This window comes from Triturus cristatus, chromosome 4_2, assembly GCF_964204655.1.
Source record: "Triturus cristatus chromosome 4_2, aTriCri1.1, whole genome shotgun sequence".
NCBI classification, from domain to species: Eukaryota; Metazoa; Chordata; class Amphibia; order Caudata; family Salamandridae; genus Triturus; species Triturus cristatus.
The window spans coordinates 650,658,256-650,730,344 of record NC_140586.1 but is presented as its reverse complement, the minus strand read 5'-3'; the positions used below and the strand labels follow the sequence as shown (position 1 = coordinate 650,730,344).

Here is a 72,089-nt window from a genome sequence, read left to right as displayed (position 1 = left end):
GCTTATCTAGATGATATTGCTGTCTTTAGGTCCACCTGGGAGGATCACCTGGTCCACCTCAGAAATGTTTTGGAGGCCCTGCAAAAAGCAGGCCTCAATATCAAGGCCACTAAGTGCCAGATAGGGCAGAGTTAGGTTGTGTACCTGGGCCACCTTGTAGGTGGAGGCCAGGTTCAACCATTGCAGAGCAAAATCCAGACCATAATGGAATGGGTAGCTCCAACAACCCAGACACAGGTTAGAGCTTTTTTAGGCCTGACTGGGTACTATAGGAGGTTTGTTAAGGGATATGGATCTATAGTGACCCCCTTTAATGATCTGAATGCCAAAGTAGGTTCAGTGGACAGCTAGCTGTCAAAAGGCATTTGATGACCTGAAGCAGGCCATGTGCACTGCTCTCATCTTACAGAGTCCAGACTACACAAAAAAGTTCATTGTCCAAACAGATGTTTCTGAGCTGGGTGTGGGAGCTGTACTGTCTCAACTGAATGATGAAGGTCAAGACCAGCCAGAAGCTTTTATAAGCAGAAGGCTGCCTCCTAGAGAGAAACGTTGGTCAGCTATAGAGAGGGAGGCCTTTGCTGTGGTGTGGGCCCTGAAGAAGCTGAGGCCATACTTGTTTGGCACTCACTTCATAGTTCAGACTGACCACAAGCCCCTCCTATGGCTTAAACAGATGAAAGGTGAAAATCCTAAACTGCTAAGGTGGTCCATTTCCCTACAAGGGATGGACTATACAGTGGAACATAGACCTGGGACCGAACATGCCAAAAGAAGACGCGCTAGCCCAGGTAGTGTATGCTGCAAACAGTAAGCTCTAGTTCCCAGTTCCTGAGTGTAAGAACGATTGTTGAGCTCTGTTTTAAACATTTTAACTGTTTTTAAAGCCTTTTTATTCCACTTTTACCTCTCTGAGTGTGATTTCCCACTTGAGCCTCATTCGCCTCACCTGGCCGGTACTGAACTCCTCCCCCGCACGCGCTCACAAAGGTCTAGCGACCGTGAGGGTGTCAGCTGCTGCACAGCAGGGCTGATTGGCGGGGAGGAGCCAGGGGTCACAGGGGCACATATAAAGCACGCTGGAGCGGACGCGCTGTCAAAAGAAGAAGCGCTAGCCCAGGTAGTGCATGCTGCAAACAGTAAGCTCCAGTTCCCAGTTCCTGAGTGTAAGAACGATTGTTGAGCTCTGTTTTAAACATTTTAACTGTTTTTAAAGCCTTTTTATTCTACTTTTACCTCTCTGAGTGTGATTTCCCACTTGAGCCTCATTCGCCTCACCTGGCCGGTACTGAACTCCTCCCCCGCACGCGCTTACAAAGGTCTAGCGACCGTGAGGGTGTCAGCTGCTGCACAGCAGGGCAGATTGGCGGGGAGGAGCCAGGGGTCATGGGGGCACATATAAAGCACGCTGCAGCGGACGCGCTGTCAAAAGAAGACGCGCTAGCCCAGGTAGTGCACGCTGCAAACAGTAAGCTCTAGTTCCCAGTTCCTGAGTGTAAGAACGATTGTTGAGCTCTGTTTTAAACATTTTAACTGTTTTTATTCCACTTTTACCTCTCTGAGTGTGATTTCCCACTTGAGCCTCATTCGCCTCACCTGGCCGGTACTGAACTCCTCCCCCGCACGCGCTCACAAAGGTCTAGCGACCGTGAGGGTGTCAGCTGCTGCACAGCAGGGCTGATTGGCGGGGAGGAGCCAGGGGTCACGGGGGCACATATAAAGCACGAAGGCGCGCCTAAGGCAAGCCCGTCTGCGCCCGTCCGTGCCCTGTCTGACTTCTGTCGTACTCCAGTTCAGAACTAAAATCACTTAATCTGCACCGCTGCCCCTTAAATATCGAGACTACTATTGCACTCATGAGAAAGTCTCCTCCTGCCCACGAAGGATAGGACTCACTCCAAATCCACCCTCATTCAGGGTCATGCTCCCCCTCTCACGTTCGATTCACTGAAATTAATGGCCCTGAATACGCGCGCCCTTCATAAACATGCCATCGAAATCTTTATGCTCCTACAAAATGAGGCCCCTGATATCCTCGCCCTGTCTGAAACTTGGTTGGACGAAGAGTCCGGCCCTACCCTACTGGCTGCAATGCCAGATGGCTATGATGCTGTCTGGCACAACCGACCTGCTGGTAAAAGAGGCGGAGGGGTAGCGTTCCTTTTTTAAAAATACCTGAGCATAGAAAAAGTGTTGGCTGAATCCCTGGCTGGGGCAGATATGCTAACCATCAGGGTCTGCCATCACTCCTCAAGTATTACGATCTCCATGCTCTATCGTCCCCCCAAATGCTCCCCTAACTTTACTGATCTCCTCACCGAATGCATCTCTAACCTCCGGTCACGTTTTCAACATCTCCTGGTAATGGGAGATTTTATCTTTCATTGGGATCAACAACCCAAGGAGGCTCAGGCCCGCCAACCAGAAGAGACTTTCACCAACCTTGGTTTCTCCCAATTAATTACAACCCACACCTATATGCTGGGACACACTCTAGACCTTGTTTGGTCAACCGCCCCCTTCATTACACTAAAAGAGGTCACCCCTTGTCCTTGGTCGGACCACTTCTGTATTAACCTGATACTTCCTCTTACCAAACATATAACTCCGCCCCCTGCGGCTTGGAAACGGGTGCGCACCTGGTCAAAAATAGATGGCCCGACACTGTTAAGCGCCCTCCGCGCCCGCCCGCCTAAGAAGCAGGTGCAAGCTGACATTGAAATAGGGACCACTGCCCTTACCGACCGACTTCGTGCGGCCGTCAACACAGTTGCCCCTGAAAAGAGAATAAAAATCTGCAATAAAGGCAAAGGCGCCCCGTGGTTTACGGAAGAACTCAGAACGTCCAAACGCACGCCACGCCACTACGAACGACAATGGCGAAAAAATTATGAACTTCAGGCCCTGACTGATTATAAAGCAAAACTAGCCTCATATAAAAAGGCGCTGCTGTGCAGAAAGGCGGAATTTCGTCTGCAACCAATAAACAAAAGCAAACGTTCAGAATCCTGAAGGAACTTAGTCAGAAACAATCTCAGTCTACCCCATCCAGCCAGGAACAATGCAATAATTTCCTCACATATTTCTCCAATAAAATCCAGGATATACTGACTGAGATTGACAACTCCCCCTGTATACCATCACCTTATGCAGAGGATGCCTCACAGGGCTCTAATACAGATACCCTTTCCTCTTTCCAACCCCTTGACATAGAAACCCTCCGATGCCTGGCCAAAAAGATCAAATCATGCTCGCTAGCCGATCCTTGCCCTCCTATAATATTCAATCTAGCACTTCCAGAAATTGAGCAGGACATCCTCGCACTCCTAAACTCCTCTCTACGGATGGGGGAGGTTCCATGCTGCTTCAAGGAAGCCAGAATCATCCCCCTTCTCAAAAAACCCGGTGCAGATATTTCGAACATGAAAAATTACCGCCCTATCTCCCAACTCCCCTTTCTTGCTAAAATACTAGAACAGCATGTCCTGCAAAATCTTTCCAGGTTCCTTGAGGATCATCACCTCCTGGGGGACAGGCAAGCCGGCTTCCGAGCTCACCATAGCACAGAATTAGTGATGCTATCAGTACTGGATGATATTAGACGGACTGCCGACATTAAAAAGCCCTGTGTGCTGGTCCTTCTAGACCTTTCGGCAGCGTTCGACGCGGTCAACCATGCCACTCTCCTGGAAAGATTAGGATCTATAGGAATCGAGGGATCTGTCTTACAATGGATCACCTCTTTCCTGACAAACCGCGCCCAAAGAATCCAGATGGGAGACTGGGTCTCGGAGAGAGGCTCTTTACCCTGTGGAGTCCCGCAAGGGTCCGCACTCTCACCCCTTCTCTTTAATATCTACCTCAGTCCACTTATCAAGGCTCTGGCGGCTATGGAGTGTCAGATCTTCAACTATGCAGACGACACCCAAATCATCCTTCACATTGATAACTCCCCTCAAGCACAATCCCGGGCAAAAGAGATCCTACGCTTTACAGTCAACTGGATGACGGCTAACTCTCTTAAAATCAACCCTGACAAAACCGAAGTCCTTGCCAGGACGGATGACCGCAACCCCTGGAACTCCTTGCACTGCCCCAGGAGTTGGGCGAGGCCCCAGTCCCGATCCCAGTGGTTAAAAGCCTGGGAATTAAAGTGGATGACAAACTCACCCTAGCCAATCAAGTTTCCATGGTATTTGGCACCTGTGTGGGCCTTCTCCGGCTACTCAGGAGGCTCTCCCCCATTCTCTCATTCTCCGCCATGAGAACTATTGTGTCTGCCATTATCTTGGCTCGCCTTGACTACGTCAATTCCTTGTATATCGGACTCCCGGACTCCTTAGTGAGAAAACTCCAGACAATTACGAATGATGCCGCTAGGCTCATTTTTAAACTACCAAGGCACACGCGAGCCTCAGCCCTTCTACAACGCCTCCACTGGTTGCCCGTAAAACAAAGAGCTAAATTTAAGGGCCTGTGTATCGCCCACAAAGCTATCTATGGCCAAGCCCCCATCTACATCAAGCAAAGACTCACAAATTACGTGCCAGGGCGCACACTTAGGTCGTCCACAGGGAGCCTCCTATACTACCCAAGGTTCAACTACGTCACCAAAGGAGGAAGGGTCTTCTCCTCCCTCCTCCCCACTCTATGGTACAGGCTGCCTAGCCAACTCCGCGCGGAAAACCGCCTCCTCCCCTTTAGAAAACAACTAAAAACCATACTGTTCACAGAAGCCTGGGCGTAACTGTAACTGTATTGCTTGGATTCAACGCTACTCTTCTTACAGCGCTTAGAGACCTTTTGGGTATTAAGCGCTCAACAAATCTAAATTAACATAACAATGCAGATAGACTCTCAAGGTATTTTTACTTAGAACATGAAGACTCAACTGGTCACGGTTAGTTTAATGTCCTTGCGTTGGGGGTGGGGGGTTGTGTAGGAGAGTAGGATCTGCACTTATGTGGCCCCCACTTTTTTTCTGATGTTAACACTGGTTTCTGAGTATAGTCTGGCTGGGTCCCTGCTAATCAGGGCCCCAGTCTCTCTGTTCTCTCTAAACAACTTGGAGTGCATATTAGATGCACTAGTAATTGGATACTGTGGTACCTTATGAACCCCTAGTATATGGTATCTTAGGTACCAAGGGCATAGGTACTTCACAGGCCTACCAGGGGCTGAAACATGTATTATGCCACCCCTGGGAAGCAGACTAAATCTGACACCACAGGCCTGCTACTGCAGCCTGGGTGAGGTAGTGTTAGCACTCCTCACTGAGGTATGGGTTCCTATATCTCACCATACACACACATATAAACCTATCAGTCACCCCTAAGGCAGACCCTATCAATCAGGGCAGGGTGCTTGGTTTACAATGTGAGGGGGTGCCTCTACCTGAGCAGGGCCCCTCTGCAGCTGGCAGGGTCTATTCCCTGTGGCTCTTTGTGGATGCGGTTAAACCATATACTCTTAAGTGCATTATAAATGCTAACTTTGGCATGACTGCATCAAAACATGTCGTGTTTGGTGTCAAACAACTTGGAATCATACCCCCACACCAGTCCATGATGCGGGAGCATGATCCCACCCTTCTAGAGGGGACGTCATGTACCTACTGTGGTAACACAGTAGAAATCTGAAAGAGCCCTGGCATCACAAAATGGATGCCACCAGCATAGACACTGGGCTGCCCTCCTGCTGCTGACTGAAACTCGCAGTGGAGGAAGCCCAACAATAGGCATCCTGTCACAGGGAGGTGTCACCACCTTCCAGACAGGATTTAGTGTATTGGGGCTGGGTGGGTGCACTCCTAGAGTGCTTTGAAGTCCTGCACTGGGGGAGCAGTAGGCTCCTCTGTGCATATGCCAGTTCAGGGGCTACCTGTCCCTGCTCTGGCATAAAACTGGACAAAGGGAAGTGGGTGTAACCACCCACTCCCCTGACCCTCCCAGAGGAGTGGTCATAGAGCTAGTACCTCCCTGTCTTTTAGTATAAGATAGGGAACCCTTACCATTGCAAGTTAGATATCCCTGGACGACGCTTTACAAGAAGAATCATGGCCCTTCGACGTTCCACTACCTTTGGAAGACGGAAGAATCTCCTTTGGAGTGAAGGAGTGTCTCCCCTGCTTGGCAGGCACCAAAAACTTGAATCAATGGTCGCAAACTTTCCCGCTCCTGCCGGAGTCCAAAGTGGATTTCCTGACTTCTCGACGGCCATTGTGAGTCCCCAGCAGAGCTGAGGCGAGTGGACCCCACGAGTGACGAGGAACAGCAATACCCGGGTACCGTGCACTATTGTCAAGTGCAACCCCTTCACAACATTCTATGAACTTGTGCTTTGGACCATATGTGGCTCAAGCCTCCAGCAGGATGTGCACCGAAAATCAGAGGCCTACCCTGTCCGAGTGACCGTGGGCTCCTGTAAAGCATTTCCTCATGAGGCATCTTTGCGATCCCTTGCCCGTTGGCTTGTGGGTCCCCTAAAGACTTTCTGATCAAACCAAAGGGCTCTTCTGGTTGCTCCATGCCTGCCCTCACTCACCCTCGCTGGGTGAGTGAGGGCAGGACTTGCTGTTGCCAAGGCTTGTTGGCTCCAATCCGGTTGCCGACACCGTAGTCAGCTGCAGACGTCATGGTACACTCCGAATCCAGCTGCTGGTCATTGTCAATCTCTCCTGGAGCTCGTGAGCAAAGAGTCAAAACACCCTTGATCACCTGAAATCACCCAACATCCGTGGGCATCCATCTTCCTGGCCCCGGGTCACTGGCAAGTGACTTTGCACACTGTCCCTTCAATTTTCAGGTCATCTTCATCTTGAATCCAGCCTTGGATTCCACCGGACACTTCTTCAGTCTTCGCAAGCAGCAAATCTTCTTTGGCTTCCATAGAAAACAGCGACACGACCCGACACCAAAAGACACCTATGCACCCGGCTTCCCTGGGTGAGGTAACTCATGCACTCTGGTGCCCTAGTGTGTGTTGGCCCTCGAATTACTTACCTTGTAAGTGGCTTGCTTGTAGACTTCCTCAAAGTACCCTAAAACTTTAAAAATCCAACCGCGACTTGCTCCATTGGAATCAATAGGGAACCCGCGACTGGGTTCTCACACTGCACGCGTCTCCTGTGGGTCTTTTACTTACCTGCTTTTGCTGCATTAGTGAAGCCCCAGTGATTCTAGGCCCTGTCCCCTTGCAAGTCGACTTTCCTAAACCTCTTTTTTAGTATATGGTCTGGTACGCCCCTAGGGCCCCAGCCATATTTGTGCTTAACTTATTGTGAAACGTTGATATTTGAATGTGTTCCTGACTTCTAATCTCATAAAGAGATTAGTAGAGTGTGTCAAGAAATAAATACATATATATTTGATATATATACCTGTGTGGTGTCCTTTCATTTGGTAATTCAAGAGATTATAAGGTAAAACAAGCTGCTTTACAATCCTCTGAGACTTAGCCTGAAGGCTGCTCTCCACAGCTACCACTAGGATAGCTTTCTTTAAAAGGTTGTCTTAAACCTATCTACCATAAGGGTCGAATTGGACTGGTGCAAGGGGGCCACTATAACTAGTGACCAGTATGTGCCAGGCCAACTTCTCACAACACTCATTTGCCCACTTTAACCCACGTATCAAAGGGTCCCCTCGTATCCAGCTCACCTAAGGCTCAAAAATTAGTGCAAATATAATTGGGGCCAAAGGACAACCCTGTCTTGTCCCTCGGTGCAAAGCAGAGGTCTTTGAAGTATGCTCATTCACCTCCACCGGTTCTGCATATAAAAGTTGGATCCACTCGACATAGGTTTTCTCCAGACCCATACGCTCCAAGACAGCAAACATCTACGGTGGCAAAGGCCATACGAGCGTCCAAGGACTGTATGGTAATGCTTTCCTGAATTGTGTCCTTCCATGCGAGCAACCCGTTCAGTCGCCGCAGATTTAATGCGGTATTTCGGCCTGGCATAAATCTGGACTGATCCGGGTGTACAAGATTCGTTACAACTGGGAGGAGCCTTGTCGCTAATATTTTGGCCAGAATTTTGACCTCTACATTGAGTAAAGATATGGGGCGGTCTGAGGCAAAGTCCTCTGCCGGCTTTCCTTTCTTGTGAATCACTGCTATGGAGGCCACTTGTTGGTCTCTAAGCAATATTCCCTCTCGTTTACTCTCAAGGTACATATTGAGCAGGTGGGGTGCCACATTTGTGGCTGTCATTTTGAGGAATTCTAATGGGAGGCCATTCGACCCCATGGCTTTCCCAGCTTGTATGCTGAGTATGGCCGCTAAAATGTCCTCAGTCGTGAGCTCTGCATCAACTGATTGTTGGTCTTCAGAGGTTAATGTTGAGATCTGTATGTCGGCTATTAGTTCCCTTGACTCAACAATTTTTGCTGAGGCCACAGGGGAATATAGTTGTTTAAAATAGTCAGCAAAGCCCTCTGCTATGTCTTGCGGATCCATCTTCCATACTCCAACCTGCCCGCGTATCACACTGACCCAACGTTTGGCCCTGTCTCGCCTATCTAGCCATAGGAGCAGTTTGATTGCACGGTCTCCCTGTTCATATACTCTGTGCAGTTGTGCCTGGTGTTTTTCTCTGGCTGCCTCAGTTGCTAAATCTCTATATTCCTACCTCTTAAGTTCCAATACATGGTCAGCTGTCTTGTCTTGGGTATGAGTGGCTGCTTGCTCCCTGATTAGAATGTCGCGCTCCCATTCTTCCAGTTTTTTACACTTCTCTTTCTTGTGTCCCACTGCACGGGAGAGGGCCTGACTCTTTATCACTGTCTTGTAGGCCTCCCAAATGACTCGAGATGAATGGACCAATCTGACATTCTCCGAAAAGTAGTTATCTGTGGCTTTCACAAGAGTAATTTTGATATGTGGTATTTTGAGGCACCAGGGATTTATGTATTTTAAGAGTTTTATATCACGCTAGCCAGACCCGAGGGTATCGGAGCGCTTTACAGCATTTATAGTGCAGGAATCACAAATAATCATCAGTGTACATATCAGTTCGGAAATCTCGGCGCGTAGTGCAACAAGGAGGCAGGGCAGTCGTGAGAGCCTCACAGAGTGCATGATTGTCTTGCATAGAACCATTTTCAGGAAGGGGAGGAGCGTGGAGGGGCGAAAGGATTCTAGGAGGAGGTAGATTATGGTGACAGGTGTTGTGGTGTTGCGGAATGCAGGAATGAGCCCTTTAGCGCTGTTTACCTGTCCAGGAAGGCACGGTTGAGGAAGAGGTCTTTTAGAAGTTTTTTTTAATTTTACAAAGGATGGGATAGTCCTAATGTCTGCTGGGATGGAGTTTCAGATTCTGGGTGCGTTTCCGGAGAAGGAACGTGCAGCAGTTTTCGGTTTGCGTGTTTTCATAGGAATGAGCAGAAGGGAGTTGAAACTCCTGAGGTTCCTAGTCTGGCCGGCCTTTTTGAGTTTGGAGGCCAGGTATTCAGGTTTACCTGTGAGGAGGGCTTTGTGCGTGAGGCAGGCAGTTCTGAAACTGGTGTGCATTTCTATTGGGAGCCATTTTAGATCTTTGAGTGCGGGTGCAATGTGCTCAAATTTCCTGACTCCGGTGACCATTCTGGCTGCTGCTTTTAGAGTTGTTTTGAGGGGGGCTAGGTGGGATTTCGCTCTACCGGAGAGGATAGCATTACCGTAGTCGAGTCTGGATAACACCAGGGATTGGGTGGCTTGTTTGAGGTCGTTTGGCGGGATGAAGGGTTTTATTTTGTTAAAAAGCTTCAGCTTAAAGAAGGCACTCTTTGCAGAGTTCTTGATGTGACTGACCATGTCAAGTTTGGGGTCTAGAGTAAATCGTAATGATCTAGTGGAGTTAGCCAGAGTGAGATTACAGTTGAGAGTATCGATTTCTTTAAACCATTCCATGATTTGGGGGTTTTCGTCTTTGTTGGATATGAGGAGAATTTCAGTTTTGTCTTGGTTAGCTTTGAGGTGGTTCGTGGATAGCCAATGCTGGACTTCTTTAAGAGTTTTGTTTAGTCTCTGAATATCTTAAAAGGAGAACGTTTCCAGATAGATCTGGGTGTCGTCTGCATAGAGGTGGAAGGTGATGTTGGCTTTTTTGAGTATGGAGGTGAGGGGTTCCATATAAATGTTGAATAGTTGAGCGGAGAGCACTGATCCTTGGGGGACACCTCTGTTGACAGGATGAGAGGTGGAGATCAGATTGAGAATCTCAGTTTCCGGTATGGGGTTGAAAGATTTCCAGACTTTCATGGGGTGTTTGCGAGCATTGGCTTCGGTTTCTGGGGATGAGATTATGCAAGAGGTGTTGTGGTTGACGTCTAGAGAGCTCAATCTTGGTGATTTTGTCTATGAAGAAGTTGGCGAAGTTGTCACACAGGTCTTTGTAGGCCTGGCCTGGGGCAGCAGAGGGTTTGGATGTTTGTTGTCTGATGATATTGAATAGTTCTTTGGGTCTGTTTTTCGCCTTGTCCAGTGCAGTGCAGAAGAAGGTGTTTTTTTCATTGTTAACGTGTTTTTTGTATTTCCTTCGGGTTACTTTGAATTGCTCGTGGTGGCCTGTAGAGGAGTTGTTCCTCCATCGTCGTTCTGCGGCTCTTAATTGTCTTCTTTCAGCATTGATGTCTGAGTTAAACCAGGATCTGGACAGAGTGTTCCTGTTTTTTTTTTGTTTCAGGGGGGCTAATTGATCTAGGATGGAAGTCATAGTAGAGTTATAGTGAGTGGTGAGTTCTGTTGTAGAGAGATCATCTGTGGAGGTAGGCAGGAGTGAGCCTACCCTTTTTTCAAAGTCGGTCATGGAGATCTGTCTAAGATTTCTCGTCCATTTGGGGGGGTCTTGGATGGGGGTTGATGAGTGATTGTTTGAGTAATGCGGAATAAGATAAGGTGATGGTCAGACCAGTCCACCGGTAGGATCTGGTCAATCGTGATGGTGTCCTGTTGGGCAACGATGGCATCCAGGGTCGCTCCTTTGTTATGGGTGCCCTCTGAACAATGCTGGGGGAGGTTGTTATTATGCAGCAGCTCATTTAGGTTCTGGATTGCCGGGTTGATATTTTCATTCCAGTGTAGGTTCAGGTCTCCCATAATTAGGCTGTTGGAGTCTCGGAGTGAGCAATGTACAATGAGGTCGGACAGGTGATCGGTGAATGCGGTGGTGTTACCTGGGGGATGATATAGGAGATGGCTCTGGAAAGTCTTGTTGTCACTTGTGTTGATGTTAGCGGAGAGGCACTCACAGGTGTTATAATTAAAGGTGTTCATTTCTGTCACAGTTATATTGTTGTTATGAATGATTGCTATACCTCCGCCTTTTTGGTCTTTTCGATCTTTGTTTACAAAGCCTGGTGGCACGAGTGTCCAAGATTGGTGTCGAACATTTGTTTAACCATGTCTCGGTGATGAAATTGTTCTGTGAGTGGGGGCGCCACCTAACACATACCGGGCCAATATGGGGGTATGGTCTGAAATGCCCCTAGCTAGATGCCTGACCTCCATGAAATAATGTGTTTTGTCTGCAGCATTAGGATATGGTCGATTCGGGATCTGCTATTATGTACTACTGAGTAATAGGTGTATTGTCGTGTTTGTGGGTGTGCCTCGTGCCATACATCTGCCAAGTCCAGAGATGTAAGAAATTCGGCCATAGTGTTTTTAGGTCGCGGATTGATTCTGGGTGGGTATCTATCCAGTTGTTTGCTCATTGTCATGTTGAGGTCCCATCCAATCTATCATCTTGCTTATGTCTGGTAAGGCCACGTTGTGTAGTGCCGGAGGTATATATACTGACATGATATTCATGCACTTGCCCTCCCAGGTTCCCAACAAGGCTACAAAGTGGCCATACTCGTCAGTACCTGAGTGTGTCACAATGAATGGAAAGTTTTTCCGCATTAGTATCCCCACCCCTCTGGACCCAGTGGTAAAGCCAGAGTGCACTACTAATTTATAGCCCCATCTATCTAGCTCCTTAGACGTATTTCTGACGAGATGGGTTTCTTGCAACAAGACGATATCTAGTGCCAGCCGTTTAATTTATTGGACCACCACCCCTTTTTGAGTTTATCGCCCAACCCATTATCATTCCAGGAAAGCAGATTGAGTGCGATCTCAGCTCTTCCCACCCCAGCTGTATCGACCAACGCTGGTGCTGTTTGTCTAACAGGTGTCGGGGCAATATTGTCAAGGACAATTTCTCTGGGTGGTTGTGTCATAACTGCATTTGTAGTAGTTGCAATGTTTGTGAGTTGTACTGTCCACAACCCCGATTGAGGGGGCTGAAGCCGTGTAAAAGCGTGAGCTGCTCGCGAATACCCACAATGTAAGAATGTAACAAAAACTAAGCAAAGCCCCAGTAACTTGAAAACTCCCCGCCCCACCCTGCCTCCCTGTAAGACAGACTTTTAACTACCCGCCACCCTAACATTGAAGAGAGCCTGTCGCCCTCCCTTTCCTGTTTCGGGGGAGACGTAGACCCTTAGTTCCGCCCTCCCAACCCCACTGTCAATAATTAACCATGTAGCCTGGAGTCTATGTGAATGAATTTGTTGTGCACATACTCAGCCATTGTTGCTGCAGGGCCTCCTGCCCCATTACACTTGCCACCGTACAGTCTCGCCACTTCAGTTGATTTGCCAGGCCCATCGATTAATCTATGTGTCCTTAGGTAGTGTGAATTTGCGCCCGTTGGGTCTCTGAGAAAGCTGCCTGAGTGACGCTGTTTATGGTGAGGCATTCTATCTACCCAACAGGGGGTCTTTATTGGTGAGACCTTTGGCTTCTTGATCAGATGCAGTCTGTTTCTGGTCTAGCCCCATTTGTCACCTGCCTCTGTCGGGATTGTCCGGGCCTCCTACCTGCCACTGTCCGTCCAACCACTCCGGCTCTGTGAAGAACCACGTTTTACCTTCGGCCTCCACCCAGAATTTTGCAGGAAACAGTATTGCGTAAGTCAGCGCTTTGTCCCTAAGGGGTTTTTTGACTTCGAGAAAACTCCTTCGCTGTCTCTGCACTTTCATAGTGAAGTCTGAGAAGAATGTGACAATATTATTTTCAATTTTGAGAGGAGGGGCACAACGTGCGGTTTGTAGTATCACATCCCTGTCTCGAAAGTTAAAGACACATGCTAGTATTGGCCTGGGTGGTTGTCCTGGTTTACGTGTTCCACCTGGTACTCGCTGTGCCCTTTCAATGGAGCAGTAGTTGGAGAGGTTTTTAGGCTGCAAACGCTGAGTGATTTATTCCTCCACAAATAAATCAGCGGCATGGCCCTCGGCTCTCTCAGGAACCCCCAGAATTCTTACATTGTTCCATCTAGCCCTACCTTCGTAGTCATGCAGTTGGTCCGCCAGGGCCTTGCTGATGGTTTGCAGTTCACAAACTTGTTTTTCCAGGGCCTTAGTGTTAGTGGTGAGGCCTTGGGTTACTTCTTCCACCTCTTTCACTTGATCATCCATTTTCCCAAGGTCAGCACGAATAAGGGAGATTTCTGTGGATACAGGGTCTATGTGGGATTTGAGCGACGTACACACAGCGGTGATCGCTTCTACTATGTCTTTTTTAGGGTGGGGGTGCCTTGTTCCACCGGCACGCACTGTGTTTCCTGCACTGTCAGGTTGAGCACTTGTGCCCTCCTGGCGCTTAAGCCAGGAGAACTTGTCCTGTTTGGGTTGGTGCAAGCCATGTCCTGCTTTGCTCCTAGACACGGCACAGCTTGTAGTGATGGTGCCGGGTCATGCTACTATCCGAAGGGGGGGGCCCAAAGGTATCGCTACCACCTGCCCAGGAAAGTGTCCCCACCGGCCTGTCGGCTTACTCCCTCTGGGCTCACCTCCACGCCTGAGCTGTCACCGGTAGATTGGCCCTATATGCAGCGATGATCTCTTCAAGGCTCAGCACAAGGTCACTGTGAGCTGTTAATAGTGAAATGTCTTTATGGCTAGTGACAGGGCACGTCGACCGCCACTCATCGCTGGGTACACGGAGCTCTCCTGCTAGCACCCCTTGCCAACACACAGTGTGGCCACATGCGCTGCTCCCACCACAAAGTCCATGCCGAGCCATCCCGCCAGTCAGGGTAGTCACTATTAGGTCTCGGCTGTCGCCTCCTCGCCACCACTGACGGTCCCCTCCGCCTTCCCTCACGTGCTTCACCTTCAGCCCAGGGCAGACGTCACACCAGATTGTAGTCAGACAGGGGCCGCTCTCTACCACGGGTCGGGTCCCGGACGCAAGATCCCAGCAGCTACGGGCCCGTGATGGCCAACAGGTACGCCCTGACAGCCGCCAGCCAAACTTCCGCTATTTTCACTCCCGCTGTGGGCCGCTACCTCCGGCTGCGCGATTATGCAAGCACGCAGCTCACCGCTGCGCCCAGGCCTTGAGCCTCGGCAGGATCTGGGCAGGTATTTGGCGCGTTCCTTCTGGGCGAAATTGGCCAGCGATGTTATGGCACCAGTTTGGGTCAGATGGTGACTCACAGGCACGGATTTGTTGTCGGATTTTCAGGGTTTAGGGATTTGGAGCTCGAGCAGCGTTAGTGTGCGGCCATCTTCCCCTCTTATTTACATTTTTCACAAATATTTAATTGATCTAGCATTTATTATACTTGGACAAATGGCATGTAATGTCACCAGGCTCAAAGGATGTGTGATGTCACTTCCGCTACCCCTGGCATTTTGCTGAATTGACATTCATAGTTTTTTGTGTTGCTAATAACTTTGGCCCCGTTTGATGAATCTACCAAAAACTTTCCAAAAAAGATGCTACTTTTTCACTAGTTTGTTAATGGAAATTTTTGCTGTGATCCGTCAAGTGGAGCCCGAGAATAAAGGGGATCCCAAAACACAAAATACCCATTAATTTTCCATAGACTTATTTCGGCAGGGCTACAGCAATAACTGCTGAATGGTATTACAGCAAATTTGGCAGGAAGGTAGATATTGGTCTGCAGTTTGTTAATTTTGTGATTCTGTGTAAATCTGTTCAGTCGTTTTTGAGAAATTAAGGTTGAAAAATATTTGTATATCTGAACGATTGGGTTTGAGGGATTCAAACCCAACTAAGAAAAAATAAAATGTTCTAATTGGCCCAGGAAGCTTTGTTTCCATTGGGCCATCTCTCTCCCGCCAGAAAGAACGCACTGTTTAGCTGTCAGCAACATGAGAAATATGTTGTTGGCTGTCATTAGAGGATTCGGGGACATAGTCCCCTGTCCTGAAGTAAATTTTAAAAAATAATGTAAAGGGGCAGGGTAGGGATACCCTGACTCCCTAAGCACAATGGGGGGAATTCACATGAACCCGCCTGGGGTAAAAATGCAAACCATATTGTCATTTTTTGTCGCAATCTTGTGGATTTTGGAAAAAAATAGCGAGCCGGGGTGCAATCTTCAATTTAAGGCCTCAGGGAAACCACCCCCGGTGCTGCACTGTTTATTTGAGGGGAGGTGGGTGTGTGGCCCCCTTCCCCGAGCTATTATAGGCCCAGGGAGCTCATCTCCAAAGCTGAAATTCGCCTAAAAGGGGAGAGGGCCAAGTGGCTGTGCCCTCTCAGAGCCTCCAGAGGCCCCGGGGGACCCCATCCCAAGGAGCCGTGTTCATTAATTAAGGGGAGGGGCTGCACGGTCCCCATTCCCAAGCCATTAAAGTCCCAGGGGTACCCCAACCCCTGCCATTTACATTAAAAGGGAGGAAGGCTACGTGGCCCTCCATCTCTGAACCTTTCTTTGCCCCGGGGACCTCATCCCCCGGGGCCACCTCACCTGCTGTGTTCTGGGGTGCCCATTCCTGGGACACAGCCCTTTTCCTGCCTGCACCAGCACGGGCAGGGAAACTTGTGTTTGCTCCCACCTGGTGGGAGCATTTTGTTAATCTTCTGCCACATGAGTGAACACAAAGTCTGCTCCCAGCAGGCGGGAGCTTTAAAGATGCTCCCGCCGGCTGGGAGCAGACTTGTGATATGTTTTGAAACAGATCAAGAGATTGCTCCCGCCCGGAAGGAGCAGCATAAATAGCTGTTCCCTATGGACGGGAGCAATGTCGGTTCCCGCTAGATGCAAGGAGCTCGTGGAGGGGCTGGGGCTCACCCAGCAGCCCCAACAAGTGTATTGTGGGTGCCCTTGGTGGGCACCAGGCACCCACCTATATAAAATACAGACCCGGGGGATGGGGGCCCCGGGGCCAAAAAGGCTCGAGGAAGGGGGGGCCAAGTGACCACCCTCCCCATTTAAATAAAACCGCACTGGAGGATGGGGTCCCCAGGGCCTAATAAGGCTTGTGAGGGGGGCAATTGGCTTCCCTCCTCTTGATAATACATAGGCCCTCGGTGTATGGGGTTCCTAGGGCCTAATGAGGCTCAGGGAGTGGGCAACAAGGCCCCCTCCCCTTTAAAAGAGATGTTGAGGGGTCTCCCACAGATCCTGGCCACAGGCCATGTACTGTAGCAAACCCCCGCCCCGTACAACCAAAGACCATGCACAGCGGGTGTGGTTGGCTTTACGTATGGTGATAAAATATTACTTTATGTTTAAAAAAAAACTAGAAATTCACTGAAAGTCACTGTAAAAAACAAAGGTTGAACTAACATTATAGTTAAGTGTGATAAAAAAGATGCTTGTTTAAAAAAAAAAAACTTAAAAATTCACTGAGAATTGTCATGAGTAATGCAATATGTGAGGTTAGACGCACTGCATGGTCGGAGTTATAGCTAGCTCTACTAACTATATATAGCAAATCTTTGTGATTTTTTTAATTCAAAATGTTAATGTTGTTACTGACATATGCACTTAACTATAATTATACTTAAATCAAGAAGGGATTTTTTACTAGCTGATATGGACCTGTTTCTAAACTACCTGGTCATGGGAGGACAAGTATTATGCATTCAATTTAGATAGAGGCCTTCTAGTTTATTTTACATTGCAGGGCTATGTCTGTAGATTTTGTTTCTTTGAAAAACACCTTAAAGGCCTGCTAATCATTGATTTGTCTCAAGCATGTAGGTATTTGTTAATTTGAAAGTAATGCTCCTGCTGGTAATGTGTATGAGTTGCACAAGGCACTTTTTTGTTCTGCACAGCATGCACTGTTGTAGTGCATTATCTAATGCGGGTAAAAGAGCAAGCACAGTTCAATTTGTTTCCATCAACTGTGGTCACAGTAGATTGGACGGGTATTGTTGCCAAGTGTTAAGTCTTTCTTTGACAAGCAAGCTTCACTTTGATATGGAAGCAGTAGGAATGAAAGGTGATCTTGGGGTTAAATCACGGACATGTTCTAAATCAGTGCGTAAGCTCAGATTGCGTCCATGCACTTGTTTTTGCATAAATTTCACTGTCTGCTTTGGTTGCCTCTTCATGATCCTGAGATGTACTGCCCACAGCTAATACCTTATTTTCGGAATTAATATATGCACTCTAGGCAGGATGATTTCAGCAAAACCGGTGCATGGACCCCTTCTGGACTGTGCTTGATTGCTGAATTTGAACATGATGTGGTCTCTGATCCTTCTCTATGAGGGGAAGCAGCTCGCATAGATGTGCTTTTCAGAGCTTTATGGGAGGACATTGGTTCATGAGGTATCCACGTGCCCTGTGATCTTTTTTGTCACAATCCTGATACCAGAGGATTCACCTGTGAACCTGCTTATCATTACCCATCAGCATCACATAATCAGTAAGCTAAAGCCATATGAGGTGAGCCATGCTCCCAAAATGGGAGGGGAAGTAGATCTTGTGGTTCCAGATGCCCTCATAGATAGTCTCAAGGGGATATTAAGTGGCATGCCATGGCTGTAGTGGGTCATAGCTGAAACACAGATTATCAAAAATTGCTTTCAGGTAGAGGAAGACACTCATACTGCTTTGACACCTCAGGGTGGCAAGCAGTCAAAGCATTTTTGATTTGCAACTGGTAAGTCAAAACAAGCTGGGAGATGTGCGACCTAGCACTAACTTCGTTGTGAACACCATTGCAGTGAAAGAGAGGAAGTGTATATAGATGTCAGGATAACTAGAATCGTCTAGCTAGAGGAGAGATGCTGCAAGGAAAGGAGGGTAGCTAATTGATTCATTATGGGGCACTGAACCTTGGGTTTCTTCAGATCTTCCATGAAACAGACCAATTCCAATTCACCTCATGGGTAGCTGATTCCATTCTGCTGATAGAGGCTGGAGCAGGGATCAACAGAGCTACAAACCAGACAGTACTGCTAATAGGATGCACCATGGCCTTTAATGCACTCTTCACCCTCATGCACATTGTCGGAGGGATGGTCGGAAACAGAATCTAGGAGGCCGTATTCGGTTCTCAATGGTTACTTATTTTTTTAGTATTCGTAGAGTAAGCAGTCAGGATTGGTAAACATGAATCTTCTTGAAGATGGTATGGACGTCGGTCTTCCTCTCTTCGGGATGCTTGTCTTTGGTGGTGCTTTGTCCCCAGGAGGCTCAAGAGAGGAAAGAGAACAAGGGACAGTAAGTTCTTGGCCCTAGGGTTATTTTTCTACAGTTATACCCGTCACCAACACCTTGTGAAAAGAAACCTGTAACTTCTGTAGGCTCCAAGCGCATAGTGAGGGCAGAGTTTTAAGTGTGACAGAGATGAGAGTAATTCGTAAAACCAAAAGGGGAAAAGTGAAGAACACAAAGATGAAAGAAAGTAAGAATGAGGCTAATTCCCCTCAATACTTGTTTTCTCTTATATTCTCATGAAGAACTTTATTTTAACAAACAAAACAAAAACAAGGAGTCATACTTTCTCCCACACAGCCTGTTTTGCTCTCTTCAGGGTTGTTATTAGGGCTTTCTGTGACCTTGCGTCTGATTGACTGTTTTAAAACATATCACTCTTGAATTACAGGACCGGAGAGCAAAATCACGTCTTCTATTATTGTTTCCTCCCCCACCCTGTTCCTCCATACATAGGCCTCCCTCCCGTGGTTTCCACGGTTTACTGGCATGAACACCTTAAGTCTAGCCCAGTACTGGCTTGCTCACTCACCGCCGGGGCCACAGTTCCCCAGAACTGCGGCGGCAAACAGGTATCGCCGGGAACACTCCACCAGTCATCACTCCAGACTTCTGGGTCTTCTTCCCTGTCGCCGGTGTCTTCTCCTTTTTTTCCTTCCTTCCAGTCGTCCGCTGTCTCCTCTTGCCTCGGATCCGCTTCCTGCACTCTTCTCTCCACGTCCTCGTTTCTCCCACCGCTTCCGGGTTCCTCCTCGCGCTCACTCTGTTCCCCTGGGATGTTCCTTTTCCCGGTCCCCTTGGCTGCTGGTTGGTTCCTGCCGAGGGTGGGGTCCATGACGTCCTGCACGGAAGAGGAGACAGCGAAAGGTTTAACCCCTTGGTTGTCTCCCTCTCCTATGGAATACTCATTTCGCAGGTGATGTTTGTACTTGTCTTCCGCCACCTCCTGACACACAGCATATTATCAGAATCTGAAAATGGCCTAATACCAAATGACCTGGTTCAGAGCAAAACCTTTGCCCAGACTCCAGGTGGAAGCATCGCTGCATCCCATAGTTTCTCTTCCTGTCACCACCCATGGTTGTCCAGAAAACTTGCGGTTGACATGGAGATACCTATCAGTACTAGGATGGGGCAGTGGAGCCTACTCACCATAACACTGGTGGATCCACTACAGCTGGTGTCTCTCATGGACTTTGCCTGTCAGATTTCTGTATTTATGCGTTAACTTGCCTATGTTCCAAAAGGTACGTAGGGAGCACTATGTTCCCCGCAAAAAAACAGATCCTGGAACATATGCGTGCCATTCAAAATACAGATAAAGTCTACCTATGATATTTTGAGGATGAGCACAAAAGTAATCGCAATCTTTTGCGTTTCTTTGTAATTGATCGTGTCCCTCAAACAATCGGGGGGGCGATTGGATCCGCAAACGTAGACAACTGGAAGCCGAGTACATACTCGAACTAGATACCAAGGTCCCTCAGGGTCTTAATTCTGAAGAGGAATCAGCGTGATTTATGGGGGAGTGATCCAGTTTTAATTTCCTTGAAGACACATCCCTGGAAGCGTCCTTGCAGGCATTAGATTTGTGTACTCTGCAATTGCTGGAATCTGCATATTTTAAGCTGTGCCTAGGAGTCTTCTGCTGGTTTTAAAGTTTAAGTATTAGTTGTTAGTAATCTACACAGTATTATATTTGGGTGCTGAGGAGGTTAATAGTCACGTATGTTTTTATGTCTTTATATGTTTTTTAATAGGTTGACTTGTGCAGCCGTATATGCATCAGTTTGTGACTGAGATTATGGAAATTGACCACTAAGACAAAGAGAAAGACATCTAGGTTCAAACGTGTCGGGACTGATTGTACTATTCACAAATTTATTGTACAAACTCCGGAGTTATTGTTCTGGCACTGGCCAAGTAGTATATGAACATTAGGCTGATAATTAACCCACTTGGGTGGATTTGGCAGATAGACCTGCTCCGGATAAACCGTACAGTTGGGACATGTGTAAGCAGTATTACATTGGTGATTGAGAAACATGCCTGATCATGACAAGGGGCACTCAGGATAACGAGCGATGTAATTGTGAATCAAAAATATGATTTCAACTGTCTTAAATGTGTCAACGGTTCCAATGTTTATTGGCGAGAGAAAAGTATTTGATTAGTATTTCATTATTATGAATTTTAGTCTCAGCACGATAATTATATGCTAATTGTATAGATCAATATTAATTACATGTGCAAATTTGAATGGTTGATACACCGTATGTAGATCAAGATTTACTACACTATACAAGTGTGAATTACCATTACAAAGTGTCCGACCTGTTTAATGTTAATTAAAGATCCTTCACTAGTCCTTTGTTAATTATTAGGGTGAGCAAGTTTTTGATGTCACACGTATTCGCTGTAAAATAATGCCAGTATGTTTTGATTTCCATACCCGTGATCAAGGCGGATTACGCCGAAACGCATTCGGTTTTCTGCTGGGAACCTTTAATGGAATAAAATCCTTCATGCACTGTATGGATTGAGCCTTTTAAATTGTGGAAGGAGTGTGCACACTGCAGCGTTGCTGCGTGGTGGACCGGAAAGTATTCAGGGCGTCCTCATACCCTGACGCGCACCAGAGCTGCTGTGTCCGGCATTGACGAGGTTTGTGGATGTGCCTTGTTATGACATGGCATATATATATGTATATATCAAAGACATTTTATCACATGAGAGAAAGCCCGCATTCGTTTCTCAGAGGCAAATCCATTTTATTCTTGAACAGCACTTGAGCACAGAACAGGAACACGTTTCGGCTGTACTAGCAGCCTTTGTCAACCTAAGTATGCTTCGAGTGTTTTCAAATTATATACTCTCCACAGGTGCTGCCCTTTAAATCGACATAGAAAAGTTACTTTCTTTCTCATAGCTCTTTCATGAGTCAGAAGGCTATATTATTCTTGTTTAGTCGTCACCTGTGGGAAAGTACAATCAAATCATGTACTATTTTTTAAGGTCTATGCCAATGTAAAAAGTTCCAAAATTAAAAGTCATTAACTATGCTTTTATTCTTACCTAGGTGAGCGCTGCACATTTCATTCTCTTGAAATCTCTTGTAACTTTAAACTTCCTTTGTCGTTACTGAAGTCAAACTTTACTTGAATTTTCAACCTCAAGCGCTGACAATCTGTTCCATTGTCCTTTGGAACTACTGCTCGATTGGTGTCACCAGGAGAGCCCGGCTCTGTACACTGCAGACCATGTTCCCTTTGACTATTGTGATTGAGTATTGAAATGGGTGTCTGCTTTCTTCTGTTGCTTTTACTTGGCTATCACCCAGTCATCTCATTCGAAGAGTGCCTACTGTGCCCGCCATCTGACATCAGCATGATCTTTTATTTTATTTTTCTTCTCTCATTCCTAGGCTCCGACTGCCCCAGAGCTCACGGGTTGAACTGATGTCCACTGGAGTAACTTGGTGAGCATGGATCGCCCAAACATGAGTGTGGCTGGCCAAAGTCCATGCTCGCTTGCTCTCAGGGAAGTTTTGGTCAGTCTTCTGTGATCGCTGGAGGGGGCTGATCCGGGGCCCCCGACACCTTACACCAGTGGCACGAACTAACAGTTTGCTCCACCATTTCATCCATCCCTGGAAACCACACCTAGGCACGGAGCGGGCTTTTCATTCCTCAGTGTGCTAGGTACACTACTTGGGATGTGAGGCTTTACGATATAACCAGTGTTGGTCTCTGAGGAGACATCCACTTTCATCAGTTGACAATTCTTGTCACACATGTATCAAGGACTCAAGCACTCTTCTGGGCTCCTATTTGAAAGATGTCTCATGACAGGGCTTCAGTCATTGGATCTAATTGCAGTCAGGGCCATCTGCAAACGTTCATCCTCTCGTGGGGCATCTCTTAGTGACTCCAGCGCCTTGGGGATGGGATGGACCATTCTTCTATGAACCTCAGATAGGCTTCTGTCGCTTCGGCTTCTACCACTTCAGCCGAGGTGGCACTCCGAGGGTGACGGGACAGCCAGACAACAGGATTAGATTATCTGGGCCAGTATTCGACCCTGCAGTCGTAATCTTGTAGTTGCAAAAGAAACTTCTCAATGTGTGGCGGCGGCTGAGACGATGACCCCTGGAAGAGGGGTATAAGAGGTTTGTGGTCCGGCGGGTTGACAAAAGGGTGACATACACGTAGATATGGAAGTGTTTGCAGGCCCAATGTATGGTGATGGCCTCTCCTTGAATTTGGGAACAGCGTTGCTCACTCTCAGTTAAGGACTGACTGGCATATGCTACCGGGGTCCAATGCCCATGCTTTTGTTGCTTCATTAGGACTGCTCCTAGACCATGAGGGCTCGCATCCACGGCCACATTGGTGGCCTTTTTGGGATCGAAGTAGGACAGAGTGGTGTCTGCTGATAATGCCTCCTTGGTTTGTTGAAATGTTGTTTCCTGTTCAGGACCCCACTGCCAGGGCGTTGACATTTTAGTGAGTTCTTGGATAGGTCGAGTGAGATTCGTGAGATTAGGGATAAACCTTCCGCAGAAGTTTACCATTCCAAGGAAGCTACATACTTCCGAGATGTTGCACGGTGCCTGAGCTTCCTGTATATCACGCACCTTCTCTGGGTCTGGGGTGATCCCTTTCGCTGAGCATGCATAGCCAAAACTAATCCTCTGTTTCAGAAATTCACGCTTCTCGCTATGCAGGGTAAGACCAGCCTCTTTGATGCATTGCAGACCTCCCCGTAGACGCCTGTGGTGTTCCTTCAGCGACTTTGCATGGAAAAGAATATCATCACTCATATTGACAACTCCTGGTAACCCACTTAGCAGCTCTCTGATGGTGTTTTGGAATACCTCAGCCTCACTAGATATTCCAAAATTGAGGCAGCAGTACCGGCGGAGACCGACATGTAATAAGAAGGTGGTAATATACCTTGAATCAGGGTAAAGCAGTAGTTGGTGGTATCCCGACCTGAGGTCCATCTTGGATAACAACATAGCACAGTTTGGCTCACCCTTAGGTCATCAATTGTGGGATTGAGGTTGTGTTCCCTCTTGATAGCTGCATTGGGAAGCCGCATGTCCACACTGATGAGGACTTGTCCCAGTTGCTTTGGCTTCTTGGCCACCACAATCGAAGAGATCCATGGGATGAGCCCAGTGACCCTTTCTATGATTCCCTTGAGTTCCAGCTTTTCCAATTCTTCTTCCACTTTTGGCTTTAAATGGAAGACTATGCGCCGGCGTCTCAGGTCTACTGGTTGGATCGATGTGGAGTTTGATGTCCTTGTTCTTGAGGCATCCAATCCCTTTGAATGCTTCACTGAACTCTTCCAAAATGGTCGAGATCTCTTTCTCTTGTAGCACTAAGGCGAACGAGATCAGTCCCAGAGCTTCTGCAGTGGCTGAGCTTATGAGCATACCGTGTCCTTGCTTGACCCTATAAACCATTGTGCCTGTACTCCTTTCACGGTGAGACACCATGGATGCAAAACAAAAACAGCCTAGGAGAGGGATGGGTGACTCCTGCCCATATGCAAATACTCAGCTTTTTGCGTCTTTTAACGGGGGGCTAAGGTCCATGGCATGGTAGATGGTCGCCAAAAGTTTGATGGATGCCCTGATATTGATCATAGCTGTGACTTGCTGGTCATCCACTTAAATCTGACACAGAGGGAGGTGACTATGGTTGGAAAGAGGCTATCCCATCGCTAGGACGTAGTGTACCGGGTACTCTTCGGCATCATCGTCCATGTCTTCTTTGTCAGCTGTTTCGATGACCAGTGAGTACACTGCTTCCTTTGGGAACTTGGATGACCTGCACACATTAGAAAAATGATTGTTCTTCCCACACGCAGAGCACCTCTTTCCTTTTGCAGGACATTCGCTCATCCTCTGTGGGGACCCTCCACAGTACCCACATTTTTTCCTCTTTTCTTGAGGGCGTTTCGGTGGTGCGGGTTGTTGGCGTACCTTCGTCGCATTGACTTGCTCCGTTTTAATAGGGCGGTTAAGTGCAGCCTCCATGTGTGAGGCTCTTGCCTTTGCCAATTCCTTGTATCATCCTAGCTTCAAGATGTCTTGCAAGAACTTCCCTGATTCTTGAAGTATCATTCTCTGACCTTTGCGGAGTAGAACCCTTGGATCACTTGGGCAAGAATTTCTTCTTGCTCATCCTGAACCTGCACATGCTTGCGAGTTCTTTCAGGCGAACATGGAACATGTCTAGTGATTCATAAGACTCCTGGCAAGCTTGCCGGAATGCGCAACATTCATAGCCTCTATTGGCCATGGGTTCAAAATGTGCATTTAGTGCATTTAGGACGGTGGCATATGCCTTTAGTGTTGCTTCCACCAGCGCTTTGTATACTCTGTGGATATCCTTCCTGCCAAGATGTAGTGGCAGGTCTCTCCTCCTCTCACGAGCAATGCCAGCCCCTTCCAACTTGAATTGTAGGTGTTCTGTCCAATCCTTCCAATTTGGTACCAGAGATGACGGTGCATCGTCAACCACAAATGGCTCAATAGCCAGGATGGACGACTTGACTGCCAGAGACTGATGTGCTGCCCTCCTGGGCGCCTCGCGGCTTGAGCACTGTCACCCCTTCACGGGTGAAAAGACAGCCACCAGGCCAAGGGTGCTGGTTCAGGGTGGTGCCCTCTTGACTCTGGCTCAGTATGGGTATGATCAATAGAGAACTCTTGTGGCCTAGTCTGTGGCAGCATCACTGTCAGACCCTTCTGTGATTCAGCTGTCCTCCGTTCACTCTGTTGTTGCAGCAATGGTGAGGGTGGGTGCAACAAACTCCACTTGCATCCGGAAGTTGAGGGAGGCACCGGACAGGAAATAGGCCTTATTTAGCACACACTAGAGTTGCATGCATATAGTCCCTGCGGAAGCTTCACCCTAATGCAATACATGGAAAGGATTCCCTTTTTTTTAGCTCTCCCTTGCAGCTCACTCCCTGTGAGCAGTCCCACGTGCAAGGAAGGGCCACACACCCCCCTTCCTTCGCGCTGGGAGCCTTGTTTTTCAAAATAACGCTGGTTCCTTCCAGGCCCTGCGCTGGCTTCTGCGCAGGGGTGGTCACACTGCAGAGGGAATGGTGAGCATGTGACCGAAGTCCGCGGTGCTGCCTGCTAAGTGTCCCACGCGCAGCAGGCATCCAAAAATAAGAGCAGCCGTGCGTGGACTTTTAGGGGTAAGTGGAGGAGTGGCAGTTCGTCCCCGGACCGTATGGGTCTCTACAGTGGAGCTCACGCGCCCGATGGGTGCTGCCAAAACACGAGGCGGTGGACCAAACACAAGGCGATTCCTGCGGCCCAAGGCAGCGCTCGACAGTCCGGGGGCAGCTGACAACTGATAGCGGTGGAGTACATGGCCCACCTCATCGCCAGTGTAGTGGCAGCCCTGGAGGTAGTGGCTAGGGCCCCGACTATATCTATAGCCTAGAAGTGAGGGGGAGCACGGACACAATATTGCAGTCTCTGGGGTTGCTACGTGACTGGCTTTCATCATGCCCCACCTTTATTATCCTCATGTCGGGCGCAACCACAATAAGATAGTCCACGGGTGTGTTGCTCACAACCACCCCGCCTATAGGGTAATAGTGGTACTCTACAGATGTGTGCGGGGCTTTTTATTTTACCATGTCGCTCTTCTAAGACTAGGCGTACCAAAAGGTGGTATTTTTATGGAGTTTTCATATTGCCTGGTTGTCCAGTAGCGCATTTTTTTAATTCTGTGTCGGCATCTCACAGTCTTTTGGTTTTGTTAAACTTGAATGTCCCACTCAGTAGGCCATGCTTCTTTACCACTCCAAGTCAAGGTATCCCCACAGTGTGCATGGCCAACAGCCGACGCTCCTATCGGCAATCTGAAGCTGATCTGACGGGTGTGTCTCTTTTTAGGTCTCGCCTGACCCAGCGCATGTGCTGGTCTGGCGAGACTTACTGAGAGGGCTCCAAAAAGTGCTACCAGCCAGCCTAGAGCTACAGTGCATGTGCGCGGGCGGCACACTTTACTGCGATTACTTTCACTTTCGCGGCCGCACGGGCACTTTGATGTTTGATCGCGATCACTTTCACGGCCGCTTGGCATAGCCAATAGGTCTCGCTTTTGGGACCTTATAAGTATTTAGTTATGCAACTGTTGCATGGCTAAACACTTATAAGGTCCCAAAGGCGAGACCTATTGGCTATGCCAATGCTTGTTTTGCGTGTTTCCGGACCTGTTGTATGGCCAGGTGGGCCGTTTTTTACTCGTGATTTCTCTGCTATTACTACTAATATTGTCTGCAGCAAACGCAAATGTATGCAGTCTCCCATACTTTGCAAAACACCTACACAGTGTGTCTTTACAAGTTCAAAATTGCAAATGTTGGAATGTTGGCCACTTTTCTTTTATCTATCTGATTCGCTAATGGGAACGTCTTTTATTTTGGTGGCCGGCCCTTACCTATTTTCTCTCCAGGCCCACTCTGATGGTCATAGTCCAGGGGTTCTCTTTCCTAGATTTCGGCACTGTTCATCTGAAGATGTACTTTTGATCTACTGCAGTTTTTGGTCTGAACCATCTGGTTTTTCAGCTCAGTTTTACCTAATGGTAACACTGCCCTCTTGTGGTTCTTTGTGTCATTATCTCAAAAAATATCTGTTACTTTGAAAGTCTTCTCTAGCTATTGATTGTCTTCTCCTTTCCTTCTTATTTTAATATCCTGTTGTGTATTTTGCCCACTCGGACACAACTGTTTCTTTTCTTTCTTCTTTTCTTGAGTTCAAAATGTTTTATTGAATTTTCATAATAATGAACTCGTACAGACAATACAGAAAAATTATTAATGAGCGAAAATACCTAATCAAAATAAGAAATTTACAAAAACAATAATGATTTACAATAGGTATAGATGTATAAATATTCATTTAAAGAAGGGAAGATAAACATGTGGGTGAATACGTATGAAGTAAGTATGGGAAAGGAAAAACAATGTGATATTTTTTTAATTCAGCACAGAGAGGAGGAGAAGGCTAAATCAAGGAAAAGTTACTTTGATGTGAAGAAAGCTGTAAGGACGACTAAAATAGTTGTGGGTGATATTGTGATGATTAAACGTCCAGGTTTGATGGGAAATTCTGTTTCAAAATTTATGAAACCGATAAAAGTAATCAAAGTGTTTAAAAATGCGGTGAAGACAGAAGATCATCGCATTTGGAACCTAAATAGAGTTGTTGTTGTTAAAGGAAAGATTAGTCGCAACTCAAATGTGAGCCTAAATGGAGATACACCTCATGATGGTGGTAAAAGTGAAATTCGTAGCTCATCTAGGTTATGCAAAAAACCATCTTATCTTTCTGACTATGTATAATATTTTCTTGTGTTGTTGTGTTTAGATAAAGAGGGGAGGTGTGTGGTGTACTCCTTTGTATGTGTTGTTCTAGTCATGGAACTTTCTTATGTCATGTACTGAATCTATTATGAGTCAGAGAGTTATGTCATGGAATTCTTCTTTTCTATTCTCTATTTTATTTTTCTGTATAACGTGTGCCCTATGTAGGAGAAAAATACAAGTGGAAGGGCCCAAGTTTACTGTACCTTGCTCTTTATCAGTTAAATAATTGTTTCCTTTTTGTAAATGAAGTAAGGTCCTTGTAGGTAATCAGTCCAGTAGCCAGTAGTGTAGATTATGTAGTTTATTCAGTTACAAGTAAGATGGTAAAGGCCCCACCGGGAGCAGCAGCCTGCTGCTCAGACCCACTCATTTCAACTGACCACTCATCCAAACCATGCTCTCATGAACATTCTATTACATCACACTCACACAGGTTGAGCAGCAAGGAACTAGGAGACACAGGATATAACACATCTCCTTCCTTCAGAAAACAATAAAAACAACAGGAAGCAAAGTGAAAGAAAATACATATTCACACTAGCTGTACACATAAGCAACCAATACTAAATCACGAGGAAAGATCCCATTTTATCCTTAAAATATTAAAATAAAATTAGGTCACATAAAATAATATAGCATGAATCACTGCATAGCTAGATTTGTAAAGAAAGAGAACATAAGATTATCACATACATGAACCGTCACATTTACATGAATCATTACATTCGCATAAAAATGACATACATAACACGTGATGCAAAGGAACACACAAACTCCACACTCCACAATAGTACGCACTGTAGTACACTACCGCAAACCACGTTAAACTAAGCAAAGGAACACACATGTTCCAGGCAGGATGAAACCTCCACACCCACCACTGGATGCGCTGCAGAACCACTACAGCGCACCACATCAAACTAAGCAAAGGAACACACATGTTACAGGCAGGATGAAACCGCCACACTCCACCACTGTATGCGCTGCAGAACACTACAACACACCACGTCAACTAAGCAAAGCAACACACCTTGTTACAGGCAGGATGGAACCTTCACACCCCACCACAGTACGTGCTGCAGAACACTACAACGCACCACGTCAACTAAGCAAAGGAATGCACATGTTCCCACTACAGCACACCTTTCGCTGGGCAAAGAAACACACGTGTTCCCACTACAGCACACACCTAGCTGGACAAAGGAACGCATGTTTTCCCACTAGAGCATACTCACTTAAAGGACAGGGAACCCACATGTTCCCACTACTGCACATCACGCTGGACAAAGGAATGCACATGTTCCCACTACAGCAAATTATAGGTATCTTACAACCCAAAACAGTTCAACATAAAGATAAAAATATATGCACACATCCTAAAGTGCAACCACACCCACTACTTCAGACACGCATCACCACCACAGCAGACAACAACCTATTAGAGATTGTAAACAATCAATGCACTGAAACCTTAATGACACACATATAGGCATAAATAATGTAGGTCTGTTATTCAATATGACTCCAAACACTGATGCAACACAAAAAGTGAAGAAAACCAAAGTAAATGAATGTGACCTCAAAGGAAGGTTCTTCCAAAAGAGGTTAAGTTCCCATCACCCACCAATGGTGGCTTGTATCATCATCTGGGAACCCTGGACAGAGCCATGAGTACCAACCACTGTGGTGATTGTGGTGGTTACACAGTTGTCCCGGACGTGAGTATAAGTATCCTCACAATCTCTGTAAAGATATAGGTAAGGTGATGGTTGCAGATTTTATACACTTTTTGCAGTAGCATCTATATGGTCCTGATAAGAGCTAGGATTTCTATGTCCACAAGCCGAAACATGTAGACCTAATAATCTGACAGTTATTTGTGTAAGCTGTCTATGCATTGGTTTTAAAGTGGCACCAAGGTAGCGCCAGAATAAAATTATTATTGCCTTGTTAGCCATTTTTTAATAGCACTTTTCACTTATCACTTTTTGCACTGCAACCATCACCTTACCTATATCTTTACAGAGATTGTAAGGATACTTATACTCACGTCCGGGACAACTGTGTAACCACCACAATCACCACAGTGGTTGGTACTCATGGCTCTGTCCAGGGTTCCCAGATGATGATACAAGCCACCTTTGGTGGGTGATGGGAACTTAACCTCTTTTGGAAGAACCTTCCTTTGAGGTCACACTCATTTACTTTGGTTTTCTTCACTTTTTGTGTTGCATCAGTGTTTGGAGTCATATTGAATAACAGACCTACAGTATTTATGTATATTATATGTTGATTTGGAGATTTTATACTGTTGATGGTCTTTAAACATATCCCTTGGACCCTCCTTCGTTTGAAAGAGTTTTGTGTTGACACATATAGGTATACCATTAGAAATACCATAATGCACATGAACAGTAGCTACCAATAAATGTCATGTGATTGGTTGATTGGTGATCAACCTCTCACCCGAGACCACTGCCAAAATAACACCAGAATGAATTCACCTTTGACTCTGGCTAATAGCTCTTGCCTAACTTCACCTCTGTACCATGTGTTTAAGGTCATTCCCCACACATTGGTTAATCTATAGTTGAAGTACAACTTAAACTCCACTCGCAGTTGAACAGTTCCAGAAAGCCACAGTGCAGGTAAAAATCTTTATCCTTGCCTCCTTTAAATAGCAGTCTACAGCAACGTTTCACCAGGGATCACTTCACCTAGACTGCCATTGGCAAAGGGTATGGCATCACGGCTAAAACAAAACACTGTCTTGTAGAAATATCCCGATGAACAGTGATGGCGCGTGTGGGGTACCTGCTGAAATGCTCAAACCAAAAATCGCCTCGATCCTCAATTCGCTTGACCCCATGTCAAAGTTCTTGACGCAGTCGTAATTTGTTGCTTGGAAAAAAAAAACATGTTCAACACAAACTGCATTGCTGAGCAACCAAGTCTTGAACACCTTACGCAGCTTCAGTAATCAACGTGCTGTGTCAGAGAAACGCAACATCAGCCAGGTTCTCCCACAATGCAAGTTCCGACAAGCGTTCTTTGACGTATACAGTGAATCACGCAGCAGAGACGGTGGTCTACAAATCCCTCAACAGCATTGGACCCAAATACCTCAACGAGAGAGTCTTCTCCATGTACCCAAGAGGAACCTCCGCTCTTCCGACCTCGCTGTGGCAGAGGTCCCGCGCATCCGCAGGAACAGAGCAGGCAGGAGAGCCTTCTCCTACACTGCAGCCAAGACCTGGAATGAGCTCCCTGTGAACATCAGATGCTCCCCAACCCTGTACACCTTCAGGAAGGACCTCAAGACCTGGCTCTTTGACTGATCCGGAGCTGCTTCCTCCCCCCAGCACCTTGAGACCCTCATGGGTGAGTAGTGCGCTTTATAAACCCCCTGAATGATTGGTTGGTCTCACAGTGCTGCTTCCAGAATGCCCGCTTCCACGTCACAGCAGAATCTCGCAGCTGCGACATTACCGTTGAAGGACCGGAGAATGCATCCTTCAAATTTTTAAAGGTAAACAAACAGTCTCTCACACCCGGGTCTCACAGAAGACGAACTTCTCAATACATCGACTCTGCTCAGCACTGCTCAAGTTACTGGCTTTTCTCGTTGTTGCACCTCCGCAAAGCCCACACTGCCAATTACTCACTGCCCACAATAAAAACGGTTGAATCTTGACAACAACAGTGATCCAATCAGGGCATACACTGGTCTCCATAGACTTCTTACTCGAACCTTTCTTGCCGGAAATAATTTCTTGGTGTGAAATTATCAAACAGGTCACAGCACTTAAAGTCACGGCTCAAGTTTTCCCTGTACTATTTGTCTACAGCAACAGGCTGCAGGCATCTCGGACTCCCAGTCATTAAAGTTAGACGTTCAGAACTTCAATTCTGAAGGCAGATTGTCTTCAAGCCACAATGTCCAATACCCAAAACGTACAATGTGTAGGATCAAGTCACACATCAAATCTTCAATTAGGCAGATTTCAGGCCACACAAAGTCCAACGCCCAAAACATTAAATGTGTAGGCTGTCTGTTGTAGTAGACACCGGTGGGCCATCGAGGACGTTGCTCAGGCTTATCTTAAGGCTTCTTTTCAGACTCTGGCAATCTTCTTTTAAGTTTCTTGTTTAATATGTTGTCTCTGCACGTGTAGTTCTTTCAAAATCATCGCCACTTTTGTAAATGAAGTAGGGTCCTTGTAGGCAATCAGTCCAGTAGCCATTAGTGTAGATTATGTAGTTTATTCAGTTACAAGTAAGATGGTAAAGGCCCAGCCGGGAGCAGCATCCTGCTGCTCAACCCCACTCATTCCAACTGACCACTCATCCAAACCATGCACTCATGAACATTCTACTACATCACACTCACACAGGCTGAGCAGCAAGGAACTAGGAGCCACAGGATATAACATTCCTGCTTCACGTTTGATACCCGCCTACTATCCCCAAATATTGGCCAAGGTTGTAAAAAAGTGTGGGTCCCTAATTCGTCACTTGCCTGGTGCATTCTTTTTGGCCCCCCTCATTCTCTACTTCAGGCCAACCTATTCCTTCTCTGTGCCTCCGTTCCCTGTGCTCTAGTACCGATTGTTTGTGTTATTGTCACTTCCCACCAGCACTTTCATTTACTTCATTTTTTTTCACTATTCAGAAATTGTTGCAGTTTTTCTGATCTTTTGCAGTCTCACGTCAGCGGTTAACTGCTGGCTTCTTCTATAGACAATCTATCTGTTAACCTTTATTTTGTCTCGTTCATGTGTGTTGTCTCTTGAACATTTTTATTTACAGTTTACTGTGTTCATGGAGCAGTTAGTTAATGGTCCTGCTGTCTTGTGAGCGTTGTTTCTTTGTTCACCCATATGAGTCCAGATATACATCTGAATTTGATCAGAAGACACTTCTGTGTATACCCCAAGTGTGCACTCAATTTGTCTGCTGCTTATTCACCAGTCAAGTAGCTTCTTCTCTACACCAATTGTTTATATTCCTTTGCTTTTCTACTTCCTTTCCTGCATTTACCAAACTTGTTTTTGTAGTTGTTATACTAAACCTAGGGTGACCACCACCTTTCAGGTCATTACGGACACTTTTTTCCGGCTCTCAACTTTTATGTGATCACTTAATGAATTCTGGATATTGTAGTCTTTTTTCGTCCATTGATCTAATTATATTTATACACCTGAAAACAATGGCTACAACGTGAAAAGTCCGGGACTGGATAAAGTGTCCATAATGGCATGGAGTAAAGTGGTCACCCTGCCCTAAACTATTAATGCAGTTAAATCTCTAAGGACGAGTGAAAATATCTTGGGACATTTTAGTCTGAACAAGGGCATTTGGTTTAATTTTGTTTATTCTAACACAATGAAAGCAAACTTCCCTCTTACAGAATATATTGGTTCAGTGCTCTAGATCCAGCATATGCTAAGGGATATTTCCTAGATTCTGGAGTAAATTTGAAAACAATTTTGGAAGAGCCCTCGCCTCATCCATTGAAAATGGTTCGATGGACTGTTTCTATTTTCAAAGCTGACATACATAAAAAGTTGAAATCTGTTTCAGCCTGACTGTCTCCCCCACTGACCTAGTCATGTCAAAGAACTGCACTGTCGCCAGAGCCACTGTTCTTTTGGGTTAACCGCAAGTCAAAATGAGTATTTGACCAGCAGTGGTCTCAACTAAAGTTGCCATAAAAATATAGCAAATACTATTAGAAACTTGTCTGACCAAATAAGCCAAAAGGGACACTGAGTCAGTGTTTTTCAAGAGATATGTCACCTCACAAACCCCATGTGGAAGATCATCAAGTGGGTCCTAAATGAAATTCTGGTCTTGGGGTTCTCTGACTGGTGTCTTATCCATGGTGGAATACCTGCTGCGGACATAGCAAAGAAATCAAGTAGGCGAGTAAGAAAAGCATGAAAGTTACATCATAATGATCCAAAAAGGCTGCCACTAATCACAAAGTAGGACAAGACAAACACCTGAACTTGTCAAGTTCCCAGAATAACAGATAATGCGAAGATCCGAGCAGATCCAAAGGTTTCGCTGGAATCCGTAAATGTAGTCATCTGCACTCTGCAAGTGCCAATTGCTCATTGTCTGCTGGATGCAGAAGTAGCAGACACCTAAAAATCGACCCAAAATTAGGAGAATTCACAAACTTGGCGAGGGGCCTTTTGGCCAAACACTGCCATTTGTGGGGCCTCTATCAAACAATGTAATCATTTGTAGCTAAGTGTACAGCGTTAGATAGAGAGTGGCAACTATTTCTTGGATATTCCCAGCAAGGCTTTTTTCTGGGCCTGGCCTACGGCTGACTGCTTCACAGTTGGAAAAAACAAAAAACAAGATGTGTCTGGGAGGGTTTGGTTTCATCACACATTGCCAATACCAGTAAGGCCCCACCAAGTTTTAGTTTGATGTGGCAGACGTGACCTACGCAAGGATCCAGAGGTCCCTTCAGGTGAGTGGCTGGTGCTACAGGTGGGTGTTCATTGCAAAGTGCTGGTGGGACTTGTGGTGTATTGTGGACACTTAAAAATGTGTAGGCTCATCCTGAATCTTCAGTCTTACAGACAATTTTGATTTTGAATAGAGTTCTGCAGGACCAAGATTGCTTTTCATTTTCTAGGCAGGAGAGCGACTTCACAGAAAGAAGAGAAGGGTTCCAGAATGGAGCAGTGTAGTCAATTGGTCTTCAGCTAAGATGTTTATGAACAATATCTTCGTAGTCACGAGAAAGAATCGGGGAGTCAGACCAGTGACCAACCCAAACTGTTTTAACATATGCTTTGCATGAAGACATTTCAAGATGGAAAGAATATATCATTCATAGGAAATTTTCATGTGCGCAGATTGTTTTACAAGGATAAAGCCAAATGAGAGTACGTATTTTTGTACTCAAATTGTAATTGTAAAGGTTATCATCGAAGTTGTTTATTTTGGATGCAACAATCCATAAAACGCAATTCCACCATAATACACAAAATGTAAAAATACAACACTTACAGCAATAATTTGTAAGGACACCCATAGCAATATGTACTTTTTAAACTGCCTAAAAATACAATTCTGTACAGGTCTTTAACCATACATATGGATATTTATTTGAAGGCTTTTTAACGTTCTTAATGTTTTAATGAATGAACATGGAGTGTGATAATAATTGTATCTTATTTGTGGACTTTTATAATACTTTCAATGCCTTAATCTGTTTTATGTATTTTATGGCATAAATAAAGAATTCATAACGGTGACGGCATTTTAAAATTAAAGTGCCGTCAATCATGTACATAGTGCCATTGCCAACATTTATGGAAATAAAATAATAGGTACTATAGCGTAAAACAACCCAGAGCAATGAAATTATCTCTAAGTATTTTTTTAATCTACTGATGAAATAGCGCCAAAAAGATTCAAAAGAGCTTATAAATGATAAAAAGATAACGATCCAATAACAGAAACTAAAGTGTGATTGCAATAAAATTATTAATAAATTATTGTGTCAACTAACAGCTACTATCCAAACATATTTGCCGTTCAACAAAGGGCCGTACAGTTAAATATAAGCCAAACAGCATGCAAAAATGTTGTCATTGAAATTACAATCACTTCTCTCACGTCAGAACATAAAGTACGTATAAGTGCATATTAATGGAAACCAATGAGCTTACACACAGGTTTTGAATTTTTTTTTCATGTTTCTTGGGCAGGCATAGGCAGGGCAAAATGATGTAAAGTTTTATCAACTAGGTTATATAAAGAACACTTTCTAGAACTGCAATATTTTTTACCCCATTTAGCAAAAAAACTATTCACAGTCAAAACCCCATTTCTCCATTTTAGATAAAGTTGCAGTGGGGTACATCCTGGTACAGTGTCAGAAAACAGTTCATATGTGGGGATGATCTTAAGATCTTAAAAAAAAATGTCTGTCATGTAAATGTATTTATATAGTGCCTAAAACCCCAACAAGACTTTAAAGCGCTTTTTAGGCTAGTAGCACACTACTCTAGATCCCAAGATCAGTAGTTAATAGGTTATGATAATTTTTTGTTTGTTTGTTTTACTTGTGCATTAGTTGTGTTAGGTGCGTGCTCTGGATTTCTTGTGTGCTTAGTAGAGTTTGGAGTCGGGATAGAATGATAGGAATGGATTTGAATAGGAGAAGTAGTACATTGTTTTTGTGAGTAGTGGCCGTTTGTGCTTGTTAGTTGGGTTGGCATGGCTAAAAAGGAGCGGTGAAAGTTTGAGAAGGATGGTTGGGAGTTTATAGAAGCCAACAAGGTTTGGGATGTGACAGAGGGAGGAGGTATAGGGATGATGGAAAGGATTTTTTTACAGCAAAATGTAAATCATTTATTCATATATGTACATATACACATGATGCTTGATAAAGTTTTGTTTGCTTGATGAAACCCCTCTATATAAATACCCATATGTTCATTGAAGCAGCAATATTTACATGGTCTGATGTCCTCATATTTCTTGTGGTACATTTAATATGGTTTCAAATAACTGTAGTTGCCTTATACATAAATATACACTTACTGCAGTTATTGGTAGAAGGCATAACCCTCCATATATGAACTTATTGAACATTGAAGCAGCAATTTTGACATGGTCTGCTATACACATGTATCTTGTGGTTTAATATATAATTTTCCCCTTATATAAAAGTATCTGCTTATAACAGCAGGCATAGTTCAAAGTACAATGACCGCTCTTTTCTATACTGTGAGTAGAGTCTGTCAAGTCTGAGTATGCTTCTGTGGCACATTCTTGAGTTGTGAGTATATCTGTCATGTCTTTACTAATCTTCTGGAGTGGAGATGGTTGTCTGTGGATTTAATGTCCTGTCCCAGGCTCTTCCTTTTCTTTTTCACCCAGATCAATGTGGGTTTATGCTCGGTCGCAGCACTCGCCACTGCATTCATAGCGTGCATGCGGCTCTCTCTCGAATGCAGGACTTGGATGACATGCTGGCCCTCCTGCTTATAGATTTTTCTAAGGCCTTGGCTACGTCTCCTCCTCCTGCGGGTCTCCTCCTCCTGCGGGTGGGCTTAGGAAGTGCATTTCATTGGAGGATTTGTCTGCTTTAATGTAATCCAACGGCCCAGGTCTGGGTAAACTGCGTCTTATCCACCCCCTTTCAAATCCAATGGGGTACACACGCACCAGGGCTGCCTTCTTTCTCCCCTATTGTTCGCTCTTGCGATAGAGCCTCTGGCACGTCTTATACATTGCGACACCAGGGTACGGGGATGGAGGTGGGGGATTTGGTCTGAAGACTGCATAACGTTATATGCGGTTGACATTCTCCTGTTCCTTGGTGACCCTCAGACCTCTGGACCTTGATGTCTGGATATCCTTTGTCTTTATGGGGAGGTGTTGAGCCTTCAAATTAATGCAGGCAAGTCCACCTTGATGAAGGTGAGGGGGGAAAAAGGGAAGCGGTACTGGCGTCCGAACATCCCCTTTGGACGTAATTCCTTCAAATAGCTGGGGATTCACATATCTCACCTTCCTGTTTTAGCATGGGCACTTAAACTTTACGGGACCTGCACCCCTGGGCCACTCTTCTACTTAATCCCTTGGGGTGCGTTGTGCTATTCAAGATGATGTGTCCCCAGCGCTACTTATATATCCTAGGTAATTATCCATATCTCATTACTTGCAGGTAGTTCCACTCCCTGACGTCCAAGCTTACGTACTGTGTGTGGACAGAGGGTGTCACAAGGTGGCTTATAAATCGGCACATAAGTTCTCCTTTGATTGTGGCCATGGAATGTTTTTTTTTTATATCTTTACTACTTGGCAGCGCACTTGGTACCAGTGAACGACTGGTTCACCGGTGGCTGGGACGATCCCGCATATCGTTTGGAGCTCCATCTTGTGGGATTTGATGGTCTACTGGATCTTCTCTTTGGAGCACAGTTGCCCCTGACATTACCTTATTGTACACGAATATCCCTTGCTTGCTGGTGGGCGGCCTTACGTCTTATTCAGTGAGACTGCCGTCTGATTGGGATGACACCCTTGTGGCAGGGTACCTGTCGTCCTCACTTTTCTGCTCTGAAAGGTTTTACTCAGGAGGACCAGATCAGCATTTCCTACTTAGGGGACGTGTATAAAGGGGAAAGCTTAATGGAGCATATTCTCAAGAACGTGTGATAACCATCGCAAATTTAGCTTAACACAACTTTGCATATAACAGTCTATCGCGGGAAAACAACGGCGTGTCAATGTGGTATTCAAAACATGGCAATACCATGCGATAGTCGCACGATAACGCATCAAATGAATGCGTTAAAATCAACGCGACGCTGCAAAAACGCGAAATACGAACTCGAAAATAGTAGCGATGTGGACAATCGCGATACAAAAGTCAGCGATAAGCAGCGATAGGCCTGCAATTCCCACGCGTCTTATGGGATAATACACCATAAAAGCAGAGTAAAAAAACGGTGAGATGACAATGTATGAGCACAACCACACATCCGTGACGTAGAACAAATGACCATTGTCCCGCATCAAATAGGCATCTCCTCACAGTCACAATGTACATTGACATGCAGTCTGCATGTAAACTGCGCCAATGCTGACACATGCATGGAACACAGTGTGAAACCGCATCTCCCCTTCACATTGCAGAGGGACAAGCAACCCCTCCTGCACACAGATGTGTCATGACCATGATCAATCAATTATGAAAGCTTGGAAGAATGTAGGGGCAGTGACTCCCGCTTACGTACATGTTTCCCATGTTGTGGGACTTGAGTCACAGGGGGCATCCCTGCATCATGGTGGTACATATCTGACCCCAAAAGGCGCCCTGTTTTCACCCGTAGGTCACAAATGGCACCAAAAATGGAATGAACTTGTACACATGTGAAACGCTGAAGAGTGGGATACCCTACTAACTGTGACACACAGAACTGGCAGTTCGAATGCGTGACACCCCAAACAGCCTCTCAGCACAGAGGTGACACACCCACCATCCATGAACAAATCATAAAATCGTCAGCAATATATGTCGCACTCACACTTGTCTGAGTGATGTGCCTGTACAGATGAGTGACATGCACTCAGGGAATGTGTTTTTGGAACGCATTTATTTGCACATGCTGTGCCTGTGGTCATTTTTGTACTGTGCAATGATTGCCAAGGACAGTCACAATGTAACGTGCTCATCTGAAGAAATTTGCAATGAGGGTGTCCCTATGGGCCATTCCTGCTGCGGCTGCAGTGGGGTGTGGTCCACCTGCCTCATCAAAATAATAACAGGGAAAACCCTGATTGTAGTGAGCACTGTTCCTATAGAACCATCGTTCTGTGATACTGTTTGCACGTCTATAATTCGTACACTTTTCTGTTACCGTTTCTTCAAGAGACAGTTTATCTACATCGATGTTTTTGCTCATTTTTAGAGTCTACATCAGACTTCTCGTTTAAGAATTTCTTTTGGTGATCTCTAACCCTGCTCCAAGTAACTAGCGACATACCCATTATTGGGGTGAGTGCACGCTAAGCAGATATTTTATGGTATCCTACATTTATTGATTCTGAAAAGTCCCTTTATAACTTTTTTGTGCTGCGTAAAACCTCATTACTGATAAGATTCTGTTGCAGCACGGTTGCTTATTATTGGTTATATTGTAGGTTTTTATATCCTGAGAATATTTGCTCAGCATATAGTTGAAGTATTCACTGGCCACTCTGCAGGTACGACTATTATCCGCTTTAGGACTAACACCTCTCACCGGGTGGTCTTTTATTCGTGCACCGGTCTCCACTCAGTTTGGAGTGTATTACCTCTCTCCACACAGTGTTCTACTAGCCTACACTGGGACAGGATGTGGCTATTACAAGCCTCTTCATGATCACAGGTGCTCTCTAGGTACATTTACCTCTACAGATTATAGCGGTTTTCTTTTGGTTTTCGTTTTCTTTCTGGCTTTGTCAATTTTTTTCCTTTTCACTTTTTCTCTTCTCCCTCGCTCTTTCTCTAAATACTGGACTCTCCGTACGTTCTAAGCCTTTCTTACTTTACTTTTTACTTCTCTTTAGTTTAATTAGTTAGTCTCCCATAAACTCAACCTATGTATTACATATGATGTCAATTCTTTTTTGATTATAGAATACTTCCCCTGAGGAAGGGACCAGAGAGTCCCGAAATGCATTGGGCTTCGGTCTTGTGATATCTATGGGCCACACATCAAATATGTGATTTGATATACAGTGTACTAGAAAAATTTCATTGTACTAGAAAACTGTACTGTACAAATTTATGTTCTTTCTACATTTAAGGAATCCAAGATTCTTTTTCATTGTGCTTAAATACCCTCTTGTGTTAGTAGATGGATATGTATTAGCACATTGATTCATGCACAAATTGCATTATCATCAATGATTGTTCGTAAAATAACCAGTTCTTGGAATACAAATTTTGCCATTTTTGTTCTCGAATTAGCAAGTAAGCTTTGTACATTTGTTAAAATAGTTGTTTAGTATCACAGAACAATGGTTCTATGGGAACAGTGCTCACAAATGTAAATGTATGTAAATGTATGTGTCTTGTAAAGCGCACTGCTGCCCTGAGGCGTCGTGGCGCTGTAGACCGCTGGGGAACCCGTCCTGGCTATCCCTGTGAGATGGTCCCTCCTGGGTATCTCCAAGGTGAAACCAGGCATCCCCGGCGAATGTGGGGGGCCGTTGTGGAGATGAGGCAAGCTAATGCCCAGAGTTGCCGAGTGTGTTCCTGGTTAGAGTAGGTACCGAGGCGAGAATTATCGAGTCCGTTTTGACCCTGGTCCACAACCCTGCCGCGTCGGGAATTGAACCCTGGTCCCTGGCCGATTCTCTGCTTGCGGATCTGCCGCCTCTAACCAGTGAGCCACACCTCACAACAATCAGGGTTTTCCCTGTTATTATTTTGGTATTTGTAGTGTGTGTTGCCAGCACACATCCGTAGTGCAGCACCCTTGTTTTATGCATCGGCAAAACTGATTATTACAGAATCACTGAGTGCGCCTCTATATCCTTCAAATTAACTATTTGTCCCTTAGCAGACAGAGGCAGCACCCTAGATTACACATAATGTCGACTTTTGATTCCATTACTAGTATCCCGGACAATAGGGTATCTACCCTGGCTTACACTAGTGAACAAGCAACAGACATATATGCCTTAATACAAGAGGTTAAACTGTTGGATACTCACGGGAGGTCCACTGTACAACAACTCAAACAACTAGAATACCTCACACGCAGACAACTCAACCAAAGATTACATGCCTCCACACTTGTCCAATATCGTAGGGCCAAAAGAATTCCACGTGGATTACGCCTATCGATACGACCCATGTTGTTCAGATTTCACATTAATCCTAAATTCATGGATTAATGGTCCTCCATCTTGAACAAATGTTCTCTCGACTTGATTCTTTTAATTATTAAGGAACTATCCAGAACCATTAGAGAACTGGATGAAGAAATCTTTAACTTAAAAAACGAACTAGAAAAAAGGTTGGAACCCAATACATGGACAGCTACCCTAGAAGATCTAAATCAGAAATTGGATCGGTATAATAAAGAATTAAAAGAAGGCAAAATCAGAAAGTATCGTAGGGATACCATTGATTACAAGCTCAATGAGGTCTACACATAGGCGGAGATTTATGCCAAAAGACGTTTCAATTATAAAAAAAACACCACCTCTTCAGAAAAATCTATAGTGACTGAACAGGACACATCTATTCATCGACCACCAGTTTCCAAATCAACTTTAGCTACGACAGGGCCAACTACTATACCTATAACATCTCTTGATCCCCAAACACCTTCTACTTCAAGACTGTCTTTTTTATCGCACGTACCGGATCAGGGACAACCACCATCATCAATCCCCATAACAATAAGCGATACAGTCACAAAACCAGGCGAGGACAAGGGGGGGCAAAACACTACGAAGTGGCAAGAGCGTAGTTTGATCATTAATATTTCATCTACTAGTTTGTCTAAGCAACAAGTAAGAACACTAGACAAAGGCCTATCATTCGTTCCTACTACTACCACCACTAGACTAGATACAGACATTGCTCTATATAAATTCATGCGCAAGCTACGTTTATGCCACTATTTCACCAACATTCTGCAAGAAACAACAGAACTACAAGAATATACTTCCACTAAGTTCAAGCTTAAAAGCAACTATAAGCATCCTGTTTCACATAAAATCCTTGATACCTTTGAAAATATAGTCAAACATGATGTAGCCAGGCTTAATTATAATAAGCCTAGAGTTTCCAATCTTACTGAGCACGAGAAACGCATCATTCGATCTATTGCCAATAATAAAGAACTTACTCTCCTACCTGCAGATAAAGGAGGTGCGTTAGTTGTTATGGACACCACCTTTTATGAATGCAAAGTCAATGAACACGTAATGGACACCACAACTTACTTAACCATTGATACAGATCCCACCAGCAATCTACAAAATATTCTTCTAGAAATACTAGACCAAGCTGAACACATGGGTATCATTGATTCTTAACTGAAATCTTATCTTACCATGAAGAATCCCCGGCGACCTAGAATTTATATGACACCAAAAATTCACAAACATCCCACAGACTCACCATTCTGTCCAATTTTCTCCGGATGTAGTTCAATCTTTGATCCGGTAGGAAAATACCTTGATCATTTTCTCCAGAAGTTCGTGCAAAGTTGGTGTGCCTACACCAAAGATACCACTGACTTTTTGAAGAAACTGCAGGTTATTGAACCTTTCTTGCAAGAAAATTTGATTTTATGTACCATTGACGTTACAGCACTTTATACCTCCATAGTGCACTCAGAAGGAATTGACGCCACAGAATGGGCGCTACTTAAAATGGATTTGCCTGAAGATGTTAGTGTTTTTTTACTTAAACTTCTTTTCTTCTGTTTACACAACAGCTACTTTCGATGGCAAGATACCCTTTTTGGTCAATTGACTGGTACATCTATGGGAATTTCAGGTGCTCCGGCATATGCAAATATCTTCATGTCGAAATTTGAAAACGATTATATATTGACCAATACCAACTGGACTACAGGACTTGTACAATATACTAGATATATTGCTGATATTTTGCTAATTTGGTCAAAACCAATGTTTTCAACTAGAGAATCTGATTCGTGAACTCAACACCAGAAATCCCAGAATTCAATTCACCCATTCCATCAGTACCAATCACATCAACTTCCTAGATGTCTTAGTAACCAAGGATCATATTCAACACAAACTTATCACTGAAATCTATACCAAACCCACCGATAGAAATAGCACCTTACATCACTCAAGTTTTCATCCAAGAAGCCTTATTTCCAATTTGCCATATTCTCATTTTCTCCGTATAAAACGGATATGCTCTGAACCAGCTACTGCTACCACCAAGATTGAACTACATAAACAACGGTTTGCACAGAGGATGTCCCTCAGATATCCTAGATAATAGCATCTCCAGAATAGTCAACAAAGATCGCACATCGCTATTTCTCAAAACTCCTAGGAGTCAGAAAATGACACCAACCTTTGTCTCCAAATACTTTACCTGCTCCAATCTAATTAAGAAAATTATCAATAAACGATGGGAGCTTCTCCAAAACGAACCTTATTTCCATGGAATCTTTAGTGAGAAACCTACATTTGCATACACACGAGGGAGAAATCTACAGGATTTAATTAAAACACCAGAGAAACCCTTAAGTAAACAAACCTTTAAAGGAACTATGATGTGCCACAACTGCATACACTGTAATAATATCATTACCGGGGATACTCTCACACATCCTATTTCTGGCAGAAATATCTCACTTAACACACCTCAGACTGCAATACCACTAACATCATTTATTGTCTGAAATGCCCTTGTGGTCAAGCATATATAGGCAAGACAGAACGCAAATTCAAAACACGCTTAACAGAACACAAATGTACTATACGAACATGCAACAAAACCTCAAGTGTGGCGACACATTGGTCTGAACAAAAACACAACATTACTCAACTTAGGGCACATATTGTCGAAGTAGTCTCTAAACATGTAGGACAGGATAATAATAGAAGACTACTTCAACAAGAGATTTTCTGGATTGATTTCTTGCAAACTTTGTCGCCCAAAGGGCTTAATGATAAATTGGATATGAGTTGCTATCTGTAATCTCATGGACGTTTTTGTCTGTAGTACCAATTATTATGTTTGTTTGTCATTATAAATAGAAGTTTTTGACCTTTCTTTTCTTCTTTCCTTCCTTTTTTCCCTCATTCTCTTCTTTTTTTCTATTAGCCACTACAACTTTACAGGATTCCATAACAGTTACATTCCTATCTCATTTCACATACATAGTCCCTTTCAGACACTGGTCTTTTTCCTCTGTTTGACATTTTGCCATCTAGCCTGTCTACACGTAACACTAGTGTTTACCTCCAGTTCCTTTTTCCTTTTTTACCCCTTTTTTACCGCCGTATTTTAGATATGAGCCTCAGACCGCTTGTGACTGCCTTGCCACAATTTTTATTCCTCACATATCTCAGGCTTCCTTGCCCGTATCTTGTGTTATTAGTCCTTTATTAGTCCAGCCTTCCTGATGCCGGCACTACACGTGTGTGCATACATTGTTTTACTGTGATCTTTAGTGTCTTCTTTGTCAGTAACGCTTCCCCTTAGATGACAAGCCGTGACGTTGTCACTATTCTTATGCTGGTTTCCCGATAATCCTACATTATTCACTGCAAATCCCACAATTCCTTTTTCCCGCGTTGTACGCGTTTAGTCCTGTTTCGACGTCCTTGATAAAATGGCGTCACCTTACACGCCACCCGTAACTCTCACATCTTTGGCAGCAGTACCTGAGTCTCGCAACCATTGCACCTCGCTATTCTCTTTTACAGGTAATTTTGTTTGTACGTTTATAATTCGTACACTTTTCTGTTACCGTTTCTTCAAGAGACAGTTTTTCGACATCGATGTTTTTGCTCATTTTTAGAGTCTATATCAGACTTCTCGTTTAAGAATTTCTTTTGGTGATCTCTAACCCAGCTCCAAGTAACTAGCGACATACCCATTATTGGGGTGAGTGCACGCTAAGCAGATATTTTATGGTATCATACATTTATTGATTCTGAAAACTCCCTTTATAACTTTTTTGTGCTGCGTAAAACCTCATTACTGATAAGATTCTGTTGCAGCACGGTTGCTTATTATTGGTTATATTGTAGGTTTTTATATCCTGAGAATATTTGCTCAGCATACAGTTGAAGTATTCACTGACCACTCTGCAGGTACGACTATTATCTGCTTTAGGACTAACACCTCTCACCGGGTGGTCTTTTATTCGTGCACCTGTCTCCACTCAGTTTGGAGTGTATTACCTCTCTCCACTCAGTGTTCTACTAGCCTACACTAGGACAGGATGTGGCGATTACAAACCTCTTCATGATCACAGGTGCTCTCTAGGTACATTTACCTCTACAGATTATAGCGGTTTTCTTTTGGTTTACGTTTTCTTTCTGGCTTTGTCAATTTTCTTCCTTTTCACTTTTTATCTTCTCCCTCGCTCTTTCTCTAAATACTGGACTCTCCGTACGTTCTAAGCCTTTCTTACTTTACTTTTTACTTCTCTTTAGTTTAATTAGTTAGTCTCCCATAAACTCAACCTATGTATTACATATGATGTCAATTCTTTTTTGATTATAGAATACTTCCCCTGAGGAAGGGACCAGAGAGTCCCGAAATGCATTGGGCTTTGGTCTTGTGACATCTATGGGCCACGCAACAAATATGTGATTTGATATACAAGAATACAGTGTACTAGAAAAATGTCTTGGTACTAGAAAACTGTACTGTACAAATTTATGTTCTTTCTACATTTAAGGAATCCAAGATTCTTTTTAATTTTGCTTAAATACCCTCTTGTGTTAGTAGATGGATATGTATTAGCACATTGATTTATGCACGAATTGCATTATCATCAATGATTGTTCGTAAAATAACCAGTTCTTTGAATAAAAGGTTAGCCCTTTTTGTTCTCGAATTAGCAAGTAAGCTTTGTACATTTGTTAAAATAGTTGTTTAGTATCACAGAACGATGGTTCTATAGGAACAGTGGTCACTACAAATAGGGTTTTCCCTGTTATTATTTTGGCATTTGTAGTGTGTGTTGCCAGCACACATCCGTAGTGCAGCACCCTTGTTTTATGCACCGGCAAAACTGATTATTACAGAATCACTGAGTGCGCCTCTATATCTTTCAAATCAACCACCTGCCTCATCTTCATCATCATCATTGTCCGGTGCTTCTGGAACTTCCATGGTGCCTTGCTGCATACACATATGTTGTGCAACACACAACATGCAACGATCATCTTGCACACAATGTCTGGGCTGTACAGGAGCCTTCCACCTGTGACGTCCAGGCACCTGAAAGGTGACTTCAACATGCCAAATGTGCGTTCCACGATGCCCCTGGTGAGTTTGTGGGCCGCATTGTACTGCCTCTGGGCCTGTGTGTTCGGGGCTCAGAGGGGTGTCATCATCCAAGGGCAGAGTACATATCCTTGGTCATCTGTGACAGTAGAGAGAGAGATGAGTCAATAGTTGGTTCTGCATGATGTGTTGGCAGGCTCACTGGTTCATTGGTGTGTGATATGTGTGACTTAGTGATTCCTGTTTGACATGTACTACTTGTAGCAAATGAGCGGCATCAATGTGTATTACGTAGCCTCACTGCTGCTCCTCCCTCCCCCGAGCCTATTCACTAGTGTGCGCAGCGCAGTTGCATCACTTGCACCCCTACGGCACACCATTGTCTTGCCTGTCTGCGCTTGTCCACAAGCCAGACTATGACACAGTGATGTTGTGTGCTGAAGGTGGGCGGCAACGTGTGTGTAGGCCTATGGTAAGGACAGGGCGGACACAGATGTAGAGTTCATACCTGGCTGAACTCGCCATGCGGTTGAGGTTAGACCTTTGGCTTATGCTGAGGAAACAGCGACACACACAACAGTTGCAATGTCTGATCTCTGACCCAGAGCAGGCTAGCGCACCCTCAGTTACCCGGCCCACACTCCGGGGGCATGCTACACAGCAACATTGGATATTGCGTGACGGGTGGCCCCGACACTACACCAGAGACACAGGCATTAGTTAGTCCCTTTGCAAGGCCTAAACTTAACCACGCCCAGAGCCACGTGTTGAATGACCACACCCCTACGCCGTACTGCTGTACGCCGGTCCACTCCCTTACGCTCACAGGGAGGTCCGACACAGCTACATGTCCCAGGTCTACCCCAATGCCTGAGGTGACAAGGTGGCACCCGCTGTACACTGCACAATGTAATATGGCATGGCCCTAGGCGCACATGCACACAAAATGACCACACGGACACACTGAGATAATTTGTGGAACTGGCTACGGGCACGTATGCCCGGCATCTTTTATTGGCAGGGTCACAGGTCCAGTGACGCCAGTGCTGGATGGGTGTTGGGTAGTGTAAGCCACCCCTCAGGGGTTGGTTGGTGCTGGCAACAACTACAACAGTGATCAGACAATCAGAAGTTCAAAGTACAAACAGCAAGGGTCCATGACTTGAGCTGCACAGAGTTAGTGGACCCGGATGCAGTGTGGCCGGCACAGGCACACCCGCAAGGGACGGTGACTTGTGGTGCACTGAGGTAGGGCCACGAGGGCTGAGCGGGTCCTCGTCGATGTCCAAGGTGAATGTCGCGGAGTGTTTCGGGGGACAGTGGAAGCTGTTCTTCCAGGGCATGATGCAGAGGGCAGTACCAAGCAGAAACAGGCAATATAGAAAAGATGAATACCAGACTCCTTCTCGACGCCAAGTCAGTATCAGCTACATAATGATGAAGACAACCCCCAGGCCATATACTCAGACACCAACAAAGTCCAACCAGAGAGTGTCCATGACTTTCGGGGCACAGAGTCAGTGGCACCAGAGCTGGGAGGGGATGCAGTCTGCGATGATGCCTGTACACTGATGTAAACTCTGAAATGAACAAATCAATACTCATTTCCAAATGTGTGACCTACAGGGCCGCAGTGTAGGCTGGAGGCGGCGGTCAGCATGGGCCCACAGCCACGTATCGTCGGCTTGTGATGCACAGAGTTAGTGGCACCAGAGCAGTTGTTGGTAGTGTTCGATCACCTCCGTAACGGGTATCCTTTTTTCATCAGGACTGACCCAAGTCTTCCTCTTACTCCTCTCCTTGCGTACAATGATATGAACTCTGCTGTGAAGAAATCAAGACTCAGTTCCAAATGTGTGACCTACCCAACCGCAGTGTAGGCCGTAGGCAGTAGTCAGCAAGGGTCCCCAGACACGTGTGGTTGGAATGCTATTCACAGAGTTGGTGTCACTACATCGAAGGGAGTATAGTGTTTAAACTCGGCATTAATATGTGTACCCGGCCATTATATAATCAAGACTCAGTTCCAAATGTGTCACCTACTTGACCGCTGTGTAGGCCGGTGGAGTACGTCAATGCAAAAGGAGTACTGCGGGCCTGTCTCTGGGAGGAAAGCAATGGTCTGAGGAGGCTGCCAAGGTCACAGGCCTCGGGCTTTGAGCTTGAACAGGCACGTGGTGGGCACTCTTTGACACACGCCGGTGTCGGCAGGTGAGCGGTGTGGCCAGGTTGCGCAGGGGCGGCCAAGATGGCTCTGGGGACCTGCGGCCTGGGGTGCAGCAGGCACACATGGTTGCAGGCACTGCCAATCACGACGTCAGCCTCATGGTGTGCTGGGAGGCGCCGCCCTGGCAGACACGTTGCCCATTCCGGAAGAGAACCACACCCAGAGCTACTGGCTTTTTATTCACACCCCTACGCTGGCCTGGCATACGCCAGGACAGCCCACTGCGCTCACGCTTACAGGGGGGGACGTAATGAGCTACTTTCCGCGCTCTTCCCCACTGCCTGGGGTGACATGGTTGCGTCCACTGTCCACTAGACTCCAAACACCAGCAGTATGTGTCGACATAGGCATGTCTGTGGTTTTCATACTACAGTCTGGCCAGCCCATCAACGCCACACTTGGCATTGTGTACATTCTCATTCATAGGTCACTTGCCTCCTTCATTGTGTACATTCTCATTGCTGTTGTGTCGCTGAGGTGCCATGCCGTTGCTGGCTCGTGTACATGGATTGCCCAGGTCACCACAGTAAGTTGTGCTGTCATGTCTGGTAGGTGGCCATGTTGATTGGCATGTTGAGTGTGAGTCTGTAACGTGTGCGTTCCCACAGTCGTGAGTTCAGGTGTTTGTGTTGTGTTCCGTTGGTACTTACCAACGAGCACTGCATTCCCATAGGTGCCATCCTGGAAGCGCCGGTTGATGATGGACTGTCGGAAGAAGTATGAATCATGCACACTGCCTGGGTAGTTGACGACGACATTGGTGAAGAGTCCCCGGTGGTCCACTATTGCCTGCACATTGATGGAATACATGTGCTTTCTGTTGCAGTATGGGTGTGCGGTGTCGGCAGGGGGCACAAGTAGGACATGTGTGCCGTCAATTGCCCCCAACACGTGTGGGAATCCAGCTATGGCGTAGAAGCCTTGCTTGGTCTCCAGCTGTTCCTGTACAGTGTGCGGGGAGTATAGGTACTGGGGGGTACCAAGCTGATGATGGCATCCAGGACAGGTTTAAGGAACTTGGATAGGGATGACTGTGAGACTCCTCCGACTCTGGCGGTTGTTGGTTGGAATGTCCCAGAGGCCAACAGGTGCAGCACAGCCAGCAGCTTTGTCTGCGGAGGGATGTTGGTTGTCCGCTGTGTTGGTACCGTCAGCCTGTGGGCAATGATGTTCAGGATGTGGAGGATGGTTGACCTTTTGAGTCTGTAGTAGGGAATTACATTCTCTGGTGTTAAGTCTGTGAGGCTGCTGCGTTTCCTGAAAGTCCGCTGTCTTTCAATCAATCAATCACATTTGTAAAGCGCACTACATACCCGTGAGGGTCTCAAGGCGCTGTGGAGGGGGGAAGCTGCTACTGTTCGAAGAGCCAGGTCTTGAGAAGTCTCCTGAAGGTCAGAAGGCCTTTGGTCTGCCGTAGGCGGATGGGAAGGGTGTTGTCTTTGCGGCGAGATGGGAGAATGATATGCCGCCGGCGGTCACTCCTCGGATGCGGGGGACGGTGGCGAGGGCGCGGTCTGCGGAGAGGAGCTCGCGGGTGGGGGTGTAGAGGCTGAGACGGCTGTTGATGTACACTGGTCCGGTGTTGTGGAGTGCCTTGTGTGCGTGGGTGAGGAATTTGAAGGTTATCCTCTTGTTGACAGGGAGCCAGTGCAGTCTCTCAGGTGGGGTGTGATGTGGCTGCGGCGAGGGATGTCGAGGATCAGGTGTGCGGAGGCATTCTGGATGCGTTGCAGCCGCTTCAGGAGTTTGGCCGGGGCTCCTGCGTAGAGTGCGTTTCTGTAGTCCAGTCTACTGCTGTCAAGGGCCTGGGTGACCATCCTTCTGGTTTCGGTAGGGATCCACTTGAAGATCCTGCGAAGCATGCGGAGGGTGTTGAAGCAGGAGGAGGAGATGGCGTTGACCTGCTTCGTCATGGAGAGGGTAGAGTCGAGGTTGCGTGCGTGGTCGGTGGGTGTTGGGGGTGTTGCTAGTGCAGTCGGCCACCAGGAGTCATCCCAAGCCGAGGGGGTGGATCCGAGGATGAGGACCTCCTTCGTGTCCGAGTTCAGCTTCAGTCGGCTGATCCTCATCCAGTCGATGACGGCCTTCATTCCCCACCTATACATAAATATTGTGCAAATCAATTCTAAAACAGAGAATAGGTGTTTATAGAAAAGAAGAGAAATGTTCCCATGAGACTCCATTTGTGTGCCATAAGAAAACTGGCCTTCGAGTATAGGGTGAATATAGAGAAAGAACGTATAAAATTATAGATTTGTATCAGATTATTGCACATCTGTATCCCTTACTATTTGGCGTCAAATATAATGTTCGTAAGCCAGGTATCAATAGAGCATTTTGAGCACGCTGTTTTCGTGGTATGGAGGTACAAATACAAATTCTGAAAAAGATGTAATCATAGGGGACAATTTGTAATGCTCTATGTAATCTGTTAGATAGACGTTGCCAATGTCAAGGCCTCAAAGAAGGTTACCATTTTTAACTATTTTTACCTAATGTGTAAAAAAAGCTTGAGTTCACTTCTATGGCACTAGTTTCAAGAAAGACGGCGGTTGCCTGTGCGTCAATGTGTTAATTATCTAAAAATATAAAGACAATTGCCAAACATGAGCTTTCAAAAAGACAATTTTAAATATATTTTATGTTTCAGTACTGTATTCTAAAAATAAAACTGGTGTAACTCAGAAACAGAGCACAAGATTGTCAAATACTCACTTAAATCTAATGTAAGTCAACGTGCATACAGTCAGATACTCTGCCCCTCGTTCGGATTTATGGATGAAATAATAGGGGGTTGAATCTCTATATGCATTCACAGGCCGTGTCCTCCTAAAAATAAAGCATATGGTAGTATGATTGGCAAAACGGTGTGCCTTATACCCGACATAAGCCCTCGCGTCCATATGGTTCAACTAGGCCATAGTAGTGGATTGTCTATCAGTTCAAGAAATAATACCTTCTAACTTGACATATGGACTATAGCCAGTATTTGCTTCCATCCGGACCTAGATGGCATAGTTTCTATATCTCTTCGTGGAGGGAGAAAAAGTATATATATCCTATATCTTCTAGCAGCACCCCTAATTCGAGTAAGATCTTTAGCTGTATTCACTGCTCGAATATAAAAATAACAAGTTATACCAATGTACGCCTCGTGGGGGTGATACTAAAACTTTTCTTATGTGGATTCTGGAATCTAAATGCAGATACCAATATACACAAAACCATGATATTGATGTTCTAATTGCCAAAGAAAGCGGGAATACGGGGATTAGATCGCCGAAGTTCGCGATTGAAAAGTTTTATGTAAAGGAAAATGCTACCGCGGCTACATACACGGGGGTGGAACCGCCAAAGTTTGCGATTATAACGTTATATTTACAAAAAAAGGCTGCCGCATCTATGTGTGTTGTAAAGCTCACCTCTTATCTGGGCAATCTATTATTCTTGTACATCCAACAGCGTCTCCAGAAACGTCTCAGAGCATACGTAGTAGTTGGCGCCAAAGCCTGTCTGATTATAAAGAGACAGCCGCGCATGCGTAGAGGCTATATGTGACCTAAACGTGAGGTCAAAACATAGTTGTGAACATAAAGGTAGGACTGCAGAGATATAGGCCCGCCCTAAGTGTGTTTCCAGTGGACCACGTAGTGGATATAGAAGCGGGATTGCGAAAATTGAATACATTTTTGTATGAGTCCTTCCTATACTTGATTCTTTAGATGGACATTTAAGAATGCACATAATCTGTTAGAATAATTTTTAAATAAAACACCCCATATAAAACCCTAGACAAGTACAGATGTGTTTACAGATAATTCATGTTAACTACGAGTAGATTTCTAGAACCTGTAATATACAGGGATGCTCGCATTAGTTAACAAGTGGCCAATATATAATGTAAAAAAAATGTTTTTATATAGTGGCAATGGCTAGTATACAAAACCTATATTATCACTATATTGTGATACCGGAACTAAAGAACATGATGTAAGTAATATGGTTCAATAAGGCTAATCTGAAAAGGCCAGACAATTCTGACCGATACAGAATTCACATATTTTCAAATTGGTCCAAGATTCATTGAAGAATAAGATTACTAAGAAAAAACCTGGTTTAATCACATACGCAATGCTAGACCTAGCGATTCGTGATGTTCCATATAATTTCTTCATTTAATCCTCTCTTAACACTGTCTAGCGAAAAAATCCAAAAGGTTTCTCTTCGTTTGCGAACGGTTTCATTTGACTGACCAGGTTTAGTTTTAATCTTTTCCAAAATACACCAGCGAAGATCTTGTTCGTCATGGTGTTTGTCCAGACAATGAGTGACCATCGGGGCAGAGACTTTTTTGGTTCTTATAGCTGACTTATGTTCACTATATCTAGTCCGAAATTCTCTGCATGTTTCCCCTACGTATGCCAATTCACATGGGCAAAAGATGATATAGATGATATTACTGCTTCTGCAGTTACTCAAGTCTCTCAATTTCAATGTTTTTCCCTTGTAGGTGATAGTGTCTGTGACAATGGCAGTCTCGCAGGCATGACACGGTCCACATCTATGATTCCCCAAAATCGGGGGTAGTCCAGTAAGAGTGGTCTGTTGGCCTTTTTTGCAAGTATCTTGCCTTGTATGTACTAGCATATCGTGTAGGTTTTTATTCCTCCTGTATGCTATGATTGGTAACGGAAGTGCTTCTCCCTCATGCACATTAAGAATTTTCCAATTCTTGGTGATGATATTTTTGATTTTGTAATTCAATTGCGAATGATTAATGACGCATACTGTCTGCTCTTTAGGAGTTCGAGTCTGACCACTCAAAAGAGCCTCTCGGTTATAATATTTGGCTCTTTTGAATGCTGTTTTTATTAGTCGATGGGGGTAGCCTCGAGCTAACAGGCGTGTTTTTAAAGCATCTCCATGAAAATGGAAATCCTGTATCGAGGTACAATTGCGTCTTATCCTGAGAAATTCTCCAAAGGGTATGGAGTCTTTCTGGCATGTGGTGTGGAAGCTCTGATGTTGCAAGATAGTATTTTTTGCTGTTGGTTTTCGAAAAAAGCTCACTGTTATGCTTTCTTCTACACCCCGAATCACTATGTCAAGAAACTCTACTTCTGTCCGGCTGGAATGTGAGGTAAACTTAAGATTGTTGTCACTGGCGTTAAGCCACCCAATAAATTCTTCAAGTGTGTTGCTATCACCCTTCCACACGAAGAAAATGTCGTCTATGAAACGTTTCCAAAGACTAACATTTTCGAAAAAGGGAGCTGCCTCATTAAAAAATGGTGAAGCATCCATCAATGACTATTGAATACCAGAAAATGGCCTTCCTAAGGCTGGAGAGCACTCCATTAGGCACAATGTTGTTTTGCCTCGAACATCAACAATCATAGCAACATTTTCACTTAACACTGTTCTCATAACCCATTGGAACTCATCCAGTGTCAAATTTAAAAAAATCGCAAACAGTTCTAATGACAGGGTCCTTCGGGGTCCTCTGTTTGTATCTCCAGCTACTTCTTTACCAATGTACAGTTTTTATGAATTCTGTTCCGGCAGATTTGTAAAGCGCGCTGCCTCCCATCAGAGCATCCTGGGACCGGAGGATGTAGCTAGGATAGCCGAGGATGATAACATTGCCATGGACAATAAAATGTAAGCAACAGAGAAACAGAAGACAGGTATTGGCAAGGAAAGTTGACTGTGGCTGATTACATGAAAAAACATAAAGTTAAGTTACAACTTCATAGAGAGGCACATCAGTGTTGCAGTCTAGAACCAGGTAGACTAAAACACCTGCAAATAATGCTCTTGGGACATCAAAAATATTACAGATGATTTGGGAGACTAGGAGACATATTTACAAGGGGACATCGCCACCAGAACGTCACTTTTTAGGTCTCGCCTAGCGTTGCTGCGCACATGCGCAGCTCGCTCGGCGAGATTTATTGCTAATGAGGAGTTTTAGAAAAGGGCTTGAAGCCCCGCCCCTTATTTCCATTGGCTGGCGTCACCGTTTATGCTAAACGGTGGCCTGACATTGGAAATAAGCTTTCTAGGGTGCCTCCTTTTGGCTTTTGTGTCCGGCCCATCCGGACTGGATTGCCTGCTTCACGGCTGTCGTGAAGCAGTTTGTTATCGCAAGGAGGCGTGTTATGTAAACAAGCCATGCGATCCAGTCCGGATGGGCCGGACAAAAAAGGAGACATGGCGCCCCGTGTTTATTTTTGCATCTTGCTTTCACTTTAAAGTGAAAGTGTGATGCAAAAATAATCAGCGGGAATGGCGAGCGATTGTTTTTTAAGCGATTGATGGCAGCACAAAAAGAATGTCATCAGTAGAGCATCAGGATGCGAGGAAAAGAGGAGGGTTGGGTTTCAGGGGCGCTTGTGCATCTCCAGGGAAAGGGTGACGTGCAGAGTCAGCAGCCAGCAGTTACTTGATTAATTTTACTGCAGATTGCTTCTATTGTTCATTTGGGCTTTTTAATAGCTTCCTAAAAGCGACGTGATTGGCAGTCGGGTTGTTACTGAATTGTCGCCTCACGAGTGCGCATTGGAAGTAACTGCTTTGTCCTCCACCTTCCTCGGCCCCACATCAACAACATTCAGAGTGTGCATTTACGGCCACTTGACATTTTCAGTTAATTGCCTTCTGTTGCTTTCCCTTTGTGTCTCCCCCGACGGTGTGCCACTCCATATTGATAATAGGTGTGTACGTGTTTAAGAGGAATACACAGTGTATTTGGTGGGAAGTTAATGCCATGGTAAATGTGTGTGGCTCTGAACACTCCCTCGGTAGTTTATGCCCAGGTCTCTTATCTCTACATGCGGTTTTTAGACCACGCCTAGACAATTATCCCACCTGACCGGTTATTAGGAATTTCTGCAACTTTGTGACTGGACAGGGAAGTGATTTGGAAATCTGTCCGCATTAGTTACCATTGCTGCGCAAACACATCCCTGCCCAGGGCCATGGCCACAGCCATTAGCTCGAATTCTGCCTGAACATAATCGGGTTCCCTTCTCAGCTCCCAGATACAGATCAGCTCAAAGGGATGTGCTTTTCTTCACAATGCTACATCACTTGCTTATTGCTATATTTTTTTCAATTGTGGAAAAACACACATTGCAGTATCCATTTAGTAATGGAGAGGAGCTGTGGTCTAACGGCCAGAACTGCAATCTTTGGAACTAGTGAACCATGCTAGAGTCACGGCGCCGGCTCATCAACATACTGTGATTCTGCTCAAATCAATCTCCCCCGGCCTTAACACACAAGAGATTAATCTAACTTTGCGTATTGTATTCTCATTTAAAGCGCTACAGTGCCCTTAGCCAAGTTCGCGCTATACTAAACAGAAAAAAATAAACACATCTTTCTGAGAGGAAGACTGATGGTACAAGATGGACACTTTAAACACCGTCGGGAGAGTAGCTTGTTTCTAATTATGTATTGTACCACTGCCAGCTCTTTATTGTGCTGTTAAAGGCCTGCTTTATCAGTCTCGATAGTTGAAATAATTGAATTGCATTCAGATACTCTCAGATTAGGCGGGATCCGCACACGTTCCGTGCTTCCGCCGTGTCTTCCTCTGGCGATGCAGGTTTAGCGCCAGCTATCTGTGGCTCCGTTGTCAGGGTGAGGTTTAATCGCACATTTAATGCCGTGTTCGTTGCACTCTACCAGATGAAGGGTAATTTACACCCCTGAGCTGGCACATTTTCAAGTGTTTTTTGTCCTAGGATGAGGTAGACACATTAGTTAATTTGTGTGAACTTCCTCCACCTTCTGGAGGGGGTAACAAACTGTCACAGAGCGGTTAACTTACAAAACGATGTGCAGTTGAAGGTTAGTCGGTGAACATAGCCAGGGGCCACTGTAATTATGCGATTCTGCGGATGGTACATTTTCCACATAATTATGGATTTGCCACATTGGTGCCTATTCATATAATAATCTGCTGCATAATCTTTAGATTTTAATCAAAACAAATGTTGATTCTAGCTCAGTTTCATCAAACGTTTCTATACACACGGCTATTACGTGGCTTTCAGCACAGTGAAAGGCCCTTCTTTAAGGTTGGCTGGTCATCTTTCTGTTGTTTATGGCTGTATTTTGTTGTTAAACTTGTACTAATGAGGTGAGGACTTTGCCCAGACAGTGTTACCCTACGAAACAAGCATTAAAAAAGCAATAGGTCTCGCCTTTCATTAAGTTAAAAACCATTTGCTTTGCTATACAATACCATTAGCATAGCAAATTGCTTTAACTTAATCAAAGGCGAGACCTATTGCATTTTCAATGCTTGTTTCTTTTAGTGCTTTTTCACGTAGAAAGAGCAAATCACCTTTCAAGATTGTTTATGTGCAGGAAGGTGTCCCTTCCTGTACATAAACAATTGCCCCTGTAGCACAGGCACCCTTGCAACATGGCGGCAGGGTGCCTGCGCTGGAGCTAGGCAGCCTTTTAAGCACCAGTGCAAGGGGAAACGCAGGGTGCACCGTAGTTTTGGAAAAAAGAAGCATCCCTGCGTTTAAAAAATGTCGTAGCGCGGCATTACCAATTTTGCCGTATCATTGCGCTCCAACATTTTATTGTAAATGTCCCTCCAGATGTTGCAATGGATTTAGATGGTGTTCACGAGGATTTAGTTTACAGGGAATTGGGAGACGAGCCAGGGCCAGGTGTTTTATAAAGTCCTGGGAGGGAGGATGTTTACTTTAGTACATGAAGTGAGATAAAGTTGTTGATGATAGAGCCAGGACTCGTGCTCTAACCCACTCTCCTTCGTTCCATGCAGGATTCTTAGCAAGTCACATGTTTACCCTTCTCTCAATTTCCTCTTCTGCTATAACTGAAACCACATACAAATAGGGGTGAAGACAAGATTGAACTCAAAATATGTTTTTATTTAAATTTAACCAGCAAGCAAAGTACACGTCTATGTAATTTTTTTTAGGCCACAGTAGTGGTAGGTGTTAGTTAAGTATGGCAGGAGGCGCGGGCCCATACCCCTTGCATCAGTCTGGAAGTGAATATACTCTTAATAACTACATTAGGGAAGCCTGGAAGCATTATACAAGTGGAAGTATACAGAGTAGCTCGCTATTATGGCACAAAGACCTTTGAAAATGAGAGAGTGGAGGCAACAGGAGCTGTGACTGCGAGACTTGCAGACACTACCTCCTTCCACCTTCTCCTTCCTGCAGTGGGTGCCACTGAGCATGCTTCAGGTCCTCCCTTCATCATGCATATCTGTTCTACCCTACCGCACTAAACCATGCCCCAAGGGATCTGCTGAGTCCGGGGTCAGCGAATAGTGGAGCTTGCAGGTGCTTTGTGAGAATGGAGCGCAAAAGAGGGTGAATAAGCATTTGCAAAGCCAATAGTTTTCACCTATGCAAGAGCTAGTGGCTTTGCCAATATAATTAGCCATGTTGTACACCAGCGTGGCTGCTGTTCAGCATGGTTAAAAGCTAGTGGTATAAAGAAGAGTGGAGCGGAGTGTCGTAAAGTGGAGTGCCATGGAGTAGAGTGTAGTGTTGTGGAATGGCTTATAGACTTGTGAAGTGGAGTGGCATAGAGTGGTGTACAGTAGAGTTGAGTAGCGTGAAGTGGAGTGTCATGGAGCAGATTATAGTGGAATGACGCAGTGTTGTGGAGTGGAGTGGAGGGAGTAGATTGTTGTACAGTGGCATAGAGTGGAGTGGCATAGAGTGCCGTGAAGTGGCGTAGAGCAGAGTGGACGGGCTTACAGGGTATTGCATATAGTGGAGTATTGTAGAGTAGAGTGGCATAGAGTGGATGAGATTGTCACAAAGTGGAGTGGCTTAGAATGGAGTGGAGTGCTGTAGAGTGGAGTGGCTTAGAGTGGAGTGGAGTAGTGTGTTGTAGAATAGAGTGGAGTTAAGTGGCATAGAGGGAGTAGAATGGAGTGTTGTAGAGTGCAGTAGTGCCATAGAGTGGCATAGAGTGGAGTAGTATATTGTTGTAGAGTGGAGTAGAGTTTAATGGAGCAGAGAATAATATTGTATAGTATTGTGGAGTGTAGTGGAGTAGAATGGCCTAGAGGGAAGTGGCGTACGGTACAGTGGTGCAGAGAAGATTGACGTAGAGTGCAGTGGCATAAAATGCATTGGTTTTGATCACAGTGGTGTAGATTGCAGTGACAAAGAATGGCGTAGAGTGCAATGATGACTATAGACTATACAGAGTCCCCTTGCTGACCTATATTTCTTTCAAAAGTAGCCTATGGCTTACAAGTGCCCCACAAGGAGAAATGTTTGTCCTAACTAGAGTGAAATAATATAGATAAGACAATGGTGATTAAACAAACTTTATTTTATATATATATATATATATATATATATATATATATATATATAAATATATATTCACTGAAAAAACCATAGGTTTCACACATATTATAGTTAGCTGGACATTTTACTGATAAAAAACCAATGAAATTCCCCCGTTATAGTTACTGTAGGCAACTATAACTCACGCGACCGTAATCCTCTGCTGATGCTAATACTGTATTTAGACACTTATTTGCCCATGTCTTCTTCCATTAAATTTTAGCTATACATATATTACAAATATTTTTTTTTCATAAAGACACATATGTCATCAGCAGAGGATTACGGTCGCGTGAGTTATAGTTGCCTACAGTAACTATAACGGGGGAATTTCATTGGTTTTTTTATCAGTAAAATGTCCAGCTAACTATAACATGTGTGAAACCTATGGTTTTTTCAGTGAATTTGCAAGGTTTTTTGAATGCTAATTCCTAACTATAACGTGTGTGAAACCTATGGTTTTTTCAGTGAATTTGTACGGTTTTTTAAATGCTAAGTTACTTTACGCCATTTGTGGCGTGCGCGCCCACTTAACGCAGTTCGTTCCGTGCGCACCGTGCGCGCACAGTGAGCACGCCGCCGCTTCCTGGTTTCGACCGATTCGAATGTCTACTAAGATCTAACGGCCAATCATAATCGCGCTCGCGCACGTCACCGTACGCGTACGGTAAGCGCACCGTAAGCTGGCTCAGATATATATATTGATTTAAAGGCTATTTTCTCAGAATCTACTGAACAGATTTACACCAAACCTACAAAAGGCACTTCCTTGACCTGAGGACTACCTCTCTGCCAAATTTCATTAAATTCTGTTCAGCCGTTCGGGCTGTAGCTCTGTCTAAAGGTCCTATGGAAAAATGCATGGGAAAAACGCGTTTTATCTCAGCCCCCGCTTGACGAATCCCCCCGAGACTTTCAGGGTAGGAGCGGAGCTCAACGCCCCACCTATTTTGAAAATGTTGCGAGGATTCGTCGACCGGCGCCAAAGTTATTCAAAATAGAATGTTGCGGATTTCCTATGGTAAGAGGGTCCTAACTATAACTATCTACTGGCGACCGCCAGTAGATTATATATATATATATATATATATATGTTTTTTTTTTTCATTTTCAAAAATCATATAAAAACTGAATTAGTAACGAACTAAATTCATAAGTCATACAATTATTTTTGACATAGATATACACGATTGGAATCTAATACACATCAATTATATGTAGCTAACATACCCCAGCACACTCATACAATATCACAACATACTCACTCCATACCATACCACTCATTCACCTGACATTCAAAGTTTAAGATAAAAATACAATTTAAACAATACAATGGGGATCCGACAGGGACAGGAGGAAGATAAACTTATTAGTAAATCATTTCATCTGTGACATCTAGGCATATCCTAAATTACAACAGTATGTAAAAATCACTGAGTCATTTCATTATTATATGCAACCGTCATAGCTATTGCTTTTCCTGTATGTCTCTCTAGGCGGATTCCCAAGGAAGAATGGTCATACAATATCACAACATACTCACTCCATACCAAACCACTCATTCCCCTGACATTCAAAGTGCAAGATAAAAATACAATTTAAACAATACAATGGGGATCCAACAGGGACAGGAGGAAGATAAACTTATTAGTAAATCATTTCATCTGCACATCATAGAGTGCAATGATGTAAATGATGTAAAGTAGAGTGGTGCACAGAAGAGTGGAGTGGGCCAGCGTAGATTGCAGTGGCATAGAGTGCTATGGCGGAGTGTAGAGTAGTGTAGAATGCAGTGGTGTAGAGTAGATTGTTTCAAAGTAGAGTGAAATGGTGTGCAGTGGCATAGAGTGCAGTGTTACATAGTGGAATTGGGTAGAGTGCATTGGCATACAGTAGAGTGGTGCAGAGTAGAGAGGCATTCAGTGAAGTGGCATAGAGTGTGGTGTCATATATTGCAGTGGTGTTGGCGAACCCTGCAACTGCACATTATGGCCAGGATTTCCCTTTCCAAAATGGTCATGTTACCACGCTTATTGTATTTTTTTTGTCACCCTCCCGGTCCTTATGCCCAGTGGTTGGTTCCGCCCCATGAATGCCCTATTGCGGCATCTGGTGTAGGGAGATGTGTGCTCTAGGGTGTCTCTCAAAATGCTACAGCGCCCCATGTCTGAGGAGGGGTTGGGGGTGCCAAATTTCGAACTATACATGCTAGCTGCGCAATGGGTGGAGGGCGTAAATGAGGAGGGCACGTGTTTATCAATCCCGGAATCCCACCCCAACCTCGTAATGGCAAAATTATTGATACGACCCCGTACTACTCTCTGCTACAGCGCACAGCTTTCCAAGCCTGGAGGAAATGACAGGGCAATGGGCGGCGGGCCGCCAAATACACCCCTACGATACCTCTTGTAGGACTTCCACATGGGGACCCCCAAACTTTATTCATGAGTGAACAATTGGCCCAATGGACTGAGACAGGATTGGATACTGTTGGGGATTGCTTCCTGGATAAATCTCTGCTCCCGTTCGCAGAGCTCGTGGAGGCTTGCGGTCTCCCCTCAGGCCAGTTCCTTCAATATGAGGCTCTGACCCGTACATGCGTGCAGTTTTGGAATAAAGGGAGGGACGAGCCGGAGACACACCCAGTGCTACATGCTCTGTTTACGCTGGGGCCGGCGAGACACCTAGTGAAATGGTTTAATGTGCATTGCAATCAGTATACGTGGAGCCTCTAAGCGGGTTGCAGGCTAAGTGGGATAAACTCGGGGGCAGAGAGCTTACAGACGGGGAGTGGCACAAAGTCCTGCATTACCCTAAGAAGATTTCCCGTAACACACGCCTGAAATATATACAATTCAACTATACCCACATGGCTTATATGACACCGCAGCGCCTCAACGTGACGTATGGGGGAGAAGTTCGTCAATGCCCTAGATGCATGCACCCAGATGCGGACTTTGGCCATATGACTTGGGACTGTCACTGTTTGCGTCCTTTCTGGGAGGCTGTGCTTGGTAAACTCAAGGAAGTGCTGGGTAGGGAGTTGCCACCCACAATACTGACGTGCTTGATAGGTCTTTTTCCCAGACCCCCAAAACATAAGGTTGGGAACAGGCTCATAGACCTCGCATTGGGCCAGGCTAAACGTAGGATAGCGATGGAGTGGAAGTCCTCGAAGGGGTTGAAGTTCGAGGCCTGGAACAGTGATGTTATCATGTGGGCTGGGGCAGAATGTAGAGCGCTTTGTTGGGAAGAGTCTAAAGGCCTGAGGAAGCACCCAATAGCTGGACAATGGAGGGAGGTGATGGTAGCTTGGGAAGCACCCGAGGATGCTACGTCCGATGCGACAGGCTCAGACCCTGGCCTGGGGTCCCGCCCTGGAAGTGTGCAGCACGTAGACACTAGTGGACCCCAGGAGAACCCTGAGCACTGACCCGACTGGTAGCTATGTGGGAACCTACTGGGCAGAGACCAGCTGTTCAGCCATGGTAGCTCTGACATTAGTTGGGAACCTCACCCCCATGCTCTTTCACTTTGATAAGTGGCTCACTTACATTGTGATTCCCCCCTATACGTATTGTATTAGATGTGATCTATGGCCCTCCTCTGCATACGGTTTATTTACTTCTTTATCTTTCTTCTTACTTTTGGTATTCCTTTTGTTATGAGGATGTTTTCTTTTTGCTAATAGAAGTAGCATTTAGATATATATGACTGTTATGCTTGTATCTTGGATCATCGATGGACATCCCCATATTTAAGCTATTGTGATCAAACATTAGTGGAACAAGTACTAGGAACTGTAGTCACTGCCAGAGGTTGGTGGCGACGTGAGGACGCCTTAATTTGACGTGCGCTATCGTATAATTAGTTTGTACAAGGAGTAGATGGAGCCAGTTTCGGACTCTGCTATTGAATATTTAGCCAAGCACCTCTGAGTTGTGATGTAACTACCACCTGTCATTTATTCCTATACATGATGTAATGTATAATATTATATGCATATTGAATATTACAAAGTGCCAATACAAACATACTTAAAAAAAATAATATATATATATAGCTATAGATATAGATATATATATCTATAGCTATAGATATATATTGCAGTGGTGCACAGTAAATTAGAGTGGCGTTGAGTGCAGTGGCCTAGAGTGCAGTGGCCTAAAGTGTAATGCCATAAAGTATAATTGCATAGAATGGAATGTAGTGGTGTAAAAGTGGTGCAGAGTACAGTGTAGTGGCACAGAGTACAGTGGCATAGAGTTCAGTGACGGAAAGTGCAGTGTTCAGAGTAGTGTATCTGGTGTAAAGTAGATTGTCGCAGAGTGCATTGGTGTAGAGTGTAGTGGCATAAAGTAGAGGGGTGCAGAGTAAAGTGGCGTAGAGTAGAATGTTGAAGAGAAGAGTATAGTGCAGTGGTGCAGAGTAAATTGGCGCACAGTGTAGTGGCATAGTGTATTGGTTTTGAGTGAAGTGGTGTAGAGTGCATTGAGGTAGAGTGCAGTGGCACAGATTGTAGTGGTGTACAATAGAGTGACGTAGAGTGCAATGGCGTAGAATAGAGTGGTGCAGAGTGGAGTGCCGCAGAGTAGATTGCAGTGGAGTAGAGTGGAATGGCGCAGGCTAGAATAGAGTGGCATATATGTAGTTTGTTTTAGAGTATAGTGAAGTGGCGTAGAGTACAGTGATGTAGAGAGCAGTGGTGTAGGGTACAGTGGTACAGTGGTATAGAATACATACCTATAAAATTATGCTTTTTAAAACAAATTGTTATCATGGAGGCAATAGCGGGTCAAGGAGAGCACAAGGTGGAAGGGGATTAACATGGAGGAGAGCCAGGAAGGGAAAGATTTAGGCACGGAGGAACAAGCCTTGAAAACCAAGGAGAGGGGACTCTTGAAGCCAAAGGCTGGAGTACCCAGAAATACAAGTATAAAACTATATGTGCCTGTTGGCTATTGATCAACCGTCACTATCGTCTTAGTCATCACATATATTCACATTGCATACATTACTCGCACACTCACTGTTGGGTAGGTAGGAAGCACTTCTAGTGAGACGAAATAGATAAAAAAACTCTGTATTTTAATAATCAATATAAATTCATCACAGTTGTGTTGTATAAAACATAATAAATCATATACAAAAAGGATCATATACAGTTAAAAATGATAAAAGCACCAAACACTATATCACAGTTGTTTCACAACATATTCCATGTTATGGAAAGGAGAACAAAAATTGACAAACAATGTGTCATATATCTGTCAATTTGGATTTCTAGAGGCAGTGTCAGACATGAACATACTGATCCCTGTCTTTCCCTAACTGTACCAAATTTAACACTAAAAAGACAACTGGCGTCGACGCGTTTCGGTGGTGAGAACTTCACTTAGAACCACCTTCCTCAGGACTCAAGCTATTTTCTCCTTGTAATTATACGTGTTCAGTTATGATGTAGAGTTCACCGGTACGAACGTACTGCGGCAAAGTAGTCTCCAAAGGTGGAGTACTTGTAGATGTCTGGATGGACGTTCAAGATATGCAGAAATTGCTAAATTTTTTTCAAGGAACGCCAAAGACGGGGTAAGTTTCACTTCATATTCAATTAGTTTGCCAGAGTAAGTCTTGATCACTTTCGTTTCTGGAGTTTTATTTATTCCGGACGGATATCAGTCCCTCTTTTATGTTTATTTATTCTTCTTTTTCAAGCCGGAATGCGCATATGGTTTGTCATCTCCCTTAATATTCGTGTCTCGGGGTCGTATGTGTGTCCCTCCGTCTTTCGTCTATTCTTCGGAACAAGCACAACATGGGGTTTGGTGGAGGGCAGAATCAGGTGGGTAAGAGAGGGCAACATGAGTGAAATAGAAAGTATACTACCATACATAAGTAACACCTCTGGGCACAAGTTGTTAAGATACAAGACTGTGAGTAGCCTTACACCAACCCTTGAGGAGTGGGAAAAAGATATGGAATGGTGCATGATCGCTGTATACGACGGTAGAGATTGCCCCAGGAAATGGGAACAGATCTGGGGTAAATGGAATGCTTTATAGGGGTGGAATCTGCACTGGCCTCTCCGTGCAGCTCAGCGGACCCACCATTGGAAGGAATGGTATGGATGATCATGACAATGAGACAGAGGGGTCATATTAAGCTTAATGTTGAACGATGCGAACAGTATTGTTCTTGACTTGTGGAAATGTATGGCTGTTATGGTATAATGACTCCATCCTAAATGAATGTATACTTAATAAATTAAAAAGAAATACAAAAATACAAAAAAGACTGAATAGTCAAGCTATGGGTGTAGTCTTTCAAGAAACGAAGGTGGCTCTGTTTGACCTTCTTGGCACCTCTGGGGCATAAGGTAACAAGACTGCAGTGCCAGGGTCAGCACTACGGCTTGATTTAGGTAGTTGTTCATTAGATGTATCCACAGACACTGCTCCTAAGTACAAATATGCAGTTTTCTGGTTCTCCATGAGGAAATGACAGGTGCTAAGGGTAAAAGGTAATCCAGAGTCAAGGAAGTGTCAGAACAAACCATGCAACATGAAGGGGGATGCCTAGACTAACAAAAAAGGGAGATGGGGACCGAGCTGAATATGGCAACACATTAAGGGAAGATGAGGACAAGTTCACATGGGAATATTTTGAGTGGAAGTCGAAAAAATTAATGAATCTGGTCTAGTGAGTATTTTGTTTCTAAAAGAGTCACCTGAAGACTGATCGATGGAGCAGGAGTTCGTGAGGCAGAAGATGGAGCAATACATCATCCTCCAAGAAAAATCTGAGGACCTAGAGAAAGGTTCTCTAACAAAAACAAGGTGACGTGTGACTTCAATCAGACATCAGACGCACCCCTTCCCTGATCACCTTCAGGGAGGCTCTGAAGACCTGGCTCATCGACTGAACGGAACTGCTGAACCCCACCCCCCCCCCCACACACACACACACACACACACACAGCCAGCACCTTGAGACCCTCACAGGTTAGTAGTGCACTTATAATTCCCCTGATTGATTGAATGTGTTTAAATGAGAATGGGGAGGGTGATAACAACACTGAAGAATATGTGCAGTGACTCTGTTGCTCGCTTCCGAAACTTAACAACTCAGAACATGTCAACCTCAACAAAATACAAAGAACTGCCCTCATTGGAATTCAGAGAAATGCTCTTCTTAGATATTCAAGGGTCCGTAACTTCCTTCTGGATGAGAAGATCAATACGACAGTAGAGAAGATTCTACTTGCAAGCAGCATAAAATACTAACTTCTACCAAGATCTAAAATAATTTAATGACACACCAAAAGAGGACATTCTGCCTTAGCACAGACTTCCTGTGATCCGACCATGAGAAGTATGGATGGACCATTGCTTCCATCTGATTTTCCAATGGCAAGATTAGTTTACATGTTAAAATATCTTAGTAAAACAAAGAAGATTCGACACATAGGATACAAACTGTCTCAGGAAAGAGGAAGTGTAGCCCCAAAAGCAAAATGTGGAAACTAAGTGGAAGAAGATCACAAATGTATGAAATTCCACAGTGCCCTTGAGAGAGACTATTGCCAAGAGAACAGTGAAACAATCAGACACTTGAAAACGTTAGCATCCTACCATCAGAGGTGACTGATTGAGCCCAATATTCTGAAGCAACTACAAGGAGTATGTCATTAAGATTTGCCTGGGGGGCAGGAAGTGAGTGATAACATTCTGGTCATCTCATAGTTCTGTAAAAGGTATGCCTGGTTCGTTTTTGGATCTTTCAGGGTCCCAGGTTGTAGTGAAATGTGGTTGCATTAAGGTTTGGAGGAGATTGCCTGTTTGGGTGCTAGATATTGCAGGGGTTTATACCTGTGCTGGGACACACACTCCACTTTCAAAACATACCCTTGCAGCTACCTTGAAACATATTGCAATTGGTTAAATTCCCATGATGGGTAGAGGGATTAACTTCATGTCTGGTAGGTAGGGCTCCCTTTTTATGGTATTTATTGTTATAAAGATAGATCCAATGAAGTAATTAGGTAGAGTAACTTTATTAGCACTTGTCTCTCACCACCACAGTTCCAGTCAGCTGCAGTCAGCAGTGCCAGTCAATCTAGTGGAATGTTAAGATTGACAGCTGGGAACAGGGAAGGTACCAAAACGCGGAAGAGAGAGGGGAGAACAGAAAAGGAGGATAGCATGGACGAATATTACAACACATTTCCCTTTGCAGGGAGAAAAGAAAATACACTATAACCTTTATGTGTAACATGAGGGAAACAAAACAATATTGCATCATTTCAAAGCAGTAAGAGTTAAGCGACCAAAAGATATACCATACTCATCAAAGTTATGTCACAGCTTAAATAATGATACAAAATAGGAGAAACCATATTCAAGTCAGAACATGGTCTTTATGCCATTTTGGGGTCAAACGTGTTCTTTTCTCTCTTTGAGAACCATAATTGTTTGGTTACACACCTTTACTTGAAATGTGACTATCATTCTTTTGTATACTCGAGAGAGTAGTATTATGAGGTACAATCCTGTACATACCCCATGTCTGACCCTTTTCTAACTTTGCAACATTTTTCCCAGACTGAATTACTCTTAAGGATTTAGAAAACCTGGATACCTTAACCCTCCGCAGTCTGGGCAAGTCAACCCGGACCCAGTCCCCAACCTTAAACATAATAGATTTCACATGATTGGAAACATCATACCTGCTTTTATATTTGTTTTGGTGTGCACATATCCTTTCAGACACTTTTTCTCTGTCTATTGCCACATTTTTTTTCTTTAACCATGAAGCTAATAACTTCATTCTAGGGTTGCCTTTAAGAGATAAGAATGGAGAAACATGTGTGACACAATTGGATGCAGTAAGGTATGCCCAGATGGTTTCTTGAAGGGCTTAGCTTGCTGGTACCACCATCATTCCTCTCTATGCAAGCACTCCTTCACCATCCTGTTCATTCTTTTGACCAACCCTTTGGCATGTGGGCAATATAAGGCTGACTTGTGGTGATGTATGTGAAATTAATCTAAAAACTCCTTTATTGCGTCCGAGGTAAATTGTACCTCATTGTCTGTAACAAGTGTTTCTTCTTTGTAGAACATCTCTTTGAGGAACTTTACTATGGCTGTTGTGTTAATTTGCTTCACACATCTCACTGTTACCCAACATGTGTGATAATCTACCAGTACAAAAATGAACCATTTTCTTATGGCTTGAGAATTAAGGGGCCCATGATGTCGAGAGTCAACTTTGTCCATGGTGTGTCTGGGACTTCAACAGGGAGGCTTCTCAACTTGGTGAGTTTTGTATCTGTGTATGCATTCCAGATATACTTTGACCTTTGCTTCTATCATGGTGTCCATACTAGGCCACCAGTATTCAGAGTGTATTTTGTTTTTAGTGAGACTATGACCTAAATGGCCTTCATGTGCAAGATCAATAATAAACTCTCTCATCCCATTAGGTGGTATTATTTTCAGTATATACCTCCTTGTATGTTTAGTTCAAACCTGCCTTACCAAAATGTGTACATCTCAACAGGAATTCCATTGCAGTGCTCTGGCCAACCTTCTTGAATAAGTATGGCGAGCTTACCCAACTCCTCATCCTTTTGCATGTAATCTTGCCATTCAGTCCCACTTATGCTGACAAGTTTTAGTAAAATCTTACTCTCTGTCCCTTTATCTTCGCTATAGGCACATCTAAGGGTGCCTGGGAAAGGAAATCAGCCACCACATTCTGTGTACCTTATACATGGTGCACTTTGAAATTATATCCCTCTAAACCTAAAATCTAATGGGATATACTTGGTGTGGTCCTTTCTGAACCTTTAGTTGTAAAGGCATAGACTAAAGGTTTGTGTTCAGTCCTGATCGTAAAGGGTATGTCCCATAAAAAGAACCTGAAATGCCTCGAAGCCCAAAAACAGGAGAGGCCTACTTCTCTACCACAGACTAGTGTACTTCTGACTCTTGTAAGGGCCGGGATGCAGATGCGACAATCTACTCTTTAGCTTCTGCTGTTTGCATGAGACTGGCCCCTAGAATCTTGTTACTAGCATCAGTAGTAAATATAGTGGGTTTGGTAGGGTCAAACCTTCCTAGTGATGGAGCTTTGCTTATGGCTAGTTTAACTAACTTGAATGCAGACTGACAATGTTTGTTCCAGGTATATTGTGAGTTTTTCTTTAGTACATTTTATAGGGATATGATATTACTTGCATCATTTCGGACGAACATGTAGTAGTTTTCAGATAAACCCAGGAATGATTTGAGATCAGCCACGTTAGTAGGAGCTTCTGTTTTTCCAATGGCCTTCACTAGGTCCAATTTCAGTTTAATGCCACCCCGGGAGCAGATCTTTCTCATTTATGGTACCCCAGGCCTGGAATAGGCTCCCAGTAGAATTGCAACATATGGAAGAAGAGGTTCTTTTCAGAAAGAAACTCAAGACGTGGCTCTTTACACTCTAGCCTCCTTTTTCCTCCCTTTGTTTTCCTACTCTCCGCCTAGCGCCGGCACACTCTTTTTGAGTAGCCGTGCACATAATAAATCTTGTCATTCATTCATTCATATTATGATCCAGATATTCCATGGGTCCTACCCTAATTTGGCATTTATCCTTTTTGATAGTCCTAACACCCTTAGTCTAGACAAAACTCCCAAAACAGCATTGTGCTCCTTCTTATCTCTACCACACACTAGAAAGACCTCTTGGAAACGCATTGCATTTGGTGAATCTTGCAACACATGCTGCATTATTCTCTGGAAGGCAGCTGCAGCAGAGGCAGGCTCAAAAGGCATGCATATATACTGATGAGTACCCAAAGGAGTTACAAATGAGATGACATAAGGAAGGATACAATCCTGTAGGTTGGACAAAAGATCAAATACACAAACAACTTGCATCCTTGATTAGGGTTAAGACCTCATAAATACAGAGAAGAGGATGGCTGTCACCCCATATGTCTGCATTTAAGTCATGTAGGTCAACACACAGCCTGATGTCTTCTCCTGAGTATTTTGTGGCGATAATAATGGGGGCACCCCATTTGGGACTTTCTATGGGCTCTATAACTCCTAACTTTAATAATCTGTCCAAATATTTTCTCAAAGGTTCTTGCAGTAGGTGGGGAATTGGTCTTACTTTATGGGTAACCGACTTGGCCTTGGGCTTCAACTTTATTCAGTGATGGTAATTGTTCAACATACCTAATTGTTAATCCATTGTGCTTTGCACATGTGTGTTTGAATCCCATCCTTGTCACCAGTGTTATTAAAATAGATCCAACAAGGTGAGCAGGTAGAGTAACTTTATTAGCCTTGTTATGCACCACCGCAGTTTCAGTCAGCTGTGCCAGTCAATCGATTGGAATGTTAAGGTTCACAGTTGGGAACAGAGAAGGTACCAAAGTGAGGAAGAGATAATGGGAAATAGCAAAGGAGGATACCATAGAGGACTAATATAACCCTTATATTTTTTTACATTTCTTTTTGTCGAGGTAAGAAAACGTTGACTGGCAGATATGGGCTTAATTTAGGTGTGGAGGTCCTGTCACCCAGTGGAAATAGAACATTTTCATTTTTATGCAGGGCTCAAATCTCATCCACACTGAACAAGGTATTGTTTGATAGGGGTCTGCGCTCTTCTTTAAAGGTGGTGGAACACTGGGTCTAATCTATGTCACAAAGGAATAGTGTGTTTGGAGCAATAGCAAAGGCTTCTTCCAGGACCAGACATCTAAGGTAGCTTTGACTTACTTTATTATGCAATTTTTCAATGACACTGTGGATTGTAGTCAGGATGTAAGTTGAGATTCACTTAAAGCAGTTATAAAAGGGTGATATATAGCTGTGACAATCCAAATGCAGAACATTAGGGAAGGGGCCCATCAGAAGGTACAAGCCAACTTGAAGGTAAAATACCATTCTCAGAAAATATGGCACAAGGTCTTTCCCTTAAAGGTGGCAACTGAGGCTCTTTAAATTGAATTATGTGGAATTCACTTAATTGGTAGGTCCCACGCTAGTTTTTTGTAGGGTGATCGTTATGATCCTGCCACTCTGTGCTTCATGAGGTGTCATGTGCTGCTCTCTGTCGTGTCTTGGGGTTTCCATACTCCTGCACATGTACCACTACTTCCTGATGCAGACTTTTAGTCTGCATTATGCTAACTCGACTTACCTTCTTTAGGAGGTGGGGCCTTCCTGTTGCTATTCTTTATTTCTACAGCATGGTTCTGACAGTGGTGTATCTAAATGTGATATCTAATTTGCGAGTTGGCTCTTAATTAATCGTCCTCATTGGACAGCTAACGTGGAGTTTGGTCACCCTAGTTTCCACCCCTCCTATCGGCAGAGAAAGATTCATCAGAGGATCATTGCCTCTGTAGTAAATGGAAACGCTGCAGATTGTCTAATTGTAAAGGGCCCAGTACAGTTAGAGTACTAAGGAGAGTAAGCGTGTAATTAATATTTTTACTACGCTTTGCGCTGAAACAGGATGGCCATACTGTGGGTGCAAATATCTATAACCGTACATCAACTTACTCCAAAGGGAGAGCATTACAAACACAACTTGAAGCAGTACCTACCAGACCAAGTGATATGAGACAGCAATGCCATAAATAATTGGCTTAACTGTAAAATCCCAACTATTTAACCTAAAGTATTGTCTTTGTATATGGTAAATGTCTCCACAAAGACGTAGAGAATGGACAATAGACACAGGACTATCCCCCCCATTATGCATCTCTCACCCATGACATATGGTGATAGTGATATGCGTTATACTTGGGCTCTTGGTTGTATTTGGGCGGAACTAGTCTTTTTCTTAGTCTCTTGGCAGTGTTTTTGGGAAAGTTATTAAAGGAGGTTGCAGGTGGAGGTGAGCATCACATCACACAAACTAACTGGGAATTCCAAATACTTAAACTAAAATCATGTACAAGAAACCCTGCAGCAAGGAAAACATGCCTCTCGTGCAAAAACTGTCTACTATTTAGGGAATTCATACACAAACAAACTTTATACACCTTAGAAGACTCGGTTAACACAATACACATTTTATACATTGTATATTAATGAGATGGGTGGGCTATCCAAAAGA

The 72,089-nt window shown here is 44.6% G+C and overlaps 1 long non-coding RNA gene across 1 annotated transcript; it reads right to left on the bottom strand.

The window, feature by feature from the left end:
* Positions 1 to 17,473: 17,473 nt before the first annotated feature.
* On the bottom strand, positions 17,474 to 52,110 carry LOC146834837 (uncharacterized). The gene is made up of 4 exons (XR_014960342.1): positions 52,017 to 52,110; positions 51,310 to 51,423; positions 18,993 to 19,301; positions 17,474 to 18,438 (listed from the first exon to the last, which is right to left on the bottom strand). It is a non-coding gene; the product is annotated as an uncharacterized LOC146834837 (long non-coding RNA).
* Positions 52,111 to 72,089: the final 19,979 nt, after the last annotated feature.